Source organism: Phymastichus coffea, unplaced genomic scaffold, assembly GCF_024137745.1.
Source record: "Phymastichus coffea isolate CEN01 unplaced genomic scaffold, Cenicafe_Pcof_1.1 PCOF00055, whole genome shotgun sequence".
Taxonomy (NCBI): Eukaryota; Metazoa; Arthropoda; class Insecta; order Hymenoptera; family Eulophidae; genus Phymastichus; species Phymastichus coffea.
Genome location: NW_026706866.1, coordinates 1,623,498 through 1,695,092, shown reverse-complemented (window position 1 = coordinate 1,695,092; position 71,595 = coordinate 1,623,498). Strand labels below are relative to the sequence as shown.

Here is a 71,595-nt window from a genome sequence, read left to right as displayed (position 1 = left end):
ATGTTAATGATTATTTTTCGCGATAAATGTCCCAGATATGCCGAGCAGATATCAACCAAATTTCCGCTTCGCAAGATTCGCATAATCAGCACTTTCCCATGCCAGCTTTTTAATACGCTCGGTCGATCAATCTTTTAAAATCCTTCGGTATTTCTCCAAATTATCGCGTTGCATCGATTCATCGACGGATAAAAGCTTTCGCATAAAAAAAATCCAATTGGCATCTATAGCGCAATTATAGTCTTATATCAGTCAGCTGGCCACTGGGGTACACTTTGGCAAATGGTCGACACCTAGACGATGAGCAGCTGACTTTACTGGCTAATTGATACATTATTACCAACTCGAGTATTACGTACGGCTTGGCTAAAATCGAATTTTCCGCTCTTTTACACTGGCAGAGCGGCGCGCCGAGAGTAAGCTGGTGGGGTGCTCGTGTAATGATGAGAGACGAGGTGGGGATTAAAAACGTTCGAAGTGCCATTGGGGATTACTATGATTTTCAGATGACGATGGACGATTTGCGGAATGCCCGCAACCCGACGTGTTATATTGAAAGCAATACCGGGAATCTGCTGAATTGATCATTGTCTTTTGAGTGCTGCTAATGAAAACGTTACACTCGCCAACTTTCATGGATTTTTAACTGAATCAAATTGTCGTTTGTTGCCGTTCGTCAATGTCCAAACTCTATCGAAACTGCGCGAAATGCGCATAGCATATCTGCGGGAAGAATCGACGTCTTACCCCGTCACGTAGCCTGCACACCCCATTAAAAAAGGAACAGATCGATCGCTGGCTTGTAGACTAATATAAAAAGAAAGTGGTAACTACCATCCCATAAGAAGCTCATTATGTATTTCTGATCCTTCGACCATTATTAATGTCCTCGTAGTGTTTCGATGGAACAGAGGAAGAATTGCAATCTTTGGTTGCACGGGATTTTGTTTACATGAGATGCGGTGCCACGGCCTCGCCAGAAAGAGAGAGAGAGAGAGAGAGAGACAGACAGACAGACAATCATACAGAGAGAGTGAGAGAGAGAGAGTGAAGGCGGTCGCTTGGCGTATGCGCGAGGCATGTAGTCCCGGCCAATAGGAGGGCCGCTGGAAATCATACACGGAGATCGCTGAGAGAGCGAACAGCGCGCCGCGGAGGGAGAAAGACTCTCGGCTCGTTAACATTCGACGCGGCCTTGCATGAGAAAGGCAGAGTGGGGCGAGGCTTCGATCGTTCTCTCTCTCTCTCTCTCTCTCTCTCTCTCTCTCTCTCTCTCTCTCTCTCGAACTCGTCGTTTTTTCGCGCGCGCAACTCGCATGCGTCTTTTATCTCTACGGGGAGCAGCCTCGCCACTACAGATATATTCGTAGCCTGACATCCCTTTTTGCTTGCTCGCGAGTCTGAAAGAGAGCTTCCATTTTTTCATTCGTTCCTTTTTGCTCGCTCCAAGGGAGGGGAGAGTCGGTATCATGTTTTACACGATGAGCTTACTCTCGAGCTTTTGCTCTTTTTTTGACGTCGCCGCGGAATGGATCCACACCGTGCGAATGGCTATTTTATTAATAAAAGATGACGAGGTTCTGCCACGGTAATATTCTTTGGGGCCCCACTTCGCAGTGAGCTTTTTGCTATTGGCTTAATAACAAAGCGCGTGCGGATTAAATTTCGCGAAATGGGACACGCATCAGCGAGACGGGCGGGGGCGGTGACTCACGAGCTGAAAAAGGAATGCGGGAGTCGACTGCTCCCGCGGCAAATGGTAGATGGCGATGTCCTCCGAAAGGCGAAATGTCAAAGTCACGCTCGATGATTTTGATAGACATCTTCCTCGAGGTCGTGAAAGGTCTCTCAGTCCGAGCGAAGCCCAGGGAGAGCCGCGAGCGAGTGCCGCCGGCTCTTTCTCTCACGCTTTCATCGTGACATATTTCGTAAGGCTCGATTCTCTCGTAATTGAAGTTCCTGTCATTGTGCCAGCGCAGCCGCGAGCTTCTAATGCGCCACACGGTCGTGCCATGCCTCTTTTTCTCTCTCCGCTTGACCCTCTCGCTCCTCTAGCGTGCTAATCTACCTATTCCGTCGACCTTCGAATTCATATAATATACGTGCACTCCTTTTTTTATTGAACTACAGTCTCTCTCTCTCTCTCTCTCTCTCTCTCACTCACTCTATCTTTTTGATGAGATGTTGGTACAACGATGCGTTCGACTGTGCGTATCTATTTTTTTACATCTAGAAACAAGCCGAGAGACTCGAAAATTGCTACGAATTCCATCTGCGTCTTCTTGCGTAATCCGTGTTAACGCGCGCCTTTATGCGTCTTTTGCATAGATTTTATGTAAAATTTATGTAACGTCTTTCCGCGTACCATCGACTTTTGTGCAACTAGAAGGATAAACAAGACTTAAGAATTAGTTGACGTTTGACTAGAGAAAGTTTAGACGTTTGCTGCAAAAACAAATCGAACAATTTGCTTTGCAGTTTTTGTCCTACACACAGAAGCTAATATTGCAAGCCATGATTTTGACTTTTCGTTTACGATAATGTTTTTGTGCCAGTGTAAGACACAACTAGCATGATTACATTTTCTGTTTTTTTTTCCGTCCGGACTAGAAAGCTCTTAGCTTTCACCCGTCAGTTTGAAAAAAAAATCCCTTGCAATGCGGGTTTGGAGCAAAAAAATTATAGCAACTTTATTTCAATCGAGATAGACCATTGATTCGCCGAGATAAGTACACGATCGAGTTACTCGTGTAGGACGGCTCAGGGATAATACGCATAGATATATACATGAGTAGGCCTCGCCTCTGTGGCAAGATTTTTTTTCAATTTTCTCGATTTCAAAGTCGCTTTACGGCCCTCCCGGCAAATTGCCTTTTCTTATCGAAATAAAATATACACGCGCTCTCGCGCGCACATAAGAAACGTGCATTGGCCTTTTTCACTCTCTCTCCCTCTCTCTCTCTTTCTCTCGTGGTTGCAGTACGCTCGTCTCTCTTCTCTCTCTCTCTCTCTCTCTCTCTCTCTCTCTCTTCTCTCTCGTAGGTATATAATGACAGCAATACCCCTGCAAAAAGAGAGAAACTGGCCGATGTTGCGTTTCGTTTTCTCTCGCTCTCTCTCTCTCTCTCTCTCTCTCTCTCTCTCTCTCCCCTCTTGGTCGTTCTTTTCTTCTCCTCGCTTTAAGTAGGTATTACAAGCTAATGCGTTTCTTGGAATCGGACACTCGCATATACCTATACGTACGTACATACCCGCGTGATGGACTTTGCACGCATGTAAATTTCACAGATTCCACACGCGCGAGCGTGCGCGACATTAAAAAGCACACGGCCTTGTCGAGCGCGCCGATCCCCTCGTCCGTTTGGCAATTACCGGTGCAGAGAAGAAAATCAAGCAACTCGTGCATCTTGGAGAATCTCTATCAATTTTCGCAAGTACAGCTGCATTATATTATTCCCTCGAGCGTTGCGCCACGATCGCACAACTTGATTAATTATGTTTTGTCCTTGTGATATCTTTATCCGCATCATCGCGCCGTGGCGCAGCTGTCATCGCGAACGAGAGTTGGACGAACTAAATGAGAAAAGGAAGAAGTGCAGCAGCAAAAAAAAAAGGAAAAAAAAAGAAAGCTCCGGGGATATATTGCCGCGGAATAATTAGCTTCTACTTGGTATACTTTTTCCGCGAAGCGTGGCTTGAGCCGCAGGAGGGTCTAATGGTTGCCAAGCACTGAATGATGTAGGTGCAGAGGGAGCCCTCAATGCATCGCGTTAACTCAATGATGAATTTATTCGCATGCGCGCTTCAGTCCAATTTGGCGAGCAAGATACCATAGCGCTCGGGCTCTTAATGACGGGGAAAAAAAAAAAAAAAAAACAAGTTATAACGATTGTCATTGGCATGTAGGCAGGTGCGTGCTCGCCACGTCTCGCGTAGCTACTCTCTCCGCGCGCACTGGGCGCATATCAAATTTGGTCTGCTAGGTTTGCACTGCGGGTTTAATTTTCACGCCGAGAACGTTCGAACGAGCGTCGCGTTCTAGGAATAACAATACACGTCGACGAAGAGGTGTTTTTCAAGTATATGCGTGGATAAATAAATGGATCGCCTGTCCGGGGCAAACCACTGAACATTCTTCAGGATTGCATAATCTTGCTATTCAGCGCGGAAATTGTGAAAAGCTCGCGGTACATACAAACTGAGTAGAGTCGATTTTAGCAACCGCAATATGCACACGCACCTAGCTTAGTCACGTTTCCGCGTTTCGTTTTTCTATCTCTCTCTCTCTCTCTCTCTCTCTCTCTCTCTCTCTCTCTCTCTCTCTCTCTCTCTCTCTCTCTCTCTCTCTCTTCTCGCTCTCCATGCGCGTGGAGAAGCTCGCAGAGAAAAACAGAGAAAGCGCTCTCTCTTTTTCCAATTTTCTCAGAAGAGCCGCGTAAAATCGTCGACTTTTTAAATCCGCGCCAATTGACTGGCCGCCAATTAATAGTTCCAGCGCGGGACTCGGAAGTTGTTTCGGGGTTAGCCGACGCTTTTTTGTCATTGCGAGGAAGGTCTTGCGTTATGTTCTGATAGCAAGAAGCGCTCCCGATCATTGATCTCAAGTCCGACTACTATGGTCTCGCGTTGCGTAACAGCATGCTATTTTGTGCCTTCCTCGTTCGAATCGCTTCATTTAGAAATTCGCTTTTTCGCAGCACATCTCCGCCGCTGTTTATATCTCATAATTCTATAGTATTTCGCTCTAATCAGCGCAATTTCAGTGCACAAATATACGGCAATTTCTCGGCAATGCTCGACGTTTACAAATAAAGCGTTAAATTAATATTCTGTTGGGGGACTTTATCGTAACAACGTGTGAGCAGCGCACGGCAGTTGTTGCGCGCACGTAAAGAAAAATTAGCGAAATCACAGTACTCTTGAAAACTCGTTAATCCCCAGGCTCGGTGCGCGCTCTCCACTGCCGCTCTTCCTTCCTTTTCACCCTCTTTCCGTATATTACAATTTTAATGAGCCCGACGGCATAGCAATAAGATCAAACGTCAAATTATAGCGCAAAGTGGAATTCAGAAAAAAGAAGCGCCGCGCAAGCATCAGCTCTAATCAGCAGCGCATTCGAGCGATTTCAGCAAGGTGTTAAAGCCTTTCATTATAACCGCGCCATGTGCGCATCGCAAGGATGTAGATATGCGCAGCTAACATCTACGAAGTGCTTGTTACATATATATGTATATCAGTCACCTGGGTTAGACCTTTGCATCCTCGCTAGCAGTCACGGGGCTTGTTGTTTCTTTCTTTATTCGCCGAGCCGCGTGCCGATGAAATATTGAGTCCAGAGCCCTGTTTAATTTCCCATTGAATGGTAAACAAACGTTTGATCGAGCCATTTGATGCCTCGTAGTCCCAAGATAAATTACTCGGCGATCTAAAGTGACGAAAGCCATGCCCATGTACATAACTATTACCGCTGGCGGCGGCCGTGCACAATTGTCCGCGCATACAATATGACCACGACTTCCTTATAAAATCTACGCTTATAGGACAGACAGGCGCCGTTAGAGCAGCGTGCGGCGTAATTGAGTTGTTCGATCGTTAGTCTTGGTAAGGACGCGAAAGGGAAGCCAAACTCCTTCGGGGCATATAAATGCATAATAGACGTATACGTTGAAAATGCCCGCGCACGCTCTCCACACATAACTTATCTGCGCGAGTTCAGTTTTTGCTTGCTTGCTTGCTTGCTTGGTTTTCTAATGCCTATGTTTATATTTGCAATTTGCCTGCGTATATTGATGCAACAGCCATACTCGAAATGGTGTTTTAATAGTGAAACTGGTGAATTATTTTATTATCGTAATTCATTAGGAAGGATGATCTAGAGAGTTAGAGAGAGAGAGAGACAGAGAGAATGAGTGAGACGGGGGTATCGAGAGAAGGGGAGAAAATGGTAATCCAGACGAAGTAGTTATAGTGTTTTGTTCGGCAACTAGAGGTCGGCTCTATATCATCGACTCAACATAGTTACTTAACAACGCTCTCGCATACGAGTAAGTAAGATCGATGTTTGTAATTGGTCGTACTATGATTGCGCGTAGACATAATCGGATTCGTCGTTCGGTAATTTCAGGCTCCATCGCGAACCAAGCGCGGCAACAACTTCGTACCACGTGAGCTCGCGCGCTCACAACTTTGTGCCACGATTACTTGCATAATGAAACAAATTGACGAGAAAAGCATTGAGGTAGACGTGCGCCTGACTGATGCCCGGCTGTTTTATTCGCCGCCCACTTATTTCGCGCATGAAAACGTTTTCATCGGCCAAGCGCCTTCGCCAATCTAAGAGGACAGTGATTACTTATTTATTCTTTTCGCCTGCTCGTCGGCTTGTTCGCGCGGCAATATTCGTCGATCGACTTGTCGATGCCGACCAGCCGATGTTATACCGCGACATCTCTATCCACGCACACTTTCCAGTCTTGCATTGCTTGCCAAGATTACTCGCGCGAAAGGGATTCCCGCAAATATTTAAGATAGCCGTAATTTTCGTCCCGAGCTGGTACTTTTAATCATCCAAACTTTGAGAATTAACTCGCACGGGTGCACATACGAGGGCCCTGTGCGGAAGAAAAAGTCAGGACGAAAAAGAGCGAGAAGGAACGAGTTAGTTAGCCGCGCGACATTACGCTGGCTATATAATTTCGGTTTATTGTCTCAATAAATATATAAGATACGCCTGGCGTTGACCGTCGCGGATAAAGAAAGTGCCTTCCTGGGATTTGAAATCAGCGTCCAGTGAGGGAGAAAAGGATTTTATGGACACGCTTAATACGGTTTACGAGGGCTTTTGCCGCTCATGAGTCGCGGAAACGGAAGACGAGGTCTGATGGTCATTCTTCGTACGCTGACGACGTTGGCACCGCTGCGACTAGAATGCACTCAATCAGAAGCAACAGATATGGTTTGCTCAGCTGTGAACAACTTTGAGCATTTTCATTTTATCCGTGGGCGATTGGACGCATCTATTTTTTACGGCAACTACAGTACGTTAATAAAATATTGTTTCTCTGCAGGAAACAAGTCAAGCTTGCGGTCTACATCAGTCAAAAGCAGTGTTTACGCAATTTATCCGAATGCATGTGACCCTCTGGGAAACTTTTGCGTCACAGTGTATCACAATTGGACATGATCGCATGGTTATGTAAGGCTCACGTGAGCGCGGCTACGATTTATATGTTAATCTCATTTTTTCTCCGTTTTGCTCTTGATTAACATTTTTTTCCTTTTCTTGATTAGCGACGTGTTAATGCATTGAGATCTCGCGGAAATGAACTTGCGGCGAGAACAAAGGTTCTGGCGACTGATTGTGCTGCTCAATGTTATTCACAACTATACCTATGCAAAGCTTTTTCTTAGTTTACCGTTGTGTTAGACTCGATTTCCGCGACTACGTATAGCAATTGCTTATGCTGTATATTTATTGAATGAGTATTTCCACACCTTGCCTATGAATCGTAACTAATAAAAGTTTGTTATATTATTGATACCTTACAAATTGTTTCAAATGCTCATGTTTGGAAAGTTAATTTGACGTGTTTCGTTGTTTACAGTAACAATGAATAAAGAATCCATCGATAAAAGAACAGAAAAGTCTAGTAAAGCTTATAGCAATATAGTGATAAGCTAAAGTGTTTGATGCATATTGCTGGAATTCTGAACAGCATACAAGGTATAAGAATTTCGACTCATCAATGTGGTGCTCATTTTGTGAACCCATAGAACTTGAGAGAAATATTGCAATATGATGTATTTAATGTTGCACGTTAGCCAAGACTTACCAAAGTTCATCATTTGAACCGAGGCGTCGGTAAAATCTGGCGGCTCATAAATCATACACATCGCGCTAGACTTTTCAGCGTCTCTCGGTCTTTTTTCGCCCGTGTTATGCGCGAAACGCAAAGGAGAAAGAGAGCGCACGCGCACGTACTCGACGTGGCGCGGCACCGGCGGCGGCGTCGTTTGATGCTTTTTGCCAAAGAGATGCTGCGCATGCCGCGGCTCGATTAGCTCTTTCCGCTAAGTCGCCGCTAACCCGCGCGACTCGCGGCGCACTCTTCCGCGCTGCACTTGTTCTTGTGTGTATATCTTTGACGCGATATCCTTGAGGGATGCGTACCTACGTATCGGCTCGAACAAAAGTAACCACCTGCAGTACTCTTCGGAGGCAGGGGAAAAAAGGGCTCGGCCACAATCATGTTAGCGCTGATAATGGTGATGGATGGCTGAGCAACGGTTGCACGGCTTCGTTTCTTTTCTTCCTCGCTTTCGGCTATCTGTTTCTCGGTCGAACGCGCGTAATCGAGTGTTTTTCCAAAAAATCTCCTTCGTCTGATTAAACAAGCGAGCGCGGTTTCGGAATCCAAGCGCGCGTCGTTGCGATGCGCGGTTCCGCATGTCACTTGATTTACGGGACGTTCAGCGTAGGTGTTGACGCGCGCGACGTGGCTGATTTCGCAGCTTACTTGAGCAATCATTATTAACGTACCTCTTTTCTCTCTCTCTTTCTCTCTCTCTCTGTCTCTCTGTATCGCTGCCTCCGGCGAAAAAGTGACGTGATGACTCTCTTTCTCCCTGAAATCTTTGACATTTTTTTCCGTGAAAAAAAATGTCAGATTAGCATACGTAAATGCCGGGTAAATGGGCGCATTACTCTTCAATCGTAGAACAATAGCGGCGCGTAAAAGTAGCAGCAACAGCATGCGCACAAGATGTACAAACGCGAGATTTCGAGCGCAAACTCCTGCAGTCGTCGAGCGTTTGTGAAATTCCTCGTGCGGGGGGAGGGGGGAGGGGAGCTCAAGCACGATCGCGCGATGCATAATTTAAATTTCTCGCTGTGCGCAGATTAGATGGCTGGCGAGGCGAGGAGAGGAGAGAATCACGCTTTATGCGCCTGCCGCGACACGGCGCAGCTTGGTCCATCGTCCGACAGATGGCGCCACGCGCACGGCTGATTTATTCCGATGCCAGTGCCAATTCCGCCTCTTGTTCGACGTACTTTTCATCCTCAACTGAGGAAACACATTGAGCCTCGAGTGTAGGGACCGGAGCACAGCGTCAATTCGAGTATCTGATTCGATCGGGACGCAGCAAACGAACATCAGTAGTAACAATCGCTTTGGTCAGCCAAGCGCCAACTTTTGACTTGGAGTTGCTTATCGGCGCGGCGCAACACTTACCGTCCGGGCAGTTTGAATCCGCGGATCCGATAGAACAGCTGCCTCACTGAGGGAAATGAGATACGACGTAGACGGCAGCGGCAGCGATTGAACGAGAGCAGCCAGCAGCGACGGCGCATGTAACGATATGTAATGAAAGTATAATCGTGCGTAGGCGATCGCTGCCGTGAATTAACTACATGCAAGCCTCATTTGTAGCCGCACGACGCATGTCAACGACTTTGTTCACCACGAGAAATGCAATTAGTTGATCGCGGCTTCCCTTGCTCCGCGCGTAAATGCGTCTCGCGAGTGATGCCCACTCCGAAGGCGGGCTCGCACTTTTGGGGTGTTGGTCAGCTCGCAAGACGGGGATTTTAATGTACGCGTAGCAGTGGCGACGCGAGATAAGAGGGAGAGAGAGAGAGAGAGAGAGAGAGAGAGAGAGAGAGAAGAACGTCGGCGGTACATGTCTCCCCTCGCGCGCTTTTGCTCGCTCGCTCGCGCCGTTCCTTCAATTCAATTGAATTCTATTCCGGCGTGCAGTTGATATCATTGAGGTCAGCACTTAAATCCTCATTGTCGTTTCGTCGCTTATTGTTTCACCCTTCGAATGAGAGCGGGTACGTGTACCGCGGCGAGCACGTTTCTCCCATTCGTATGTTTAACGACCTCCGCCTCTGTGTGTCTGCATGCACGTACATCGTCGCTCCCTCCGCGCATTGCTTGCGTCCAACCTAATACAAGCCGCGCGCCGCTGCGCAGAGCAGAATCGAGTCTTGAGGGCCTTGTGTATCAGTTGATCGAATGAGCCGTCCGAGCGTCCATTGTCGCGCCAACTACTCGACGGATTAAACACCGGAAAACGATAGCTTGCCGCCAGCTCCGACGGCGCAGAGACAGTCTCGACTTGATACGCGCGTCTTTTTTTGCCTTTCGCAAAATCCGCTCTCTCGCTGGCAGGAAGGCCCAAGCTCGACAAATCCTAGAGCAGAGCAGGTAGTTTCTATTCTGTCTCGCTCGCTCTCCGCTTGCGGCGGAGCCGAGGGCCCTCGAGGTCTCCCTTTTTTTCGTTTCGCGAGTACACGCGAGTCCGGAAAATAATGGGGCGCGAGCGCAGAGTGAAGTGCGTCGCGCTAGGAGTGGGCATTGTTGGCCCACATGCTCGGCGATCGACTTTTATTACGGGCGCACACATGGGAACATGACTGGTCGTCGTCTCGAGCATCGTTACACTCCGTTTCTCGATTTTTTTTCTCTCTGCAACACTACCACTGTTCTCGGCTCTCCCGGGTCTTTCGAGGAGCCATTGTTTTGCCACGCACTGATATATCAATATTTTGTACGCTCCGTTTGCCGAAAGAACACAGCTCGATTCAGCCAAAGAAAATTAAGCCTTCCAAAGGATAACAACTTTTTGAGCAACTCTATTTTCATGAAAATCGAACTTGCTTCTGTGACGAAAATAAGCTAATTTCAGTTATCGATTAAATATTAAAAAATTGTTTCAAACGTGCGATAAGAAATAGTAGTAAAGACCAGTGGATGTTTCGCAAAGAGCGATAATCAATGGCTAGAAAGCCATAGCACCAAGTGATTGTACGAGGCGAAATTTGCCGTGACTCAAGCAGTATCTCAGGCGGGCGAGCATAAGTTGTGCGTCGCGCGGCCAAATCACACACTTGATTTGCCTCTTTGACTCGCAACGCACACAAACATTAGCGCTGTGCTTAATGCGATTACGCGACTAACATTCACGTCGGTGGACTCGTTTCTTTTCACAGAGACGACGACGAGGTCGACACGTGGCTCGCTCCTTGCTTAACGAGATGTGCGCGGTGAGATAGCCTTCTCTTTCTCGCTCTCTCGACGGGGTAGCTGCCCGGAGAGAGAGAGAGAGAGAGAGAGAGAGCGTCGACAATTCCACTTGATTCCAGGGCGCTGAATGAGGCCGTAACGAGATGCACGCTCGCCGCTCCCGGGGTGGCGAGCGCACGTGTCCTCAATGGACCAATCATACCTCCCTCACTTTCGGCCCGTCACTCTCTCACTCTCTGTCGCTGGCCAGCGAGTTTCATGTCGTGAGCACTAGCCCGCGTGCCGTATTAGGCTAATGTTCGGCTCTGTTGTGTGTACGGCCTTTGTGCGACCGCGATATCGGTCGCCGATGATGCTGTGTCGGGCATTATCTTGTCTACAAAAATTGTTTCGTCCCAGACCTCTCGCTTTCTCCATTCCTTTCTTTGGCAGATCTCCGAGATCGTTGCATGCGTCCAACTCGAGCTGCTAATTCGGCAAAGCAAGTGGTCGATCAAGCTACGGGAGGCTGGACAACGTGTGAAATAGGAGAGAATCTCACCTCCCGTGCGATGCGCGCGTGCACGCGCATTTCACGCGCGTGCGACTGCAGATACTGGCGTAGTCACCCTCGGAGCCCATCTAGCTTCATTGTTCGCCCCGCGAGCTCGGAGCGCAATCGGATGCTCGCTCGCGCGCGTCGTCGACGGCGAGGGTTAACGTTTCGTCGATCGAAGTCGATACTCGGCCGGTAGCGCGTCTCGAGGAGTGTCGCGGATGCACCTGCTAGCCGCGAGCATCAAAGAAACCTCGCCGCTCCGTCAGCCCTTACGCGGGGACGGTTACGACGATCGCAACGATCGCGAATAGCGCGAGCCTCGAGAGCAGGAGCCGTTGACTCGTTGTCTCGACGACGCAGCCGTCGCCGCGGACAGGCTTACTTGACGCAACGCATTTCCATGTGGCTGGAAATGAAGCGAGAGCCACCGTCTTGCTGCGCATCAGGCAACGAGATACGTAAGCACCGTCAATCGACCGCCGATCAATTCGTTCGCCGGCTCGCTCGCACCGCGTTAGATGACGATTGGCGTGCGAGCTGCCGCGAGCGTAAAAATCACACGAAAGGCACTGTCTCGCGTAGGCTTTCCACGGTAGAGCGAGGCTCTCCTCGTCGCTGTGTCCTTTGTCGCGCGTCGCCCAGCTATATCGGGTTTGGACCAATTGGCTGCATTTATGATTATCAGCGCGCAGAGCGAGAGAGCACTGATGCAATAGAACCTGTCGAGGGGCGTTGCGCAACCAATGGACTGCAGCGCGTACGCGAGAGCCGAGCGAGATTCTTTCATCCCTAATTAATTCAATTCGGGAGCGCGCGCCGTAAGTATGTGTCTGTGAGTCGTTTTGTCGTCGGCGTCGCCGCTCGCAATGGACGTGGCTTCTTTTAGAGCGATGATTGACGCTCTCAGACAAATACTAATTGAATATTGTTTCGCCTTCCTCATCTTCTCTCTCTCTCTCTCATTCTTCTGCTACGTTTGATGCGTTCGTTTCGATGCCTTTCCCGCCGCCGTGCCGCTTCGCGCATCCAAACAGCCGTCGCTGATCAAACCAATTAGGCTCGATGTCGCTTATTAGATTTTCTCGGCTCTTCCTAGAAATACTTGGCAGCAGCGGTCGCGCAGCTCCGCTTTATTTGATTGAGCGAGTTGTGGCAGTTTAACGTCGGGCTGTTTAAAAACTTTTGATTTCATTGATTCCATTGCTGAGCTATAACAAAACGCACTTCTCGAAACCATTGCCGTTTATCGATCGCGTTTCACTACGAAACTTTTCAGCGAGTGACGCGAAAACGTGAACCGAGCAGAAGTGAGTCACCAACGGCTACCCGAAATTAAGGCGATAGCGATGTTCACGCCTGCGCAAAATGGTGACTCAACGCCACGTAGCGATGCAAAAGAAGAGAAAAAATTGACGGTAGATGTGATAGATGAGCCGAAAACGCATCAAGGACGAAGAAAAAAGAAGCCTTGAATTAACCCACTTCCGGACTTGATCTCACTCTCTCTCTCTCTCTCTCTCTCTCTCTCTCTCTCTCGTTTGTACGCGCTCGTTTGTCTTCATTATGACGATCATGCTGGGGGTCGGCCACGTGGACAAGCGATACGAGCGCGGCAGCTTCTCTCGGAGTGGCGCGCGGGTGCAGTGCTCACAGCTATGCAACGAAACCCGAGAAATCCTAGACCTTGAGCGGCGAGGGTGCCCATCGCTCGCTCGCTTCTCCACTGGCGCTAGGTGACTTATGATCGGCGACCTTGCGAAATGCGCGCACGCGCGCGAGCACGGCGTAATCAGCGCTGCTTTTTGCCCTCGGCACTTTTCAAACTCTCTTGCGAAACGACGCGCTCTCGCTTCTTGCTACCGGCTGCCGCCGCCGTCGCCGAGCCTCGGAGTGATTGATGGATCCGAGAGACAGTGTGTGCCCCAGCTCGCCTCTTCGCCACAATCAGATGCTGCCACGCACTCGCTTCTTATATGCGCACCAAATGGCCGCGCAGGCTCTTCTCCTCTGGCGCTTTTCTCATTTTTCCTGTTTGTTTTGCTGCGGCGCGACGCCACGATTTATAACTATGTAGCGTCGGAGCTTCGGCAGATCAATTTTAGTCGATGTGACTGCATACTACAACCACTGACAGAATGCTGTTTTGATGGCTTTTTACGCCCGCTCGGGTCACTGACAGCTACAGCTACAGCGCTGTATCCGTGTTGTTGGACCATATAACGTGCCTTCAAAAGCTTTATAATTGACATCGTAGGCATCGACTAATCTTAATCGTAGGCTGGCTAAACTTCTGATTCTTCATGCCTACGCGTAGGCACAAGTCTTTCGCGCCTACACCTGTCGAGAAAATACTGGAGCACACGCGCACACAGTGGCTACGGGGATGAGAGAACAAAGCCCTACCACTACGAGTACTAGCCTTCGCTCCAGTCTCGGGAGGCTGCGGCAGCAGCAACAGCAAGAAAGAAAGAGAGCGAAAAGAGGAACAACAACAACGGCGGCAGCGATCACGGCGACAACACACACATACCCTTGCTTTCCTTCTCTCTCTCTCTCTCTCTCTCTCTCTCTTTCTCTTTTCGGTGAGATTGTGTGTTAATGTATGGCTGGCATTCGGACGACAAGCGTGACAAATTGCTTTATTAGCTCGGCTGCCGGGAGCCTTTTCACTCTTTCCTCTTCTTTTGCTTTCTCTCTCGATCTTTCTTTCAGGATCCCTCGCCTCGCCTCGCGCGCACCTCACACGTGCACCGTTCTATTCTTTTCTCACTCCTGCCCGGCGTTTCAAGATCAACGATCTTCGCTATGTATTTGGTAAGCCGCCTAGGGACAGGTGTGAGAGTCGTCGAACGATAACGCATGTAGGACGTAAGTGGCAGTGCATGACTATACTCGTCGGTGCGGACACGAAGACGGTGAGGGGACAATTTTTTGCGCGACACGACACGTTGGCTGCGCCTCGGCGAATTCCGGATGAGCAAAGTCATTAGGACGACAGCTTTTTCGTCTCGCGCTGATGTCCTTCCTGATGTAATCGTTTCTGTGATCCTCAAGATACTGCATTTTTATAAAATCGACGACGGCGCGGTCACTCATTACTAATGACAGACAAGTGCATGCATGAAATAGAAATTGATCGTTTTCTATGCATCGCAAATAAGCCAACTCCGATACGAGACTTGCTTAAAAATTATTGCGATCTCGAGCTTTCGGTTCGAGTCGTCATCAAACACTCGAGTGGCCTTTTGGCAGGTGTGGAAACCACTCGTCTCTAGTGCCTCAAGCAACACACACTCGCTGCGGCAGCGGCGGCGGCTCGTTCTAATGTACCTCTGATGAAATTGATTGACTCCGAGGCGGACGACTGCTCCGTTTTTGTATTGATTGATGCGCGGCTCTGGGTAATGAATGAAAATTTAATGCCAACCGTTACGTGCAAGGCGAGCGACATAAAAAATTCAAGTAAAAAAAAAAACTTAAACTCATCAATTTTTCAAACTTCGACACGGACTCCTTAGTGCGTATGCTCCGAGTTTTTGCGCTTCCTCGCGATGTCTATCTTCGGGCCATATTCCTCTCACCTAAAAAACATCCATTCAATGTACAATAATACAAGAGAGAAAAAAAAGCAGACAGATGAGATTTGGAAAGCTAATTGAATTTCTGGTGATTCTCAAATCAGTGTACAGCAGATGAATAAAGATTAGACAAACGGCTCAATAAGTTATGATTAGAACGAGAGTATGCGAGGGGAGAGACAATTAGAGCGAGCGATTCGTCATAAACGAAATCAAAGAAGAGAAAGAAGTTGCTGGCGTAGTGTATGCCCGCATGTCCGGTGCCGGGCACCGCATTTGATTTAAGACAAAGCAGCAGAGAGACGGCACAAGCAGCGGTACGGCAGCAGCGGCGACAGTCGTCATCCGTTCTGATCCGTAACTGGAACATGGGAACAGTCCGGATTTCTGGTCCAGCGTCACGTCGCGCACGTCGGCCCCGTCAATGAATAGATAACGAAGCCGAATGAGCTAGTTGAGTCGCGTTTGATACATCGGCGACATCACCGCAACATTTATCTGCATTTATTACTTCTTATCAGTCCGATTCTCTTTCAGCTCGTTGCGGTTCTCCACCAGATCGATCATTCGACACTTGTTTTAATCAGCTTGTTTCCAGAAGAGCTCTTGACGAGCTGACGACGGCATAAGACTGGGATGGGATGCCAGCGAAAATATTTCTGCACTGACAAATAATTGCAGGCCCTAATTCTATCTGACGAGTAAAACAAATTAAGTGGCTTTTCTGCTGCTGCTGCTGCTGCTGCTGCTGCTTGCGAGCCTCTCTCTTAAGTCATACTTATTGCAGTACATTAAAGACACCCCGTACCTCCACACACACGTTGTTTAAGAGCTAAGCAACTACTCAAAGCGAGTGAGTTGATGCGAGCCGCGTATCACGAGAAGGAAGTCCAATTTAACTCAATAAAAGACAATCAGAGGCTGACGGCGAGCGAGGCGAGACGCGCACGAGTAGCATCGAGCTACGTACGTGTACATCTACGAGCATTCTAAGCGCGCGCATTGGCCGCCGCTGGCATCCGCGTCTCCGAGTCTCGCGCGCCCGGGAACGCGCTCGCTCGCGGTCGCCACGGGAATCCCACCCCCTCGCAGCTCGCATCCGTGAGGGGAGCTTTTTCGGGCATTAGCGATTACACGCGCCGCGGCGTCCGCACAACGGCTCACCCGGCGCGGCACTAAGCGCCTCCAAATGCCCGGCGCCCTTTCCGCCTTTCCTCTTTCCGCCGCCGGGTTCCTTCTTCGCCTCCTCTCCGCTTTGGATTCTTCTCGGACACCGCACCCCCGACGCCCGCGCGCGCGGTGCGTGCTCGCCGCCAAACGAGAAACGACCGACGCTGCTGCAACTCCTTGATGAGTTGCTCTCTCGCTCGGGGCTCCACTCGCCATCACTCGCGTTCCGAGCCTTATTATATTATTATATCCAGCAAAATTCGTTGAAGCAGCTCAAAGAAACGTCGCGCTCCGTCTTATGCGGAAATTCTAATTATTGGCTTACCGCCACCATTCGACAACTGCGAGAAATCGTGGACTCGCGTAGCATATTTCATTTTTTTTCAGATCCGCTGGCAATACCTCTGCAAAACGTCCATCAGCGCAAGATCATGGATTCACAGACTGTCCGCTGGGCCGTCGCCAGCGCGATATGACCTATGTATAGAGATGAGTGTAACATTGCAAAAAAAAAATGGGCGGAGTGAACACGGTGTCATCCCTTTGAGTCGACGTCGAGACACAATGGGACGAAATCCGATTTTCGAAGTGATCGCGTTAAACGCGTCCCGGGGATTTGTTCGGCGCTCCTTCTCAATGGGCCATGTTTACGAGAGCCATTAAAGGGATTTGGGCTAGCGAGTGGCCCCGCGGTGCACAACTATGCGTATATCTTTCGGCCCCTGGAGACTAAGGGGCGCGAGGTGAGCCGAGAGAGAAAGCGACAGCGAGCCAGCAAGCGACATGCTCTGTTACGTTGCTTCATTGTACACCGGAGAATTAGCACTTTTTTTCTTTTTTCTCGGCTAGCTGCTGGCCTTTTATTTTTGCTACGGATGGGGTTTCAGCAACGTACTGCGACGGCTGCTATAAAAGTAGCTGCTAGGTTTTGCATCGATACGTTAGCCTCGTAAAATCAGACTTTTATTATTCAGACACTTGATGCAATCTCTCGACAACACTACGAACGAGTTTATTTGTGCTGCAACTGCAAGTGGCATAGCGCGTTAAAAAGGCGATTTAGGAAATTGCACTGTTGGGTGGCAAGGATAAAGAAGAGCAAGCGTTAAAATTGAGATGAAGGAGCGAGCAAATTTCTGAGCCGCACGTCGGCTTGGCGCGACTTGCGCGAACCGGTAGCGGTTCCGTTCCGCAAGTATGCGAGGGAGGATTGTCCATAGAAATTAAGGCAACGAGCCTTCGGCCTTTGCCGCGGCGACTTTAATTGCACGTAATTGTTACGAAGGTCGGAAGCAGCCTGTAGAGACGTTTGCTCACGCAATTGACGCTTACACCGCGAGGCAAGAGCGCCCGAGCGCTCTTTTCTTCTGCTGTGCTCTTGTCGTGTTCGTCTACGCGCATCTATGTCGCTCGACTTATTTTCGAATTCCGGTCGGCATTCTCGACCAACTTTCCAGAAATCCAAACACGCGAGTGCGGTGCATCTTAAAAAAAAAAATATTTAGTCACTGAGTGCAAAGTTTTGTTTGAAAATGACGTGTAAATTGCAGGCTCCGGTATAAGTTTCCGTGGCGCGGCCGTTCGAAAAACTACGCGGCAGCGTGGTACATCAGCAAAAAAGGCGAATTTCTCGGCAGCAGGCGAAACGCGATGTGCATTTTGCAGAAAATTCCAGGTGTAGCGGCGGAGCTCCGTTGCGCGTAGCGCGCGCATCGGTGAAAACGAATCCAGGGGGCTTTTCTACAGAAACGCGCGGGTTTTGAAGAAAACACGCATACATAATTTGCCGACTGTCGTTACACGCGAACCTCTCCTCTCTCTCTCTCTCTCTCTCCTCGTCACGATTATCTTTCCCTTCTCTCTCTCTCTCTCTCTCTCTCTCTCTCTCTCTCTCATTCCTCTGCGTGTACGTTCTTTTCTGCTTCGCGTATTTCATCTGCCCCGAAGGTGTCCATTACTCTTCTTTTCACTTGTGCTCATTTTTACACGTTGAAGGTGCAATGCTCGAGCGTACACGTACGTATATGCTGTATATACACAGCATCGACGTTGCAATCAATATTAATTATCTTCGATTTTTCGAAATTGTTTTTACCACTGCTAATGATGATACTTCTCTGAATAACATTTTATTTGTTGTGGTCTGTTGTGAAAAAAAACTGCAATCCATAATTAGCTCTGCGAGTGCTTTAGCGCGTCGATCGACCACCCACAAAAATCCCCGTGACATGCTCACAAACCGTTTAAGCTCAGGAGCGTCGGCTAAAAAGTAAATGTTACCGATTGATCGGTTGGACACGCGTTGGCGACAAACGCGTCGTTGTAAGGTGAGGTTGGTAGAAGTGGGGTGGGGAGAGATTTGGCAAAAAAAAAAAATAGAAAAGTAAAAAGGGAGAGAACCCGCGTGCGCATACCGAAGGGGAACTCGGCGCGAGTATTTTATAAATTAACGTCAATATGTCCGGCGCACCAGTGATATCCGGTTACAGGCCGGAAGCTAGCGCGTACACAATGCCAAGAGCACGCGCAAGCGGCTTCGAATAAAAAAAGGAGCGAGCGAAAAAAAAAAACGATCGGCGTTCCTCCTACATTGTGCCGGGCGGACCAGCAGCCGCTTTGCCCGCTTTCTTCGGCACTGCATTACGCGCTACTTATATATACCTACAGCTATCTCGCGCGGGCGCGCTTTTCTTTTCAAGCGCGCCGAAGGGCGTGAGCCCGGCCTAGCTCCCCCGAACAATTGCACACGCTCTCTCCGAGACGACTCCTTTTTTCGCATTCGCGAGTGGGCAGAGTGGGCACTGACGAACCGTTGAGCGCGAAAACTGTAAGCCGACGCTCTATCCTCTGTAGATGCCAGCCCAGCCAACAAGTCGACGCGGAACCCTACAAAAAAAACCTTCTACTGCCCCGACACAATGACTCTGACTCAGTAAACATCTTATTACGTGCATTCAGGCGTTTTACACTAGGCTTAATTAATTAGCTGCTTTTACCATTGACGAGCACTCGCGTTTTTCCCGAACTTCGGAATTATGCGGAATCGTAGGAGATCTGTTATCATCACCAGCTCGCCAAACTTTCAATTTTCATTATTCAAGTAGCAAAGTAGCATCGTGCAGTAATTGTGGATATGCTGTTGTTTTCTCATTCGTTCGTTCGTAAAAACAAATAATAGCTATATTCAGACGAAAATGTCAGGTTGTTTCTTTTGTACAAAGCTAAGCTGCAAATCGAGTCGATATTACTAAGCAAACCAACAGAAGTAAGAAAATCACACGTGTTTGTGTACGCCCATAACAAATAGAGCTCAGTTTTTGCGAATAGTCGATACGCATTCGCTAAAACATTACATGTCGGCGAAAAAGTAAGCTCGGGTCTCGTGTACTCGGATTATTTATTCAATGCGTAATTGGCCGATCCGTCCTTCCGTTCGTTGATCTATTCCATCGCTTCTTCTATACTTTCGCAGCCGGCAAGGGATACTAAATGCGTGCATGTATATCCTTTTACATACAAGTGTTTACCATCGATACGAAGCTGGTTTAGCATTCATCAACGATTTGTATATGTTTAATGTGATTTCAATCATTTCTCATGTCAAACGACCTTGTTTACATCCAAGTTTCGTTCAGGCAAACGACATGTGCACGCGCATTGATTATCCGACATTAACGTGTAATCAATGAGCTCGTACTTGGTGGAGGAATTCGGTTTTATTACAGCTGCATCGATTATTTGCGGCTGATGTAAGCGGTGTTAGACGCCGAGAGAACGAGCGGACCAGCTTAATCGCAGCTGGCTTTCGCGCTCGCGCGCTCGTGTAATAATATCATTAATATACATCCCGCAAGAGATAATGAAAGACCAGTCGAGCCTTAGTTTCATTGTATTTTTTTTTCTTTTCGTTCACTGACACCGACAATTAGAGTGCGAGGGAGGAAAAATCGCTACATCTTTTATGGGCGCGACAGCTCGTCATGCAGCTAACGAGCTGGTAATCAATTTTCCATTTGCTATTGCCCTTGCGAGAGCTGTCCACTCATTTACCTTTGTTATTGATGGAAGAAAATTATTCGAGCATGATTTTTGCGTTAATATGCTTATTTTATCCCCTAGTCCTAATTCTGAATTATGGCATCTAATACTTCATTCTCACAGCAGGTCGTCACACTTAAGAACGTGTTAAGCCTTTCACTCCGGAAAAACGTCCAATTTGATAATTGATAAATGACCATCGCAGTCTGCAAGGGGATACCTTCTCTCAAGGGACATAAATGATGCTACGGAAAATTTGGAAGCTCTGAGAAAACTCGTTGGGCCCGTGATCGATAAAATCTCCGCTTGGAAAGATAACAATTTAGGCCGGGATTAGTGTCAGTGGGACCACTGGGTCAGAGGGTCACGCGGCTTGTCTCGACATCGGCCACCCACGCTCGAAATCTGTTTATTTTCGCTCAGCTAGAGATTCGCAGTGCAGATAACACGTCAGAAGCGGCAACGGTCGCCTGTGGGAAAAAAGGTAAAAGCTGACTGCGTCAAGCAAACTGCGCGGAACGAGTGGCTCGGCCTTAGAAAACTCGAGTTAGTGTGTGTATTTTTTTTTGCCATCACAAGTACGGGAATCTGCAGTCAAGCATGGGCTCTCCCATCACCTACAAGCGTACTCTCGAACTGTAGGACCTCGAGTAGGCAGCTTTCGGCAAACTCGGCCTTTGCCGATAATTCAATAAAGTACAACGAAGGAGCAAGGTGATGGAGAGTCAATATTTTCTCACGCGGCGAGCACTCCAAGTAATTTCGCCACTCGTCTTGAACGAGTCGGGAAGGGCTGGCTGGTACGTACGTACGCGAACTCGATACGCACGACGACAAAAATCTTCGTCCAGGTGCGCGCGCGCGCCTGCCTGCGTGTGCGTGTGCAGGACACAAAGCACGCACCCGACCCCGCCCAGCGGATCGTGTATACCTTGCAAGGGTTGCCGCCGCCACCGTGGCCACGTGGCGACTCTTGCAGCGCTAATTCACAGATATACCGCGCTGCCGCCTGCTTTGTAACTCCGTTCAGAGACCCGCTCGCGAGTTTTCACTCCGCGACAATGCCAGCTCGGAGAAACGCCTTATCGCGATCGTTCGACATTTTTAGATGGATCATTTACCCTGCCCCGTTCTCCCGGTTAATTACCGAGAAAATAACATTAAACCGATGCTCTTGCTCTCAGCCTGCAAGTGGGATTTCTGACCAACGATCAGCTGGCATTGTCCAAGATGCGGCATTAAAAAGTTGACGCGGAAATGGCGAGCAATCCTAACGACACGTCGGCTACTAGGGCTAATCGATGTCCCTGTAGTGGCGACGCGCGAACAGCGATCGATTTCCAGTTCGGCTCTCCAAATACAGCTGACTATGGGACTGCACGCGGACTTTTGAACAATGCATCGGAGTGTAAATCCACTAAAGAAGCCCGGCTCGGCGAAGAATAGCATAAAGAAAGGAGAGGCGAGGCGCAGCTTTAACGAGGACAACGAGCGAGCAGTCTCATAACAGATCTGCGCGCGTACGGCGCACAGACTCCTTTGGCTCCCTCGGCACAACCGAGCAGCGCCAGTGGCACGGGGGTGGGCGTACGCCACGGCGCGCAAGGGTCGCCGACAATGTCGCGCAAACGAGCCACCCCGGCGTCGCATGCGTGCCACGCCCCAGCTGCGACGAGCAGCGCGCGCGGAATTGCAAATTGCCCGGGCGACACACGAGCTGCTGCCACTGCCGTCGTCGCAGCCGCCGCCGCCGCCGCCGCTGCAGCTCCAGCCCTAACGAGGGATTATGCTTTGTTGATCATTATTCAATCTCGCTCCGACGACGACACTGATATTGGACGCTTAATCAAGCGTAATCCAATTCGGCCTCGCAGCAGCCGAGATTCGTCCAATAAATTCATTGGCATACCTACTCATTCGATAAATCATCATCACTAGCGTCTTGCGACAGCAACCTCGCCGTCCCAGGCCGTTTATAATCAAGTAGCATCGACTCCATCCGCTCTCGGCATTGTCTCACGCGCGCCCAACTATGGCCACGGTCGGTCAGCCGTCGCTGAATTTCGTTCGAGTTAAGTGATAATTGCCCGCTGCGGCTAAATTGCGACCGGGAATCTTATCGACAATGGCTGATTTTCCAACGAACGAGAGCGTCACACTTCGAACGTGGATTACGATGTCTGATAAATTAATGAAGAAAGTTGCCTCGACGAGCAAAACGTGCGTAGCAGAAGCCGGCGGTGAAAGGCTCGATTCACCGAATCCGAGCATTTGTCTCAATTAAAAGCGCGCACGCGCAGCCGTGTGATTTATAAAGCCAATAAAAAGACGAGCATCCGCACGGAAACGTCGTCGTCGTCGTCGTCGTCGTCGTCGTCGTCGTCGTCGTCGTCGTCGCTGTCCGACAAATGCCAAAGGCCAACGAATCTAATGTGGGTTAAATACTAATTGCTCGCCGAGTGTACACATGTGTACACACATATGAGTCGAGCAGCTCGAGTCAAGAACGAACGACTCATTGTGCCCACATGGCCGATCTCACCGAGCGATAACGCCGATTACACCGAAATCCGAGCTGTAATACATTGTCTGGACTGCTGCTGCCGCCTCACCCGAGGGGAGATTTCCAAGTGCCACTCTCCACGACTACTCTCTCGACTTAATGCAATTCCTTTCTTCCTTTTTTTATTATTGTATTTGTGTTGACGGTTAGGCATGTTTGACTCGTTGGCCGATGCTGTCGAGAGCGCGTTTGCCCAGAAGGACCGTTTATCTGGCGTAACCGATACGTTTGACTTTTAGATTTGGTCGCTAGATTATTCTCACATGCAAATAACGGCTAATCTGCGAGCAAATATTTGCCGGGCCGATTTCATTTCGGTCGTTCGAAGAGCAAGTCGACGGAAAAAGGTAGGCTCACAATGAAAGCCATCACACGCATTGCGGTTGCCAATCGTAAACTCATCCTCTCGCATGCGCCCACGAAGCATCAGAGTGGAGTGAAGCGCCCGAGAGATGGGCAAAAGAAAGCAAGCACGCGCGTAGCTACCTATACACAAGCTCGACAATGCACGCGAAAGAAGTCTCGATAGAAGAAGAAGACACACAAAAAGCGCGCCGGCATAATGGGCCACAATGGAGAGTTGAGCGGATCCTCTCGACTGGAAGGCGCCGCCGCATGTATTCACATCATCCCCTAAGAGGCCCCTGAAACCCTTAAAAAGATTACCAGTCGAGTGCGTTGTTTGGTCGTCTTCTTCTTCGGCACACACACGGTAGTAGCTCCATCGCTCCTTCCCTATTGTTTCTCTTTCTCTTCCTTTTACGATGCTGTACCTGCGCAAGGCAAGTGGACAATGTGTCGGATACGCGCATTCATACGTGGATCGCTGCAACTTGACACTTGTTTGCTTGATTTTTCCTTGGCATCTCCAAGATTTCCCGGATTAAGTTGAGTGCGATTGGCGGTGCGTGATTCCGGGACAGGCAGAGCTAGACTGCGTGGCCACACGCCACTTCTTTCCGTAAAATTTTCCAAGCGGTGCAGTGCGCTATCGCTGCTATCGCTGCCAGTGTGTTTTCAAATTGATAAATCTCTTGATTAATTATTCAATTGATCGGTACAACGCGGTAGATACGCTATCGGTAGATTTATACTCGTGAGATCGCAGATAGGCATGTAAGTGCGAATGATCAATAAGTGTTGGCAAAGTGTCTTTTTCATTTCCCAGTTTACACTATCGATTAGATTACAATACCACATTAATTTTATTGCGAGGAACGAACGCAAAATTGATTTCTCCGATTTCCAAAGCGATTAAAAGCGTTCTTGTTCAGATCATCTTAGTTCGCTATACAAGATATGTTATAGAAATAAACGAGGAGAAAAGTGGAGCAGACGCAGTGGCAGGTGGTACTGCGTAGTGCGAAAAGAGTCCGCCGAAGGGAATCAACAATTATAAGAAAGGACGTGGAAAAATAGGCTCCAGTGAAAAATCAAGTCAAAGAATTAAATTGAATTAGTTATATTATTCATTATTTATACAATATTAATCATAATTAAGGTAGTTCGTAATCTATATTTCGTACAAGGGTCGTTCTCGGTAAAATCGATAATTAGGGAACGAAGCTGTTGTCCATACTTTCTCCTAAATAGAATAACGAATCGCTGTTTTTCATTTTCATCCATAATTCTTGCGTGAATGTATGTGTAGTGTGTATTTTTTATTTTTTTTACATTTCTTATCACAATATTATATTTTACACAGATCCACTTACAACTTACTTGCTAGAAGGGGGGAGGGACGGGGTTGAAATTTTAAGGGTTTTTGAGGGGAACTTGGTCCCGACGCTCAATTAATATATAATAATATTTACACGCAGTTTGAAATCGAAATCGAATTGTCAAATCGATTCGCTCCTCAGAGATTGGCGCCGGGACTAGTAACGCTATTTAAAATTCTACGACTCGTTCCGCAACTCCTCTTTCCTCTTTCTCTCCATTTTTCGCACAATTGTTTATTCACATACGCATTTATTCATCCGCTCGCGATCTCTCTCTTTCATCGTGTATGTAGGAACTAAAGAGTCTTCGATCATTATAGAAACGAATCGCTCTTTCTCGTCAAGTTTAATTATTTATTGCACCGAAATACAGCGCCCTCGCTGCACCACGCCTCCGTCCGAGAGCGAATTGCCTCACCTCAAATCTTTATACAGCTCGCGACATTCACAATATCACTTGTCGATTCGCGGTAGCAGCTCTAGGGAGACACAATGTACATCTTACACGCGAAAGAGATGGCGAGCAAATTGTCGACGCGAGCGGCACGGACCACTCTCACTCACTCACTCGCCTGCAGCCGCACGTTTATATCACTTGAGCGCTCGAAAATTACAAGTCCAACCAAACTTTTTACACGAGGAAAGGAAGATAAAACAAAATAAGCAGCTATCAATTTGACGTCGCGCTCTCGCAAGGTGCTCTCAATATGAAATTGCCGATTTCTCCGTGCGCAGCGCGACACAGAGGAGAAAGAAACAAATACACGTACACGCGGCGAGAGAAGAAAGGGACCGGCAGTTTTCGAGAGTCTCGAGAGTGACAATTGGGTCAACCTCGAGCCGACTCGCGCCGCCACTTTATTTTTCGCCGTGATTCGCTTCGCGATATCAAAGCCGAAACCCCCGCAGCGGCAGTCGGTAGCTGCAGCCTCTTCCTTCCATCTCGCGGATCGTTGCGTCACTCTTGCCGGCTGTTGCCACAGACGGCTCACGAAAATGTCATTACGCGCTGTTGCACAGAAGCCGAAGAAGATTTTGTGCAACTCTCATTTTTCGCGGGCCGAAGTCACGATTCTGAGGCAACTCGCCGCCTGCGTTTCTCTCCCCAGTGCGCAATGCCATTTTTTTCCTTTCGTTCTTATTACTATTTTTTCTGATTCTTCTTTTTCTTTTCCTTTTTTTCTTTTTTTTTTTTTGAAAAATTTACAATGGAATCCAAGGCGTTATTTCTTCTACCAGTGCGCACGTATGCACGCGATCCTCGGCACAACCGCTAAACGAAAAAAAAGAACAGAAATGCATTCGCGAGCAGAGAGAAAGAGGAAAGAGAGAGAGAGAGACAGAAACGCGGAGTGACGAGCGTCATTTTCGCGAACGGTTCGTCGAGGTTCGTCGTTCCCTACGTACAAAACGAAGAAATTCCTTCAGAATGCAAAAACAGACAAGACAACACATTCTCTCAAGTGTCTACTCGCGCTCTCTCTCTCGCTCTCGCTTTTGTACATTAATATATCATCATACCACACGCCAGATAATTCGTTGGTACACGCATTGATTGTCCGTGACTCGCGCCACGTCACTTCTCTGTGTGTGTGTGTGTATGCGTGGGTGAGTGTGTGTGTGTGTGTGTTTCACTATTCATGTTTGTTGGTTGGTTAGTCTGTGGATGCATGTCCATGTGTATCGGTGGTGATTCGCCTAAAAAGACGTCGCTTCCATTTTTAGCTATAGTACGCGATTCACGAGATCACACTTCGCTGCCGCGGCTTGGCGAGTGAAGCTGCAGCTTTGCCTTATGTATAATATTTATAATCAGCACTGGTTGGCGTATATCATAGGTACACGATGGCTGCAGAGTTTCCGTTCGTTTCCGTCAAAATTGCCTCCTTCTCTCTCGCGATGCGCGTGCATACGCGCGATGGCCAGCGCGCGCGACACTGGCGACCGTACGCTTCCTCTCCTTTTCAGGCAGGCCTCGCTCTTTCACTTTTCAAACTGAAGTTCCGGACAACAGGCGGCTTCGTTAAACTGCCGGCCACACCCTGAAACAGAAAAACAGCGCGCAGAGCGTTTCAACCTCCTGTTGCCGACAAAGTACCGCGAATTCGAATGAGAAGCGCGCCACGCCATCATTTTCTAGTATCGATGGTGTTCCAGGGCTGCGATAAATATTTATATAAAACAAGTAAAGCAGCAGCCGATACCGACTATTTATTTGAATGAAAGTACTAGTTAGACAAACCACAGACAAGCAAAATACTGCCGACGCTGCGGATTAATAGCAATGTAGGGAAAAAAAATAATGGTTAAGTGCAGAACCTTACGTGAGCAATCCGGGATTGGGGTCGGCCTGGTACCAAGAGTACTGTGGCATGTAGCCGGCGTGGTGCGGAGGCGGTGGTGGCGGGGGCGGATGGTGCCCCGGCGTGTGCGGATGGTGATGGCTGTGGGGCGGCGCGTGCGGATGGGGATGGTGCTTCATTTCGCCGGGCCATGCGGGCGCCGGGGGACTCTCGTTGTGCTGAGGCGACATCTCGCTGCCCGGGCTCGAGCTGCCCGGCGTGTGGCCGCCGCCGCCTCCCATGCCGCCCAGGTAACCCGTCGTCGGGCTGCCCGACACCGAGCTTCCTCCACCTGCAACATTCAACACGGACGTTTGCTTCTCTTCAAACGTTCCGTCGACGTTTGCTCGCTGCACCGGTCGCAGGCTTTTGCGTCGCGTGCGACTCTCTTTCAACAAAAACTTCTCGCGAGTCGTACCTCCTTGCATGAGACCACCGGGCTGCCCGGGCTGCGGCGACGGACCGCCGGGTAGCGCAGTGCCACCGGCGAGTAGGCTGCCGTGCTGACCGCCGCCGCCCTGTTGCGCTGCCTTCATCATCTTCTTGTACTTGCTCCTTCTGTTTTGAAACCAAATTTTGACCTGCAACAGAAGGGTCGAGGCGATCGATTAGCTTCCATAACGTTCACCGCGCGCGTATCGGGTTCGAGCGTACACTGTACTCGTGGGGTAACCGTCGAGTACAAGCACGGCATAGAAAAGTACAGCGCGGATAGAGAAGCGAGGACCGATTCTCTGATGTGCTGCTGAGCATTAATTGGTGGGCGCGTGACGCGGCGTGTCCTTACTTAAGCCGCGAGCTGTAATCGACGTGCAGCTAGGCAGGCGGGACCGCCGCTGTGGCACGCGGATCATCGGTTTGACATGATTGTTCGCGCGATCGCCTTCGGGTGACGCGTACGCTCGCTGCGTGTCTGTGCGCACTACTGGCGCATTGGCCGCGCGGATGTGGAGCGCGCGTAGCGCGAGGCGACGAGCGTAATTTTCGGTCTGCCGGAGGTGTTTGTGCAACCAACGGCGGCAGCCTCCATTGCGTAACCGCCCCGCGGGAGCATTGCGCCGCCGCGGCCGCCGCTTTTTTCGCCCGCTGATACGTCAATCAGGCGCGGCGGCGGCGGCGGCGGCAGTCGGCCGGCGCTGCCAGTTTACAGTTATTTTAATCAACTAAGCCTCCTCTCCTGCTTTCTCGCGCTCTCTATCTATCTGGCCTGCGAGCGGGCAGCAGCGAGGCGATATAATGAAAGCACGAACAAAAGAGCAGAGAGCAGAGATGAGAGGGGAGTGAGATGCCGGGGCGTCATGTCAAAACGAGTTCATTATACGCGCGAGCGAGAGAGAATCGCGAGGCTCGGCTGAATCTCCGAGTGAACGAGAGGAAGAAGAGAGTCGAGCGCGCTGCCCGCCAACTGGGTTTTCGCGGGCATTAGCGAGCAGGAAGTTGCATTGTGCAGGGGCGTTAATCGAGTCACGACTGCGAGCCGCTGTCAAAATATATACTGCACGCAGCTGCGCGCGCCGGAATGTTTTAATCTAGAGAGCAGTCTTTTCGTCCGGCGATCGACCGGCGGCATTTTTCGTGCGCGCGCCACCGCCACTCGCTCGGCCGTGTGCCGTTGAGTCAAACAAAGCTGCCGACGATCGAGCGACTTGATTTATCGGCTCTCGATGCTGGCCTGCCACTCGCAAGCGTGAGAATCGCTGGAATTTGGGACTGCGCCGCGAAGGCTCATTAGGAGTTGGCGCCTAAGACGGCAGCGCTGAGCAGCGGGCATGGTGCGATGGCCTGGGCGCGCAACGTTCGCCGCGGCTCGTCTGGGCCACCTGTCGCGAGGGCAACGAACAACGGCGATTCCCTATCGCGCGCTTCCGAGAATTAGAATCCTCCTGTGCCTTCGCTCTCGCAAAAACTGCGCGTATGCTAATGCCCGTGAAAATTCGGAGAGAATACATTAGCCGTCGCTCGAGTAAGAAGGGGAAAGGAGAAAGCACAGCCTCGCGTGTGCACGATACATTTTTATGAGTTGAGAAAAATACTGCATCCGACGGATTTTTGTCGTTGGTCGTCGTCACGGCAGCAACCTCTGCGACATTCACCATCTTCGCGTGCGAAATACGGGGCAAGAAAGCGAGCAATGCGGCGGCAGTGGCGGCGGCGGCGGCAACTGAGCGAGAGATTACGCATTCTGTAGGTCACTCTTTAGCGGAATTATCAATGCTAATGAGGCTTATGACAGAAGGCGAGCAAAAAGACGCGTGCATGCCAAGTACGAGCGAGCGGTAGCCATCTCGTCGCAAAGAGCGCTGTCGATTGCCGCTGATGCATACTCAATGAGCCCGCCGCCACCGCCACGCTGCCGGCGGGCATCGGACGAAAATATAAAACGCCGGGGCCGCTTTAATATTTATGAGCCGCGAATCTAGGAATTCATCTGCAGGCCGCGCCGATTTCGCCCGAAACGAGTCCCTCCCGCTTTTATACCAAGAAGCTAAGTACGGCCGTGCGCCAGCAAGCCAGTTATTGATTCTCAAATGACACAAGTGCACTTTTCGCCGACCGTTCGCGGGCCGTGATCGTGGGAACGCTCAATTTCCAGAGTTACGAAACGCGCCGCGCCGCGCCGCGCCGGTAATCAGTTTCGTGTGACTCATGCATCGGCTCTTTTTCTCTCTCTTTTTGGCTTTTCGTTTTTCATTTTCTCCCCAGCGTCACGCCATCTTGACTTTCCTCGCGCGACCTACCTCCCACTCGCGAGCGCGTCGACGACGTGCCGCCGGAAAAAAAAAAGTCGCGCGATGACTGATCCAATCTGGCGCCTGCGGCGCCCTGTACAATACAGATAATCGGCTGCCACGTATACCTGGACCTTGCTGTGATATATTCGCGGGGGTCCACTGGTATCCCGCTGAGAGCGTCGACGCAATAGCTGCCGCGGCACGGAGGCAGCGGCTGCCGCTCGACGCGTGCCAAAGTCGAATCAACCGGTGGTCTCTCTTTCATCGGAGCTGTTTCATACTCGCTTGCTCTTTTTTTCGTGTGGATGAATTTCAACTCGAATTACAATGACGAAAATTGGTTGGATTTTTGGTTACTTTAGCCATCTGAATAGTTGCAATGAAAGTACGCTCGACAATTCTTGAGGGATCGTGGAAAAGAAGAAAAAATGGTGGCTGCACGGCATCATAAAATTTCGATTATCCGGTGCAGTGTTTCCTCCCGTAAAACGCAAGAAGCCGCAGCGGATACCCATACTACGAAATACGCGGCCGAGAGTGAGAGAGAAAGAGAGAGAGAGAGAGAGACAGAGAAAGAGCGAGAGAGGGAGCAAGGAAGGGAGGGAGAGGGAGACAATACCATAAATTCCGTTAAAGCTCTCCCCTGACAATGCAGCAGCAGCAGAGCAGCAGCAGAAGCAACAAATGCCACTCGACAGCTACACCTCACTTTTCCTTTCCGTGCGCGATCCCATGCGGCTCCGACTCGCTCGCTCCCATGCCGTTGCACCCTCTGGAAGTGCATCGACTTCCTGCACTGCTGGCTGGCTGGCGCGGTGATGCGGCGCACACGAAAAATACGCGCCCTACGGACACTTTATTTATATGACTCGCCGCAGCGGAGCGCGCTTCCACGGCAAAAAGCTCGGTGCGCGCGACTGATGCAGGAAGTTCAAATGGGCCGCCTCTGCCTCGCTTTTTTTCCCTGTCCCTCAGACTCGCTTTTATTTATTCCATATCGCGCATTCCAAGCGATGGCGCGGCGCGCGCGAAAGAGAGAGAGAGAGCCACGTGGGCGTCGCTGCGATAATCACGTGGCGGAGAAATCGAAAGCTCGCCGCGTAGCCGGAGCTGATTCGGCAGTCGCGGCACGTACGCGAGGCCGCGAGCTGGCTCGGCGCACAATGCCCCACACTCGGCTTTTGTGCGCGCGTTGCCGCCGTGTCTCTCTCGCGCTCCGTCGTTTGTTATTGCTTGCTGGTACATATTCATAACCGCGTTGCGTCATCGCCGCTAGCTCGGCTCCGCGGGCGCGCTCCTATTATCGTCCGGAGCGCGCAGCTGCGAAATCGGCCCGTCGCCCTCCCGAAGGAACCGCAGCCCAGTAGCACGGGTCCTCCGGCGAGGCGAAAGCTCGCGCTCTCTGTCTCGTCGCAGCAGTAGCCCGTTCGCGCTCGGTCGTGATTAATGGGGATCGCCGGCTCTCCGAGAGCCGAGATTCCCATGTCCGCGCGCGTTTCCGACGCACGCCGCCCGAGTAGGTGGAGTGAGGTACACCTTCGTTACGCTGGGCTGCGCTGGTCGCCTGAAATACCGTGATTACCGACTAGCGAGTCCCGGCCTACGCGGGCGCAGAGAGCGAGAGCGCGAGCCGACGGGAGAACCGACGGAGACTTTTCATTTTGGACTTTTCGAGCGCGCAACTGAAACAATGTCACTGCTGGACAATGAGGGGCGGCCGAGCGCGAAGATCCTACGACGGTGACTACGAGGAGAGCGCGTCGACGGCGACGAGAATAACAAGATTGAAGAAGGAGACATCGCCGTGCGCGCGCGAAAGAGAGAGAGAGAGAGCGCGAGGTGCGCGCGTGCTCATCGAGCTGTAGTTCCTCGTCCCCGACTCCCGGCTCGGCTCGACTCGACTCGCTGCTCGCCTCGTGGTCAGCGCCGCATCGTCCCACTAAGCCGTTCCCTCGCTGCGCGCCGGAGAGCCTACCTTGACGCGCCGCATAGCACGGGAACCCACCTCGATTGTCTTTACGCGCGAGATGCGCCGCTGCCACTTTTCTCATGCTGCTATCTTTAGCGGCGGCCAGGCTGCGCGGCTGTATTTTTTTTCGCTCCGAGTACCTTACATTTCAATCGACGTTTACTGTTGCCAGCGCTCTCTCTCTCTCTCTCTCTCTCTCTCTTTCTCTTTTATTTTTGCATCTGCGCACGCCGCCGCGGGCTTTCGACGGATAAATTCGCTCGAAGCTCTTGATCGAAGCGCGGCCATTCGCCGTGGCCGCTCGTTTTAATAATCGGTATAACGTTTCCAGCTTAGCCGGATGATTGCGCAACGCTATGTAACGAGACTACTAGTTTTAGGCTTAGTTAGCCAATCACTAATGTGCTAATTGCGAGCAATCGTGATTTATTATATATGGGCAGTGTTATATGTATGACTTCTCAAAGCTATATGTACGTATATATATATACACATATACACATATTGCGGGCGCAGCGAAGCTCCCATGGCTACAGCCATATCATTATCAAAACTTTATTATTAACATAGAAACGCGAGGTGCGCGCAGGTGTATATCAGCATGGTATTATCGCTTATGGACGTCATAGTTGCTATATAGACTGTCAAGGTTATCGTACCACTTCACAATTACTCGAAGTAACGCGCGATAATCTTTGTAATTACCGCGAACGTAACTTTTCTTTGCGCAGGCATTGAATTTGCAAAGTTTTTTTCTTTTTTTTTTTTTATTCAACAGAAAGAACGAAGGCAAAATAAAAAAGCACCGTCGCGCGGGAAATCGATGGAGACTGGAAAGACGATCGTTTCGTTAATTTGCTTAAACTCAAACACTGCGCGCTAAGAGAGAGAGGTGGGGAGAGACATGGTAGGCTACAGGTAAAGGAGCGCTTCTTGCGCGCACGTCACTGTCTATCTGGCAGTTTCTTGGAAGCGGCGAATACCTTTTGCAGCTCGCCTACCCAGCATTTCTGGACTTTTACGGCGATCGACGCGCGCGAGCACGTGTGCTCTCTCCTGTTCTTTATATATAGCTATCTCTGATGCGGCCACGAGGGCAGAAAAAAGAAACCAACGCAAAGCGGCTAATCGCGAGAGCGCGATTGAGCTCGTCAGTAGGCCAGGTGTTAAGTGTTGAAAAGGGAAGCGAGTTCCGTTTTTGCCGCGCCGCCGCGAGCAGTCTCGATGACTTTGTCGCGGACGCTCGCCGCACGGCACTCTTGCCCAAGAACGCCCGCGCGCATCTATCCGGGGCGCGTGGGCCGAGCGATTTTGGCATCGTGCGCTCCGCGGCCAATTTCACGCTCTCGCATCAACGGATGCGCGTGCCACTGGCGCGCCGCTGCTGCTGCTGCGCACGCCACGACGATGCATCGTCCGACGCACGGCAACGCTACGATTTCTGCCTGTTGGCTGCGCTATACTTGTACAACTAACGGCGCCATTCTACTTGGCGGATAGACTGCTGCGGAGTTGCGCCGCAGCAGCCTTGAAGGTCGGCAATGTCTTTGCCAGGCAGCGCACGAACGAATGCGTCGAAAATATCGGCGGATAGTTACGGAAAGTACTTAGCTTCCTCTCTCTCGGCTTCTCTATATCGCCGCTCGGAATCTCACTCTTTCTCTTCGACTTCGTTCGCTCGCCTGCCGAGAAGGAATAAAAGAAAGAAGAGCTGCGGTTGAATTATCCCCACTCTGGGCGCGTCAGGAAGAAGGAAAAATCAGAGCTGCGTTGCTTCCGTCGTGCACGCAGATTGAGCAGCGAAGCTTCGTACACGCGAGCATTTTTTCATCGGCAGCTTTGTATCGCGAAAGTTGAAGTTTTGCCGTTTCTAGTTCGTTACCCCGCTCGCGAGTCGACTAAGAAACGACGACGAATAAAAAAGAAAAAGAAATAAAATGCAATAAAAAGTCAAAATTGTTTTTCATTAGGATCTTTGATGATGTTTTATACATCGCGACCCAGCGGGAAAAAAAAGACAATTTTAATTACACTTGCGAATCTGCCTTTGTGCAGATTCGCAAGTGTAATTAAAATTTATACAACAAATTGACTGCTCCGTATAATTAAACGTAATTGCAGCGGCGGCGCGCGTAAAGCTCTTCGCGCTCTGTGATGGCGGAATGATGAAAACGAGGTGCAGTTGCTGATTTTGCAAGTTTAACAAAATGCGACAGGCAAAATTTATTCCTAACTTTTTTCGCTCCTCCGCTGTGCTTTTGTTCGATTCTTTTACTCGCTATGACGCGATAATTGAGCTGCATCTAAAATCAAGTCACTGGCGGATCGAAGTGTTTATTTGAATTTCATAAGATTATTTAATTGCAATGCTCATTTAGCGAGCGAGAAAGAAAAACTCGTTGTACATTGTTACGGAAAGATTAGAGCTGGTAAAGTCAAGTTCAAAAACCGAAGTAGCGCAATGGAGAAAATGCGAGCTGAATGAAAAGTGGAATAACAAGAAACTAAGTAGAAACTATGCTTTGCCGAGGGAGAAAGAATTACATAATGCGGAGAAGTGTGTAGATCGTATCACCCTCAACTCGCGGCCTGCCTAACTATGTACATATGATGCAGGGCGATATGATACGTAGTTAGGCATCCATGCGATTATCGCGATTTATCCTTGTCGAAAAGTCGAGCAAGTGCGTGCCAATGGTCAAGGTCGACAGTGTGATTCTCGTGATATTTGTTTTTTCGTCTGGCACTCTCGTCCACGGTAGGAGATAAACGAACGCGAATTACGTCTCAATTAATAACAGTCCCCGGCGCTCATTAATCTCGCGCGAGAAGGTATTTCGTATGCAGCGCCACGTGTAATGAAGAAATCGAAGCATAAATGTATAGCGCAGTGAAAGACGGGTCGCTGAGGCATTACACGTCGATGCTTTTTCTCTCTCTCTCTCTCTCCCTCCTCCCTCTCTGTGTTAAGCTAACGATCGATAAACGCGAAACTCTCTGCGTTCGTCCGTATATAATACTCGCGGCGCAGATAGTTGCGAGCGTCAATCTCAATCGGATGAGTCAGCGCTCTCTGTTGTAATACAGCAGGAGCTTTTTTTCTTTTCTCCTTCTCTTCTTCCTTCGCGGTCGCTTCAACTATTTACACGTTTTCCCTCTCGTACTTTTAATCGACTGTCGGGCGGTGATCTCGCGAGGATTGGGCAGAAAAAAAATATTCGCGCGAATCGATTATACTTTCGGTTGAGCCGATTAGGGTCGCGACAAAGGACTCTGTGCGCCGTTCCTTTTTTTTTCTTTTTTAATACCCATTTTTTCACAAAGAGAAGCGAGAGAAAAAGGCTGAACGGCATTACGAGACTCGCGCCGAGTTACCCTTCCGTATGGGAAGCGAGCGACAGACGTTCAGCGCTGCAGCCCACAGCTGCATTGATGCGTAGCGACGAAAAAGCGTGTGCGCGCACGGCAGCAGTGAAGCGCGCGCCTGGCGCAGGGAAATATATTCAAATGCGCCGCTACCGCGCGGCGCGGAGAGCAGGCCATTGTTATTCTAGCGTGAAAACGCCCGACGCTGTTAGCTTTTATTAGCGCAATTTGTTCTATTAATCGTTTCTCCTCCGCGGCGACCGACTCGGCCCTCCGCGGCTTTTTCGGGCGGGGTGAGAAGCGGAGGGGCGCGGAGAGGGGAGAGGAAAAGCAGATGTCGCGCGAGCCGCGATTTCATTTATTAATCGACGCGGTGAAGATGGCGCTTACGAGGCGACACCAAGTGAACGCCCCTTCTGGAAATGCGCAGCTTCGCGTCGCACGCTCGATTTCACCCGTGACACAGCGATATATTGCCAACCAATCGTTGCCGCCGCTGGCGCGCAAGAGGCTGTGGCTTTCGTGCGGCACCCAGTAACGGCTCGCCTGCTGCTTTTCTCGCAAGCGCTCTCTCTCTCTCTCTCTCTCTCTGAAAATCCACTTTTTCGACGCGCTCGCTGGCCGTTCCAGTTTTATAGACTAGGCGAATTAATCGCTCATTAGGGATGCACTGAACATGAAATATCGCCATAGTTTCCGAGAAAACGCTCCAATCGTAAATCCCGCGTGCGCTTTTTTTCGCAGCAAAGGGATGCGTCACGTTCGGACATAATTGCGCCTCGCGCGCAGCACGGCAGTGAAAGAGAGTGAGAGAGAGAGAGAGAGAGCAAAGCTGCGCTTGCAAAACAGCTAGCTAGGAAAATTCAGGTAGCCTTCGCGCAGCCTTTTTACGAGCCTATAAAATTATATCCGCGGCCCTCGCATGATCTATGAACATTCAATCTCTGCGCGCCCGAGAGACCGTCTGCGCTAAACTGCACACGAGCACATTCAATTCCATCTGCGACGCCTGCCTTTGTATTTTTCCGAATTTTGTTGCGCAATATTTTAACAGCAGATGCGGCTCTTTTTTTAACTTTCCACAAAACGGCAAAGAAAAAAACCAAAATCTTGGACTTTGCCTACAGTAACACCCGGTGCAACCATAAACTTTTCCCCATAACTTACCGAGTCCCACTTTATTACTCTCGCGCAAAATTTTCATGCGGCACCCGGTGAACTGACGTTAAAGAGAAGCTGCCGCTCTACTCTCTGCTCTCTCTCTCTCTCTCTCTCTCTCTCTCGTACGCTATAGTCATAAAAACGAACGATCTCGCGATCCTTGATGTTTTTTTCAAGGTCTGCAGATTTTCTTTTTGCTCGGTCACGTTACTCCGCAACTCCTTTGTACGTAAAATTTAGTTGCGAATTATTTTCAGCCGCACACTTAGAGGATAGTAAAGATTTTATTAGAGTCTGGCCTAGATCCGAGACGCGAGTAAACGAAAGCAGGATGTTATATATACAGAATCGACAACAGGTCTGGCTAAGGATGAAAGTGTCGGGAAACGGATTGTATGAGTAAGTAATTCTCCGACAGACCATCCGACAAGAGCCTAATTACACATTTAGCCGGCCGTTAATTCGATTATGCAGGATCGGCGCGACGCTGATATCGCATATGCGCGCAACGTTTAGATCGTAAATCTCGCTCGGCACATGTATACGACATACGTGCGTGCGTGTGTACAAGTCGAGCGACTGCCAAGTCGAAAGTGTGCACCACCATTGGCGATTTACGACGACTGCAAAAGCTCGTAAATTCGCCATTTATTGCGCGGCGTCGTTAACGTCAAATCTGTCGCCTTAATTATTGTCATCGAGAACGCACTGAGTTTTAATCACCGATGAGCTACATACCGCGTGGTTTGCCGTTGAGCAACTGTATTGCCGTCGAGCGTCAAATGAAAATTCCTTGCCAATAAATGATTGGTATTTCAAGTCAAACTGTTGCGATTTGTTTGCAAGAATGCTAAACAAGCTTGTTTTGCACATATACAATTTAATTGGAGCGACGAATAGTTCTTTCAACAACGTTTGCGGGCAGCTCATATTAGCACTGGTGTGAGGTTGTATTCATCGATTTGTCCGACACATATCGCGTAGGCATTAGAAATTAATCGAAAAAGTTTCTTATGCGTGTAGTTTTTCAAAGCAACAGGTATAGACGTTGGGCATGGCAAAAATCTTACTTGGTAATTATCGTTAATCCTAGTGACACAAGTCTATTTCGAAACGAGTGCTAGTGAAAATAGCGTACGGACAACTATAACGGTACGATCTGTGCATTTTTCGATACGAATAAATTACTGTGTCACCTCTTAATTGAATTTTATCATTATACCACTTTTTCCTACGGCTACTTATGTAATATTTTTATCATTAAAATTTCGAATAGCGACGGATTACTCACTTAAAAATCCCATGAAAGGTTTGAACAAGCTGAAATTTATATCAAAACAATATAGCACTTTTCCGTATGAAAAGTAGTTTTGCCACTTATTTTGATTGAAATTTACTTTTTCTTTCTCATATACGTTTAATTAAAATTCTATTGCTTTTTCACTTTTTTTCATGTTCACTCATGATCACATAGGGCTTCAATGTATGATATCAACTAAGTAGATGTGTGGCAATTCTATATATATTTCATAAAAATGAATAACTTTACAAAGATTTTAATGATTTTGAAAATTTAAGTTTTGTATTTTTAAATCAAATTTTGTTTAACTGTCAATTTTTCCAAACGCAACTAATATTGAACTTAAATAGTATGGAACGCAGGATGAAAATGAAGAAAACTATAGCTGCATGACAATACGTCGCTAATTGTTCGGATGGGTGATTAGACTAAAATTGAATTTTGAAAAATGAAATTTTGATCACTATGCTGTCAAGAATGGATGTGACCTTGAACTAAAACGATGTAAAGCCGTGAACGCAAAACTGTTCTGTTGCAGCTGTAACGAGAAGTCCTTTCGGGAGCGATTTTCCTCGACTTGCCCAAGGCGCGAGCGGAGCTCGATGGCAGTAGCAGGGGCAGCGGCAAGTCTCGCCGTTGCTATTGACGCATAAAACGTGCATATTCCCGGAGAGCCTGTTTTCACGGATGTGAACACCCGGTATGCGCTCAAGCGCGGCAACAGCGGCAAGAAAGGCCGGCGGGGCCATATAGCCCGAGCGCAATTTATTTATTTTAGCCGTTGCGCGGATAAAACTTGTTTACGGTGTACGTGTATCTACTCGCATATATAGAGCAGCGAGATGGCTTTTTTCCCCGATGCTCGCGCGCTCAAGAGATAGAGAGCGATGACAGCGACTGATTCAGAGGCGGGAAGCAATTTGCCGGGGCAATTCGTTATTTTTATTTAGAGCGCGCAGACCAGCAATTCTCGGCTCACTATTTTTCGCGAGGCGCTTGGCGCTTTTGCACTAGAATGCACCGCGCGCCGCAACTTCCTTTTCGTCGCTTTTCCTGCGCTCGCATGCGGCGCGCACCGGCCAAACGGACAAGTGGGCGGGGTCTGCGTACGCGTGCGTTACGACCGCTGGCTCGCCGTGTAAAGAAAAAACAAAATAATTTTTTTTTTCGCCAAGAACAACAACAAGAGGCGAAGAAAGCTGTAAATTTTCCGCGCATTTAGCCTGCGAAGGATAAACCGTTATCTGGGCTGTTAACCGGCTAATTGTCGTCGTATCGAGCAGCAACGCAAGTTGTAGACCAACGCCGACACCTCGTTGTGCCAGTTGTGCATTATCACGTAGGTGCGCAACAGCTTATCGCGAAAGCTCGTTAGCCAGTTGCTCGTTTGGACGTCTTTAGCCCTCAGCGACGCACAACTGCAACTCTTGATATTGCAATGCTGAGCTTGTTAACCCCGACCGGCAATTTCTCCTATCGTTATTCGGTCCTTTATCTCCCCCTGCTACTCTCGTGCCGCGTCGCCAACTTCAATTGACACCTTTCCGACGCTCCGAGCTAATGGCATGTCGATACACCGTCGAAAGCAAATAAGACGCCCGGAATTTTCCGAGATGCGTATCGGCAGTTTCCCAGCGGCACACAATGCGCCTATGGAGGCCATCGAAATTCATCGGTGTGTGCACGTGTGCGACTGGCTGAAGCGAGTGTCGATCGACTCGCGCGATTATTGGAAAGCGTGGGCCGGCGGCGCTGCAGTTGCTTCCTACGTAAATGCGCTGCTAAGCCTACACGATTGAATTTCTAATATCGCCGATCGATAACACGAGAGAACGAAAAGGCGCCAGTTCGTCGCTCTCTTCTCGTTTCGTTGCTGTCGCTGCCTTCGTTCCGGGCTCGTTATTTGCTCCTCGAAATTTTCATTTTTTCCCCCTTTGTTTTGGAAAACCGGCAAGGGATCTCTCCCTTGCGAAACGAGCTCGTTGCGAAAGGTGCGCGCGCGGTATCGATTGCGCAACTCAGCAAGTCGCCACGAGCATTGTGTCGCTCAAGTGCATGCTCTCGCGAGTAAAAGTTGGCTGGCAATTCTCACCGCGGCCGGTCTCGAGCTGGAATCGAAGCACGCCCACTCCAATGCCAATTGCGACGCGTAGAGTTCAAATCCAGCTGGGCAGCGCCTCTCTCTCTCTCTCTCTCTCTCTCTCTCCATTTCTCGGATGAAATATTTAGCTTGCCACGTCCGCAGATCCCCCAGTTTAATAATAAACACGCGCTTAGATCGATTCCATTGACTTTAACCAACAGTTTATGTGCCCGCGAAGAAAAAAGAACTACAGCGCCGCGACGCTGCGGGCTATAAGCTGCTCGACCGGGGCGCAGCGGCGCGACGCCGTCATCTGGCGCAAGGGAGAAATCAAAAAGGTGCACGTCGCGCCGGCAATCGCGCTGTGTCTACGAAGCGTTTCGCTCTTAATTTGTCATCTCTCGGCAGTGCACACACTTATCCAATTTGCATGATCGCTCGCGCGGTCACTCATTGTCTTTTTATGGCTCGCAGCGACTGATTGAGTATCATAATATATAAACAAAGGGCAAAGCGCGGCCGGCTGACCTTACAGAAGCTATAAGAAAATAGGCACAGCAATTTTTGCTAGAGAGTACGATTTTTCATAATAAACACACGTTAAAACAATGACAATTCCGCCGCGGCAAGTTTTCCGTAACGTCTTCATTCCAATTCGTTCAATGTGTTTATAATCCAATCGAATAAATCGACACGTAGTCAAGGTGCTGCTGGCAAAAAACATCGCCTGGCTGCGTTCGTCCTGCTCTTGTTATTGCGCCGTGTGTGCAGCGCGCGCACGAGGATAGACCGGCCGGGGATCGAGCAGCGGGCGGCAGCGGCAGTCTCGCAAGGACGCGGTTAGCGCAGGCGCGCGGGCACCCATACGCGCGCACACCGACTTACGCACAACTGGAGTGGAGTTCCCGTGAAAAAGTTGCTCGCGTGTCAACCGGCTGCTCTCTGTCTGTCTGTCTGTCTGTCTGTCTCACTCTCTCTCTCTCTCTCTCTCTCTCTCTTTCTCTCTTGCTCGCTCGTACATACTGCGGGTAATAATCTTCTTCCTTACGCGCTCGCGTTTATTTTTTTTTCTCCTACTCTTTCCATTGCCGTCGACCGCGACGAGCCTTCCAACACTCGACGCCTGCGTGTGTCGCACTGACCGTTTTCGCGTCGGGATCGATCGCCTTTTCAGACACGTGCCGCACAGCCACCATTGATTTTTCGTTCGTCACCTGCTGCCTTTGCGCTTCTGCTCTGTTGCCACTAATGAGAGAGGCGCAGCGTTTTTTTTACCACAGTGTGCAGAGGTTCACTATTAGAGTGCGGAAGAAGCGGAGAGGAGGCGAGCAGCGCGAAGCCGGGCCGAGTTTTAATGGGTTTTTAGTCAGGCCCGTAAAACGCATTAAAACTCATACGAAGCGCGAGTCCGCCCTTCTTGCTCTCGCTCGCTCTCCCCTGACCCCATCCCTCCCGCTCTCGCTCTCCCTCTCGCCGCCTTTTGCTTGCCAAAAATCAGCGAGAGAAGCAATCCCTCGGGCTGCTACGTGTGCGTACGAGCGAGAAACTTTTTCGAGTGCACTCCATTGGTGCCGCGAGTATTATCATGCAAATGATGCTCGAGCGCGAGAGGCGAGCGCAAGCTCGTTTTCGATGCTGATCGGTGCGCGGATCTCAATCGCGGGCGAAAAATCAACACTCGCCAACTGGATAGTTAGCCGCGCGCGGCGCAAGCCTTGTACTTTGCAATAATAGGCTGTCACGCTGATTGTCATGTATTATAAGTTAATGATCTCCGTAACGGCTAAATTGAGAGCCGAGCACGCCGCGGCGCCGCGGCAATTCAGCTACTGTTTGTCTTTTCTCGCGCGCGCCGGGATATAAATGTAGCTGCGGGGTTGACTAGTCCGCTGCGGATCAATGCCGGCAATTAGCGGTTGAAAAATTACTATCATCAAGACCTATAGTTGGCGATCTCCGACGGCGGAAGCGACGGCGGCAGGTCGAACTTGAGACGCGGAATCATTGTACGTAAAATTAGACGAATTAAAAGTGTCTATAAGCAGGCTACAGTGCCGACGCGGTTTACCGACGGTCACTCGGCACACACTCGGCTCGCTTTTCAACTGGTAGCCCCGTCTCGTGCAGCGCTATGAATTACGAGCCGATTAGCGCGCGGCTGCCCCCCTTTTGTCTTTTAATTGGCAACAACTGTAATTTTCGATTTTACTAGGCATCTGATTGCCGTTTAACGCTCCTCGCTGCGATTCCTAGCTTGTAATTCATTGACATCGCGCGCGCGGTTTATCGCTCATTACGGGTAGGACGCCGACGAGGCGCGCACGAAAAACGAAAGGAGCGGCGTTCGGGCGCGGATTAGCGGACAGTTTCGTCGAATCGCCGAGGGTAATTGGCCGGCGATTCCGGCGAATTGGCCGGGCGCGCTTCGCGAGGACTCGCGATTTGAGAAACTCGGCTCGGCGAGCTCGCGCGTTTGAGAGTCACTGGGCAGCGCGCCCGCGGACCAACGGGTGGGCGTACCTCGGGCACATCCCATGCGCATATAAGAGCGAGCCGGAGAGGCCGCGCGCGCGCGCGCCTCGCGCACACTGCTATTTCGCTCTTTTCGTGTTTAGGCGCAGTGCCGCGACCTCGGCGGACCTATCGTGTCTTTGTGCGCGCGCGCGCGCCCGCCCGCCCGCCGGGCCGCCCGTGTGGGTGCGGTAAAGCGATACTAATTTTCTATTACGCCAGAAAAGCGCAAAAGCCGCACGACCACATGCGTCGCTCGTGGTTGTTTGCTCGTTTTTTTTCCCCTTTCCTTTTGCCCGAGCGCGCGCCCTTCGACGATTTATGGCGCCGTTTATTTGCGCCAAAACAAATAACGGCCTCGCGGCGCCTCCGCCGCGCGATAATATTGTCCCGATTGCCGGGCTAATTGTGGCTCGATATTCGCGCAAAATTCCACGCGTTTTCCGAACCCAGCGAGGCGCGGGCACTAGCGCGGCATCTCGCAGTTGCTAATTTTCACGTCATCGCTGCCACTTACGAAAAATTGCAAGCATTCTAATTGCTGCGCACACACGGCACCTTAACTAGGTGTCATAAGTATTGAGATTAAAGAACTGTCGGGGTTGTTAGCAGGTGCAAAGCTCTAAATTGGTAGCCAGAAATGTTTGTGTAGCTCGCGTCGGAGCAGGTATTTAAGAGCGAAATTGCTCTATTACCCGCGAAATGCCTCGTGATCACTCGCCTTATTGAGCTCGTCAAGCGCTAAGTAACGCAGATTTTGATATTTTAATGGCGCCTCTTTAGCTCCGAGTAAAACAATGAATTCTTTAGTCTGCTACCGCTGCTGTTGCTTTATACTGCCGCTGTGTTTGTACGTGTCGCGGGTCGATGCACGTTCAAATGTGGCGTGTACATACATCAAGATGTTCCTCGGTGTGTCCGTCGCTGATCGATAAACCAAGTCGGGGATAAGATTCAAGAGAGAGAGAGAGAGAGAGAAAGAGCTAGCTATAAGTAATGTGCCAGACTTTTACACTCTGCTACTCTGATGTACACGCATTCTATAGATGAGTAAACCAGCTTTAGCATGGAATAGTTACGTTTCTTAAGCATTTATCGGGATGTGTCGTGAGCAAGATTTTTCCACAGCAAAGTGTCACCCATATTGATCCGATAAAAAGAATGCTGGTGGAGAAAAGTGGCAAAATTTCGCGAGCGATATAACGAAACCAAGTAAAATTATTGGTTAGTAGGTTGCAATGAGCGGCGAGTGAGATACAAGTTAATAGTGGTTCAATAATAAATTTTTTCCGAAAATTATATAAGCCACGGTATGAAAAGTAAGCCAACGGCATATAATGCTTGTTATTCTGTGTATGTGCACGCCATGTATTTGTTATAAGCGACGACGCTATAAAATAAAATAATCCAATTCAATCTTGACGCGCATAAATCATACACATTCTCAGAGGCTTTATGCAGTGCATACACGAGAAGCTATAGTTGCATGCAGGTATCGTATACACGTTCACGTATCACCGGAATAGAGTGCAAAAACTTGATGAACCTTCGAGGGTAAGATATCAGTAATCAATCGCCAAGCCACGTGGCTCCCGTATATTCATAATGTACTCCCTTGCAGCTCATTGCACATACACTCCTTTACTCGAATGCTGGCTGCGCCAGGCAGCTATAAGAATGTTGGCCGATTCACCATTAACTGCGCCTCAATGCCTCAATGACATTAAGTATTGACTCGACAAGACAACTGCTGGCTGTGCATTAATATGCACCTGCGATATTTCATTGGCTTTCAAACTCAAAAATAGAACGTGTCGGCAAGGTGTACTTCCGATGAACGTTGTTATCAGGTTAGTTTCAAACATTCAAGACGCTCATTGAAAGCCGGTTTCTGTGCACGTTCAACGCGAGTTCTATATCTACACTAGTTTCCACGTCAAAGGTGCGAGAAGAGAGTGGAAAAGGTGAAAAACGGTGGAATCTCCGGAAAAAGTACATAAGCAAGTCGTGACAACAATCGCGGCTGATAAATTCCCCGTTAAACCACGAGAGACTGGCTACCGTTCACCGAGAAACAAGCAATTATCGATAAAAAACAAAGAAAAACAAGAAGAAGTCGCGCTTGCAGGTGCCGGCGTGTGCGAGTGCAAGTGCAGCAAGAGCGCGAGCGCGAGAGTAGCCGAAGAGAGAAAGAGATAGAGAGAGAGAGAGAGAGAGAGAGAGAGGAGAAAAAAAGGGCGCGAGGCGGCGACGATTCGATCGTATAAATCAGAACGCGGTCTTTCCAGAATGCGGCAATTTCTTGCTTCTGAGCTGCCTCGCGACTCGCGCGCGCGCGCACGAAGCTGAGGTCGCGCATAAATATTCAAACGACAAGCCGATACACATGTAGCCGCGTCGCCCCACACTTGCTTGTCTATATATGCCTATAGAATACCAACATAGAACAGAATTCATAGTTTAGGCTTCCTCATAGCGTCGTCGCCATCACTTGTCCACTCGAATAACTCAGCCTCGTCTCGCTTGATTGTTAATCGAAAATTATTAAATATTTGATGCGCGCACACACGGTCACACGACCGACTTTCTTTACCTCTCACCGACTTTTTATCGCCTTATTTGAGAAAGGGGGAAGAGTCGAACGGAGGAGGGCGGCGGCGAGAGAAAGCCGATCGATTAATCGTTTCGATAGCCAATGGTTTAATTAGCTGCTCGCTCGCGCCCATCTGCGATTTATACTTGGGCGGTTTCGCCAAATTCTGGCACTCCGTATCGCGTGTCGCATCTACTTGCCACGCAAATTCCTCGACTATTCTTGCAAATTGGCCCAGATTTTAATATTTGAAACGTTGCTTCGACTCACGTATCTGCAGGCGAGCTTTTGTTCATCGAGCATCGCTGACTGCTTACCTGAAACATACGAAAAGTCACCGTATTACAGAACGTTCGATGCAATTGCAAATGAACGGCCAGTTAAGTCCGTAGCCGGCACGTGTTTCGCTCCAGCAAATTCACGCTCGCGAGCCCTCGCTAATGTCGCATGCGCACTAATTAACGCGTGCTCGCGCGTAGATTGATAGGAAGGACCCGTAACAGCAGCAGCAACGGCTCTCGGCTAGCTGTTACGCAATCTCGGCCATGCGCACGAGCCCAAGTGCACCGAACAATGCACACGCCTGCCGTGCGCGCTACATAGCAAACCTCGTTGCACATTCCGCCTGCAATATAGCAACCAAGAAATAACGCAGGCGATCCATTGAGAATTACAAATTAAATGAGCCGAACGCAAATGAGATGAAAATTCAGTTTGGGATTACCATTGCGACTGCGGCGGCCGTTAATCATCGGCGTGTTAAAATACGGCGGCACGACGGAGAGCCGATGACAACTGGCCGATTTCCTGTTTCGGTGACTTTTTTTTTCTTCCCCTCAATCTTCGCGGCCGCTGGAGCGCGCGCGCGCCAAACCATTAGTATCGGTAACTATTTGCTGCGCTCGTCGAGAATTCATTAGGCGAAGCGCGATGGATACGCCGGTCATAAATCGCACTCGAGTTCCTTACGTCCGTGTGTACGTGCGCGCGGTTCTATCGCGGCACGGAATCGATGACGTCTTGCATTATAGCAGCTACATCGTGCATATGCACGTACAAGCGCGCGACGCATCTGCGCGCGCGCGCGTACGACACGCGAATCCACTTTTCGCATTGTGTTATACCTGCGTGTAACACATCTAACTAGTACATGCGACTATATGCATACTCCGAGACGCGAATCCTCTATTTTATTTATCGCCGATCGGAATTCGTTTTACTTGCGCGAGCGCGGCACATAAAGAAATATATATAGAAGAAAAAAATCTGCTACGTAATATTTTATGAGCGCTGTTATACGATGTTTCGATTGGCGCTTATTAGGATGAATAATTCAATTGGCAGTTTGTCGTACATTAATTTTTGCTTCGGACAAACATGATCCAGAGACTGTGAAGTTTTTCGAAATTTTCCACACTGCGAGCGCGGCGAGGAAAAGAAAGCCCGACGTTTCCTCGATCTCGCGAAGGGGGCCAGTGTCACCCGCTAAATGACGGAGACAAGCCGAGGGGAAGCCGCAGGCGCTGCTGGGCAAGAGCGAAACCGCGCGGACAGCTAATCGCACGACGCTCGCCCGATTTTCACGAGGATCGTCAAGTTTCGCGCTGCTCTCTCGCTGGAGTCACGAGTTCCGGCGTACACCAGCGCACAGACGCCAATAAGCACACATGCACATGCGACGCTGCGAGACGAACGAGCACAATGCATGCGCGAGTGCGCAGACAGGCAGACAGGCAGGTTCTTACGTAAGTCAGCGTCTCTCGATCTATTCTCCTGTCGAGCGCGAGTCTTTCAACTTTGACTTTTCTCTTCTTCGTTGTTTTCTCTCTCTCTCTCTCTCTCTCTCTCTCTCTCTCTCTCTCTCGCTCTCTGTCTTTGACTATTCTTCTATTCCGCGGGTGTACGCAGCCATGAATGACATCGTGTATACTACATGACGGATCTTGCTTTTCAGAATGGGTGACAATACGCCTCCGCCGCAGCCTCGAGAATGGCCGTAATTCGTGTATTGTGATTCCATTGAGGGAGTCTCTTGCCGAGTACTCGAGCTTTCATCAAATCAATTCTCACGAGATTGATCAACTCGCCTTTTCATTTTCAATGACTTTCAATGCTAATCGGGTTGAATCAACCGGTGAAAGCGCGTTTCAGTAGTAAAGGTACAGGATATGGTCAGGCAAGTGAAAATTCATGAAACCAACGACAAACGCATATTCCACACAAATCGAAAAGAGGCATCGCGTCCGCACAGTCGTCCAATCTGTAGCAAAAAAGACGGGAACGAGGTAGGCAGAAAGAGGGGGGGAGGCGAGATTCCCAGTGGGGCAGGGCCATTGTTCTTAGCTCGGACACGGATCCTCAGCTTGCGTTCCAGTAGTCTCGCGATTTATCTTCGTCCTTGCTGCCGTGCGTATACGTGTGTGCACGTGGGAATCGCGCCGACGGATTATCGGGATGCCGATGTGTGCGTGCACCGCTGCCGCCGCCAGGCTTTCGCGAAAAAAAGACACAACAGCGGCAGCAGCGGCGACGGCGGCGGCGGCAGCGGCGCTGGGAGGAGGAGGAGGAGACCGAGGAATTACATTTGTACTCTGCGCGCAGGATTCGGCCGACAGCGCTGGATGTTTGCATCTTTTTACCGCTTCATCGGACGGCTCGCTCCTTCTCTCTCTCTTTCTCTCTCTCTCTGTCTCTCTCTCTCAAACTTGTAATTAGCTTGTTTCGAGCTTTTTTTATTGAAGCTCTTCCCTCGCGCAATTTCTTGCGCGCACGATGTGCGCGCTGTGCTCGTGCATGAAAATCGCGGGTGATTTATTCGGACGCGTACGCTCGAGAGCGAAAAATCGGAACACGTATGTACTGTGCGCAAACTTTGCTGCTTATTATTAATGGCTCTCGCGTGACACACTCACGCGAGCCCCGCGAGGACACAAGTGAGCAAAAAGAAAAAAAAAAGAAACTAAAGAACGAGACCCGCGGCCACATCTGCTTCGAAAGTTTGCATTTTTCTCGTGTCTTGGGACTCGGCAGAATGCAGGTAACACATACTTGTCGATAAAAAGTCTGGAAGAAAGCTTCCGCTATGCTTTCTACCGAGAGTCCACGCCTCTCTTTTTCTCGAAAAAAAAAAAAATAAATAAATAAAACCGAAAACCTCCGTTATCTGCAGGACGGCAATTCATCATCGGCGCGCAGCGGGCGCATTTACCGCGTTATCGCCTAAGACGCTGAGTCGATCTGATCGAGCCTTTCCAGTCTGGTGTAAAGTTTCTCCCAAGCGTTTTTGTGAAAGCGTGTATGTGTGCTCGTGTGTGTGTGCGCGCGTGCACGCGTGTGCGCGTAGATGGATTGGAAAATTGCCGGTGATGACAAAGTCGATGCGATGAGGTTGAATGATTGCCGCGCGCGGCAATTGAGGAGAAAAAAAAGCACGAAAAAGCACCTTTTAAAAAGCTCCGTATACAGTATACCAGAAATTGCGGGCAACGGCAAAACAGCAGTCACCAGGTCGTATAGTATGGAACTGAAGAGGGCCAAGAGCGATTGATTCGAACGATGTGCAGCCCGATAGTAATGAGCAGGGCATGAAAGAGGAAAGGTGGAAAGAGGTTGGAGGTGGATACGTGAGGAGGAGGAGAAGGAGGATGAGAGAGGAGAGCGTGCGGACATGTACCGTTGGCAACGTCGTAAAGCCGCATTTTTCACGTAGCTGGAAGAAGGTCCAGAGGGCGGAGAGGACGAAGGACGTGCAGCTCTCTCTCTCTCTCTCTCTCTCTCTCTCTCTCTGTCTCTCGTACAGGCCGCCCGCGCAGGCGTGACTGACTCACGGATGAAGTGCAGTGAGTGGAGTGAGGATGAAGAGCCGGAGAAAAAAATGAGCATATGCTCGCCGTCGTCTTGGTTTCTTCCTTCGTTTGTCTCCAGCGCTCATTACATGCGCGAAAAGCACACGTACACGCTCCACGGACCCTCTGACTGGCGTCGCATCCGCGCGCCTTTTCTTACGTAATGTCACTCGCCGTGAGCAGCTTAGAGACTCTCTTTCTCTCTCGCTCCCGCGTCGGAGCTTCGTTATTATTTTCTGTGTCGCATGCGCGCACTCGCCCTGACTTTTGCTGCTGCTGCTTCTTTTTCGCCTTCAACTTCTTCTATACGTTTTCTTGGGAAATAAGCGAAGAAGCTCGTTACGCTGCTGCGAGTCTCTCGAGCGTAGCCGACATTTTTTCTCTCTTTTTGTATTGTGTTTTGTTAGCCGCGCACTTTCGGCCAATTGCTGTGCTATGGGGTCGACATGTCGCGCAACAGGATGTCACTTTTTGATGACAATTGCGTAACGTTTCCGAAAAATAAGCACACTATTCGGCGAGATAACGATAAATGGAAAATAAAACACATCATGATCGACGCTGCAGCTGGGGGAATTATGAGATTCTACTTAATTGGAAGCACAATGCCGCCGCGCAGCCAGCCAGGCAGCGGCGAAGAATTAATTGCCAAGAACAGAATCTCGCGGCGTTAGCGTGCCTCCAGCTTGTTTCCCGGACTTTTACAGCCAGTTTTCTAGCAGTTTCAATCGCAATTATTAGCTGCTGACGCTCATTTATAAAGTCACGTAGTGAGCGCGTTGTGTGCACGCATAAGCACGCAACGCCAATATTTTTCGGCTCGCCAAGAGGTATGAGTCCGCTGCGCACGAGCTTCCTCGTTTATACCTACATCCGTAAATTAGCGTCGATAAATTCATAAAATCAGAAGATAATGACGCACTCGCCAGACCTACATCAGGATTGCAGCAGATATTTTTCAATGGCTTATCGGTTATTTTTTTTTTCTTGTCTGGATATACAAAACAATAGTCCTGCGGCGAGGCGCGCGTTCCGAGATCTGAAATCGCATGACTACGGCTCGCCTGAGAGAGAGAGTGAGAGAGAGAGAGAGAGAGAGAGAGAGAGCGCGAACTGAACAGGTGCGTAACGTCAGGTGGGCAGTGCGCACAGTTTCTCAGGGCCGCGTGCGCGCGCGTGAAATCCTGCAGTTTTTCGGGGCTCGCCGGGTGTTTGCATGGCCTTAAACTTTGGCGCGTGACGCAACGGCGCGGCTATAGTAGGCGCGACTTGGCGTTCGCCGATACGCATCTCCGCGCGCGAGCTCCGCGCCTTTGAATCCAGCGATAAACAAGCTTTCGTCACCGCGACTCCCATAGAGGGAGCAAGAGGCTATAATGCACGCCGGCGGGAATCGGCATTGTTCAAAATTCCATGCATGGCTGCCTCCGCGTCTAGCCATTATCACTGCGCGCGGCGTTGACAATGAGACTGCGGACGGGCTGCGCCACTTTTGGTTTTGTCACGCGGTTATGAACCTTCAAAGATTTTGTTTTGCAACGTGCGCGCGCTCTCGTCCAGATTTTAGTCCGAATTTTGACAATGCATTTTACGGACGGGGAGCTCGCCGTCAATTACGTAACGCTCATTATTATATTTCCAATTGTCAAACGTCCACGAACCGTCGTCGTGCGTAACGATTCGGCAGCGTGTAAATACGCGGGCATCCTCGGTTTTGGGCTACTAGCGGACGTGATTATCTAGGCGAGTTGTGCAAACGACGTATTAGCGCACAAAAGCGCTCGAGCCATGATCAATCCCAATGCGCCCCGGGGCGCCGCGAGCCAAGAACACACACTTCCACATATCCCTTCGTGGATTCGTGACTGTGTGCAACGCGCGCGCATCGTACGTGTTGCGGCTATCTCTCTCTCTCTCTCTCTCTCTCTCTCTCTCTCTCTCTCTCTCTCTCTCTCGTAATGTATACGAGAGCCTCGCCAAGTTACTACTAGTGTTCTCTTTTATCTCGCGCTTACCACGTATTCCTTTCCCATTGAAGACTCTATCGTGGCGACTATTACACAGCGAAGTTGGTACTTTCATTGAGATAGCTGCAGATCCGTACAATTGAACGATGCTTCGCGGACAAAATGTCGCAAACGATCCACATGTGCGGATAGATGGCTATCGGTAAATATAAGGTGCGGGCAGCATTGCATAATGGGCTCATGTTTATGGTAGCGCGTAAACAGCGATCAGCGAGCAGTCGGTCAGCTCGAAGAAGATGGAAAGGGAAGAGAGGCGCTTATAGACTCCTCTCTCTCTCTCTCTATCAGGCGCGCACATGTGTCCTCCTTTCGCCTCTACTGCGCGAGATGAACTTTCGAAATAACGAAGCGACCGCCGGGTAATGATCTCTCACTTCGGGCTGGCGGCCAGTCGGATCGACCGATCGGAGCAAGGAGGCGGTGGGCAATTCTCGCGAGCGCGCTCCGTCGCGCCAAGTGTGTCTAATCGAGGCGCTGGGACACCGGATTATTCCACAACAAGAAAATCGCCCCTGAACGAGTAGCGCGATTTGAAAGTCAATCCGATGCCAGCTGACCGTGAATCGGTGAGCTCTCGCGCCTCGCTCGGTCGCGCCACGCGACTCGACACTCGTTCAGCTGGGACGCAATCCGTTTTTCTATAAATTATTTATCGATCAAACGAGCTCGCTCGAGAAGTAGAATGTCTCACTCGCGGCGACGCCGGTGTTCTGCGAAACGCGCCGCCTCGCTTGAACTTGACTCGCGCGCGACTCGCCGCGCGATTGAGCAAACCTGCGAGCTCCGCGCGCGCGCGCGCGCGGCCACAGCGGCCCGTGGAATTTTCTCATAAAACATTGTGCGTGCGCGCGCGCGATTAATGGGGCTCTCAAACTAGAACGACGTTTCCGTTTTTCCAGCGGCGCAGTAGCCGCCGCGCACAGGTCCGGAAGGCTGAGAAAAAGGCAAAGTTCTTTGGCGCGCGCGATGCAAAAATGTAATTAAAGGCGCAGCGGCAGCGGCAGCAGGCAGCAGCGCATAATGAAAGTGGAGAGCTGCGCGAGCGAGTGAATGACGCCCGAAGGCCACTCGCCGCGCGCGCACCTATATAGCCGAGAGAGGCGCACAGGCTCGCCGAGCTAGCTGACTCCGATCAAGCCGCATAGCCGCTCTCGCTAGACAAGTATACACCTATAGGGTATAATGCATGGAGGCTGCCGCCACGCTGTTTACGTAAATCCGCGCGCTTGATGCATGTACTGCGCTGCCTCTTTTCCTCCGCACGGACAATACTCTTGCGCAGTCTGATTGATTGATAAAACTCACTTTCAGAGGAGCGACGAGCCTGAAACGCTCCGATTGCAGACAAAACAAACGATCGCTTCTCAAAACCAGGGCTCCATACATCAAACAAGCCGATGAAAAGTCACTTGTATTCAAGAATACACGTGTTAAACACAGTTTAAAAAAGAGCTCGATAATATACTAGCCATAAGCATCGCATTAGCATAAAGCAGTAGCGATGCTAAGTGATTAACACGCGTGTTTTCACGTACGAGTGCTCCCCGTTTCTATCTGTCTGTCTCTTTTTTTCCCATTCCGCTCTCTCTCTCTCTCTCTCTCTCTCTCTCTCTCTCTCTCTCTTTCTCTGGAGAGCCTTTATCCGCTCCATCTCTCACTACGGACGCGGACGCACATATTAATACAACGTTGTAACATACGCCTCGCGCCCGCTCTCACTCCCCGAGTGCAACGGAAGTCGATGACAACAAGGGACGCGAGAAACAGCGAACACAGAGCTCTAGCCTCTAATGGATTCTCCTTTTATTTGGTTTCACGTTAAATACGCGCATAGGTACTTTCAGTTGCAATCAGCCGCAACGCGTTCGAATCTTTAGTTTGGCTTTTCGAGCGAGGAACCGCCGAGATCGTTTCCATTTTCATTGTCCGTTTGGCGCAATCGACTTGGAGCACTTAATACAGAGTGACGCGAGTAGGGGAAACGCAAGGTCTGCGTAGCGTCTAGCCTTTGGGGATTGCGAAATAGAGGCCGAGCGCTAGCGCGAGCCTCGGTAAGACAGGGCGCCATAAGTGCGTGAGAAGCAATTAATATATATGCTAATGGACCGCGGCAGAGAATACGCGCTCTCCGCGTGGCGTGCACCCGGGACGCGTGCCAGTCTCGCGGGCGCGCGGGCGTGAAAAGAATATAATACGGGACTGCGGCTGCGATTGTGATTCGTCGCGCGCGACAGGCGAGCGCTCGCCCGAAGACGCGCGCTCGGATCGAGATCGCGACGCGCCTTTCTGCGTTTTCTGGCGAATGAGCCAGGATCGGCTCGTCGGTAAAACAAGTTTGGCGAGCGCGGCATTAACGAACCTGGAAAGGAGCCTCCCATGCAGCGCTGGCGAGCCACCAATGAGGTGACTTTTTTCTGACGTTGTAGCGCGCGCCAACCGGAAACGCGCGATAAATCACGGAGCGGCGCGCAGAATTCAAAAGAAACATTGATACGGCGCCGCGTGTGAGAACACCATTCTCGTTTCGGCACTAATTAACTGACCCGCGCGTCCCGTTAAGATATCCCTCGCCTACGCGAAAGTATATGCGCAGTCCGAGCGCATAAATATTTATCAGCAGCCGCGCGTGGCACACGCCGTATCCGTCTCATTGATAATCTTTCGCACGGCGCTGCGCCGCGCCGTGGGAATCTCACCCGCGGAACAGAAGCTTGTTCTCGTTAGGCGTCATCCTTGCCAGCGGATTAGAACGTCGCGCGGCGACTACGTTGCCCCGAACGCAGCATGGCTCGCGAGGTCGGTCGTCGCGTTCACGCACGCGTGTAGACAACAGCCGCGCGCACGCAGGCACGAAGCGACGACGACCGCTGCTCGATCACGAGGGAGAGCCGATGCCGCGCGCCGCTGCTGCGGGGAGTTTCGAGGTCAATGTTGCTTGCCCGGCTCTCTTCCTCTCTCGCTCGCTCGCTCGCGCTCGGCCGCGTGCACGCGGTGCTCGCACGATAATTTTCGAGTGGCTGACCGTCTCCGCGTGCGAGCGCAACCTGTCGCTGCTTTTTTCAGTTGGCTAGCGGAACCGTAGAAACATACGGCGCCCTAATGACAGGGCTCGTAGCTCAGCCACCTCTCGACAGACTGACAACCCACTGACGTCCATCCGGAAGCGCGACTACGACCGCCAGAGTCGACTGGCTGTCCGTCCGTGCGAGCGTGCCACGTACGAAAAATTTTCGTCCGCGCTCCGCCCTTTTTTCTTTTTTTTTTTCATCCTGCGGCCGAAACACCGGCCACCGACGTTTCAACGTCCCTCGTGCGACTCCTGCACACTAGCATAGCTGCATTATTCATTCGGATGAGCCGCGCTTTGTTTTTTTTCCCCCTTTTCTTTCATATCTGTATTTGGTCGACACTTACCGCGCTACATCGACCACTATAACGGGCGAATGATGGATGATCGCTTGCTTACCTGCAACAGAGAAAGAGGGAAAGAATGTTTAGTTAAAGATGCAGAGTGACGCATGTGCTAAAGAGTCTGCTAAAGAGTTTTTAATGAAGAAATTAATGAAGAAACTGAATTCGCGGCAGAGTGCGTTGCGAAGTATTACAGCAGCATTCCTTCTCGCGTGCACGCGTGCTCGGGTCATCGGCAATGAATTGCCGCTCGCATATCAAAGGATAAAAATCTAGCGCTGAAAGCTCACAACGCGTTGCGCAATTTTCGCATGCCAATTAGCTATCGCGCGCGCATCCGAAAGGGGTGCGCGCGGCCGTGCAGCAGCGCGAAGACGCGCGTATTTGCATACAGGGCCAAGCTCATGTGCGAATAATAAAGAAATTTCAGAGAGCCGACATTTGGCCAGGAAGCTCTGCGGAGCGCGTGCGCGCCGAGCGCGGAAGGAAACAAAAATAATGAGAGCGCATGGCATATATTCGCAGGTGAGTGGAGGTTAGGTCAGAGAGCTGCGGCACCAACACACAGACGGTTCTCGCGTAGCGCGCGCGAGCGAGCGACCAAGCGAGCGCAGGTTCGAGCGGCATCCTGCCTTTGTAACCGTCCGTCTATCTCTCTCTCTCTCTCTCTCACTGTTTCTCCTTCCTCCCTCTCTTTTCTTTACTGAGCATCGTGCTGTCGGTAGCCCGTGTGTGACTTTCGTGCACGCATGCCGTATATTGCCACACTCTTTTCGTTTCTCGAGGGATAACGAACTTGTATCGCGCGTCCGAAGGGTCATCGCCGATCATCGAGAGAATCGAGCTGGAACAGGGCGCGCGTGCGTTGCGCAACGTTCGATTGACCTTTGCAATCGTTGCCGGACGCGCGCGGCTAGTCGCGATTTTTCGGCGCCTAACGCGCTCAATGAAAACTCTCGCGCGCGCAAACGCCGTAACGACAAGTTACACCGGATTCATCTCGTTGTCTTGAAAGGCCCGCGAGGGAGAGTACAACTACTTTTCCCGGCATTCCGCTGGAATACCGCTGGTCGTATTCCTCCTTTTTCCTGCCGCGCAATGGCGCAGCGCCTGCACTCTCATATTTATCCATAATTGGAAGCGCACCAGCAGCAGCAGCAACGGCGGCAGCAGCAGCAGCAGGAGCAGAAAGCTCGATTAAAAACTTTAATTGGGAGGCTCTATAATCAAAATTTAAATTGCTTGTTTACATGAAATGTCAATAAATCAAGCGACGCTGCGGCAGCGAAGAAAGTGGAGTAGAGCCACATTTTTTTTGCCGGCGGAAGAACGAAAGCTTATCGCGGAGTTTTTCTCTCGGGGAATAAACGAACGTCGGGTAAAAGCAGTGCTGGCGCAGCCTCTCGCCAACAATTGAATAATTGGCCTCACGGCCTGCTGGATAATTGCTGTTTTTGACGCGCGTGGCCCCTTAACAGTTTAATTTATTATTTGGACTGGGTCTAGCGCTCTCGATCGCCAGCCAGAATTCAGCTTATAAGCGTACACTTAGCAGCCTGAGAATGGTAACTCGATAGGCCTGTATAGCGAGTGAGATTCCGATTTGAGGGAGAGAGTAAGCGAGAGAGGAGGGTGCACGCTGTGCGACAATGGGCCCATCATTCGATCTGGGTCCTTGAATGACCTGCCACCGCGGTCTGTTTGCGTGATACATCCGCGTAGACGCGGCGCGCGCATGAATTATTTATTGCAGCTTGTTTTGACAATCGCGGCGATCGCGCAGCGGCTAATGCTCGCGGTGAAACAATAATTTTCGCAAGCGAGCGGACGAAGCGCGCGTGCTGCGGCGGAGGGCCCGCTGCTGCCTCTGCGCGCGCGCTCGGAGATGAGGGACGTAAGAGAAGAGCGACGAGACGGTGGGCGGGGCGCGCGCGCCTTTTGGGCTCCAAGGCGATCCACTCCGACCTCCACCTTCTTAGAGAGATAGCCGCAACCACTATAATACCTCGGGCTGCTGCCGTTGCTTCTCTCTTTCTCTCGTTCTCTCGTCGAGCGCGTTACATCTTTCACGAAATCGTAGATGAAAATCCTCTTGCAGCGCGACGACCGAGCGACACCGCGCCCCTTCGAAGCTGCGTATAGAGCATCCGCGAGGTCGTCGATTGTGCGGCATATTTCATCAGCTCATTACTTGAGCAAAGAGAGCCACGCATTGTTGGCCGAACGTTCGCCGAAGGTTTAATTTTCTCTTACGCGGTACCTGTCGCTCTCGTACGCTCGGTCCTCGCTTTACAGATTCATCAAGCGGGTAAAAACTTGTAGACACGCGCTCTCTCGCTCACGTGTTTGCCGTACGCGTCTTTAACTGCAGCGATTAATCATTCCACGCGAGTGCCGACTGCTCTTACGAGCGCGGGAGCAGGGGAGGAAAGAAAAAAAGAAGCGACGGGCGAGACGAACGTCCGATTCGTTCCCATGATGTAGGCTAATGCGCTTTAAATCTCCGTTTTTACCGACGAGCCTCGCGTAGCAGTGCGCGGTGGGTGTAAGATGGCTAATTGCAGTCGCGTGATCGATCACTTATGCATGCAGCCTCCTGCATCGCGAGAGTGAGGCGTCGTCTACGCTCCGCGCGATTCCGGCTTCTCTCTCTCTCTCTCTCTCTCTCTCTCAGCTGGCTAGTCGATTGTCGATTGAGTCGTCGCTCCTTTTTCCGCGCACTTGACGTACGATGTGTCAGCGGTGACAACTGGCGCAAGCGCTGTCTGAATACCCAATGAACCGGACGCGCCGTACTCGCCCTTTTTGCCAGGCCGCGCTGGAGCTCGCCGCTCTCTCGCTCCGTCGCCGCGCACCAGAGACAATTGCGAATTTGATTTCCCCGCGCCGAGCGCGACCGCGGCCGGCCGTTGAATAAAACATTTTGGAATATTTATCGCGAGGTTGTGCGCAAGGTCTGCCGCCATCGTCAGCCCGCGCGCGCGATTGACGATTTTTCACGCTCCGGTGAAAGTCCCCGCTGCGCCTTTTTGTCTTCTCAATTTTTAAGCCACCAATTGGCATTATCTCGACGCTGCCGGCGCGCCGCGGCGAGAGCGCACACAGAGGAATATTTCTTGCTGCGGTGCGCGCGGTAGCACGCGAAATATGCGCCGCGAGGGGAGAATCGTCAATCGGCTCCGCTCGCTCCTTTCTCTTGCTTCTTTTTACTTGTTCGTTCTCTCTCTCTCTCTCTCTCTCTCTCTCTCTCTCTTTTCGCCGCCGCGCGTTAGCCCGGCACCCGGAACACCGAGTTTTCCAGCGCGCGCCCGATAAATTAAATAGATAATTTATCGATTATCGGGGGGAGCCGCGACGCAATTAAAACGGCCGTGCGCGTGAATAATCGCCGAGGCAGGGAAAACGAGTTGCTCCTCCGCGCCTCGAAAAAAAAAAATCATCACCGACAACGTAACGAAAGTGATCCTCGCGGTGGCTTTCCACGGCCGTTTCGCACTTTTCAATGTTCCGACGCGCCAATTATGTAAATCAACAAAGCCACCGTCCAGGTGAAAAATGACTTTTGGAAAGGCTATCGTGCAGCACGGCGGCCCGGCGTAATTAATGACGGGTGCGCCGATGCCTCGGTTAGCGCGCAATCGATGCGCTACCGCGCGCGTATCGCGCAGCGAAGCTCGACGCGAGGCCCGGCATTCAGCGCGCGAAATCGAGAAATAAATCTTAATAAGGTCTTAACGATCGATGAGGAATTCGATACACAAACGTTTGCGACATGGCCGCGCTGCCGGCGATTTTATTGCATTCGCGAGCTTGCGCGAGAGAAATCTGTCTCTCGGCGGGGCGAGTGCGCAAGGCAAATTAATTTCCAAGTAGGCGCTAATGCCGCAGACACTCGAAAACGAAAGGCGTGCACGTACGCGAGAGATTGAGAATCAGATGAGCTGGGCTGCGGCGGCGAAAGATGGATGGCAAGGCAGGCAGGCAGGCAGGCAGGCAGGCAGGCCGGCTGGCCGGGGAACGAGAACGAGAAAGGTATAAGGTACAAGGCAGGATAAGAAAACGAGCACTTCAAACGGCGGCGTCTCTGGCGGCGCGCATGCGCTTCGGATGCTACTCTGGATTCCTATAATTGTTCATTTTCGCAAATTCCCGGCTTTTTACCGGTATCGGACCACCGGATCAAGGCAGACCCACTGACACGTGGCCGTTCGCGGAACATCGGGCGCGTGCTTTGTGCCCGCAAACGGCCGCGGCGCCTTTTTGCCCGCGCCACGCTCGCGGCTGCTCCAACGAGAATCCTCGCGCCGCGCGCTATTCCGATCGAGCTCGCGCGCCGCCGTGACTCGCGCAAGATGCCGCAGCTTTGAAAGTCCGACGAGCGGCGCGGACCGCGAACGCGAGCGCCGCTCTGTGGCTCTCCGGCCCGAGAATAAGGGACGAGCTTGGGGGAACGGCCTCGAAGGTCCCGGATTTACCGGCGAAATGTTGAATTTATTAGATCGAGATACGCGTGGGCGTTCCACCTTACCCTCGCTCCGTTACCCGTCTGTGTGCGTGTATAACCGGCTACTCTCTCTCGCTCCTCCAACTCGGTTTTTGTTGGCCCGCCGCTCTATCTTCACATCCGTTCCGCGCGACTGACTCGCCTCTGGGAAACTTCTCGCTCGTCGGAAAGCGTCGCTCGCGGACGAGCCGGTTCGCGCAACGACAGAGCTCGAAACTCGGAAAATCGTCGACGGTGAGCTAACGACGAAAAAGCCCTGCAGGCCCGCCAATAACTCAACTCGCGGCAACGCTAGCGAGACGCAGGATGCATGAGTTTGTAATCATCCGGTAGCTGGACATGCCGCGTACATCGATCGCCGACCACGATAAAAGTGTTATCGATCGGGGGTCCTAGCTGCAGAGCTTGCTCTCTCTCTCTCTCTCTCGCACTGCACTCGGCCCCTCTCGCGCGTTATTTACAGCTTCTTGGACGACTATACGTGCAGCGCGCAAAGAAGGAAGTGCAGATGATTTATATCCTCGGCTACTGCACAGCCATGGAGTCGTTGCGCTGCAGCTCGCTGCTCGCTCGCCTGTGCTCCCTAGGCTGCCACGCGATAATACCAATCATTATCATCGCTTAATAACAGGCATTACTGCCAACATTGAAATAATGCGCGCGTCCCAACGCTACTCCTGCTGACCCATTCCTTCTTCAGCCCATCGCCTTCAGCAGCTCTCTCTCTCTCTTTCTCTCTCCTTTCTCCCTCTCGCACTCACCGTACTGCTGCAGCTCTCCACTCGTTTCCGAGGATTTTCACCGCCACTGCGGCACTATCGTCAATCAATGGTGCACGCCAGCTTTTATAAGACTTCGCCGAGAGCTACGCGCAACTTCCTAGCTCGGCTTTCCCCATAATGCCTTTGCAGAATTTCCCGACGGGCTAATGAGGTACGGCCGAGGAAAAAAGCCAAGGCTTCGCGTGTATCTCTCTCGCTCGCGAAAACGCTTATAAGTCGGTCGCCGAGCGCTCTACTGTCGTCCCAGCCAGTCGCGCGGCTGAATAAAAAATTAACGACTTCGCGAGAGCATTGACTTAGCCAAGCGGGCGACGGAGGGGGTTGGCGAGTGAAAAAAAAATTCAATAAATCGACGAATTAGGAGTGTTCGCAGGCCCATCAGCTGCGCGACGAGGCTGCGAGGCAGCGCACCTGCGGCGTTCGACGCCAAGACAAAGGAGCGAAAGATGCGTGGCCAAACTTTTCAAAATAATTCAACCGACGCTCATATCACGACGAGTGAACCGAAGGGGCAAGGCAGGCGCGGCCTGCAATCAGGGCGACTGCTAGCAGCGCCATAGTGGCTCGCTCGAGTCAATCATAAAGAGGCGAACAACCCTCTCTGGTAGAGCTCCTGTTTACCTCCCACTCACGTACAAGATGAAGGGTGAGCGACAAGCGTCTTCAGGCGAAGGGTCACTAATGCAAGGTTGCCGTCGCGGCGGAATTACAGCGGCGGATCGGTAATCAGACGTTGCGCGCCACCGTATAACTGTAATAACGGTACCGCGTCAGGCGAGTGCGCGATTCACGGACAAGGTCTCTCCGGCGCTCTCGCTCTCTCGTCAATTTGGCTAAACTACCCGGCATTATGCCGCGCAGCTGACTCCTCTGCGCCTGACACACTTCGACGCCGCGCCTCGGACGAGCGAGCAGCGGCAAAGCGAGCAGTCGACCGCGAGGCCGAGTTATCGCCGCCGACCGATAGTCGCGCCAGTGCCGCGAGCGCGCGGAAAACCGGCGTAATCGCCGCCCCCTCGCGCCGTGCCGCCGGAAATTTTCGCCTGGCGCGAGCCGACATGCTAAAAAGATCGCCTTGACCGATATTGACGCTCGCGCTCCAATCGATAAGCCGAGCCTTTGCCGCTTTTCGATTATTTACCGAGTTCCACTGTACGCGAAGGAAATATTTATGAGTCGGGAATTTCTTATCAATTTCGAGAACCGCTACCCATTCCGAGGCGATCATCGGATATATATAGATATACGTGGCCGCGCGGCAAGCCTAACGAAATAATTCGAGCATGCTGGATTCCATCCTCACTCGGCGTTCGACTCATTCGGTTGAAGGACCGCGATGAGCGAGCAGGGCGCAGTGCGGAAGGGTTTTCGGGGGACGAGGAAGCTCATGACTTTTCCACGAATCGCTCGAGTATTGCGTGCGAGCAAAGTAGAGAAAGTTCTCCGGAGAATAATTATAAAGAAAGCGAGAGACAACAGGAGGGTGCAGCCCTCGCGATACCGAAGGGGTGGAAAACCTCGCGGTTTTAAAGTTGGAGAACCGCGTGCCTGTACGATGGGAGGGGCAGCGACACCGTGGAGAGGCACGATACATCCGCCTCGAGAGGGAAAAGATAACGTTGAAAAGTGGATTATCGCAGATAATCGTTAGCGAGCTTAAATAGTGCCGCCTGGCAGCGCTCGACTTTCAGCGAAAATTCGTGAGAAATCGCTCGGAAAGAAAAATTTAACGGCAGTGCGTCGATAAAGTCTCCGGCATTTTCGAAAGTTGATAATGAATAAGAAGAGAGGTGCAGCGCCGCGTGTGCTCTGAACGAGCGAGAAGGAAAATGCCGTCGCCGTGCCATTGTGCCTGACCCACTGGGCGAACGAGCGGTGAAGGGCGCATGGTGTCCGATCGCGTATTTATCGCGCGCGCACTCGCGTACCGCACATAAACAGCCGACGTGCGCGCACACGCTCTCGCGCGTACCTACGTCTGATCGTGTTTCCGATAGCCGAGTGCTACCAGTACACTCTGCTTTGGGCGGCCGGCGCGCATGCGAGATTCTCTCTTGGGCGAGATAACTGTCCGCTGCAATTTTCAATCTGGCTGGCTGGCGCAACGACGACTATGAGCGAAAAATGGCATTAGCGGGCAAAGCTAGCGCGGCGTTTCCCCGATCTCCGAGAAAACTCGCCTGGCGGTCTCTCGACTGCCAGGGAGAAGAAGCTCGAGGCGACCCGCTGCGTCTCTCGCGACTAACGAAGGCAAAGGAGATCTCGCGGTGGAAAAGGGAAGAAAGGAGCTGCCGCCGCGGCCGAAGCGCACCACGCCTCGGGTCTATATGCATATAGGAGCGCTCCGGCTACACCTGCGTACTTCTCGTCTGTCTCCATCGAGAAAGCCTTCAGTGGGGGATATCTTCTCGAGTTGGTTGCGACGGCCGCAGCGCTGTAATTTTTTTTAATTGACAGTCCGAACCCTTAATTACCCGTATGCGCCGTCGCGTTGTGGACAGTGGACACCCCAGTCGTGGGACACGTTCGCTTCAGGGGTCCTAATGAAATTATCTGGTCCGGTAGCCCCTCGAGTGCTGTTGTACGCGCAACAAACTGTGGGCGCTGACCGGATAGCGGCGGCGAGTCGTTGTTGTTTTTCGTTTTTCGTTCGCCGGAGATATCAATCATCTTGATTGGGATGCGCGCAACAATCAGCCGATCCGCAATTTCTAGCGCGTAACCGTCTCTGCGCTCTGCGATTGGGTTTCTAGGATTAAATCGCGCCAGCGAGAAATTAGTATCTTTTCACTTTTAGCGAGGATAATGAAAGGTTCTTTCTACCTGGTCGGTAGCCGTACCGTGACTAAGTACGATAATCGCTGCAATGTTTACGTACTCTGAATAATTTAGCTCTCTCTCTCTCTCTCTCTCTCTCTCTTTCGCTTTCGGGAAAGAGAGAAACACAGCAAATTGGATAATTCATGCGATTCATTTATAGCGCTTTAACCTACATACGAAAAATATATAGAATATTGTATTGATGCATGCGCCTGCGCCTGAAGCTTTCTGTATCGCGCGCGGACCATACAATGGGCGAATAAACAGTTTCCGCGCTGACGTATCACGCAGCTCGCGCCGTAAGGCATTCCGCGCGAACGCAAATCAAGTAGAACGAGGAAGAGCTGCTGCTACTGCTGGCAAAGCACAAAGAACGAGAATTTCTGACGATTGGCGCGCGCGAATTTCCCTTGGTCGTCTACATGCTTCACCCTTGCAATTAGCCACGCGATAATTGACCGACTTTGGTCCATAAATTGTCAAGCGGAGACCCGTCTGACAGACCAGCCGGACCGGACGATTCCAAATTTTATCGTAGGATCACTGGACACTGGGGTAGTAATAATCCGAGGGAGCCGTGATAATGATAACAACTGACCTGTGTCTGCGTGAGCCCGAGGCTCGCCGCGAGTTCGGCACGTTCGGGTAACGCCAGGTACTGCGTCCGCTGGAACCGCCTGTTCAACTGCTGCAGCTGCAAACTGCTGTAAATCGTCCGGGGTTTGCGCATCTTCTTGCCTTTGCCGTTTCTTAGAGACCCACCGCCGCCGCCCCCAAGCTCGTCCACGATGCCGCTCTTGTTGTCCAACGGCGAGAGGTCTGCAATTTTATTTTTTCATCACTTTCAAATGATCGGTTTTTGTCTGATGTACTTGACTAAAAAGCTCAAAGAATTTATCCTTGAGAAACATAGAATCATATAAACCGTTCCGTATCAAATTCCGACGAAACATTGTCGATAATTACTTATGGAATGTAATATCATTACGAAACATTGTATAGAGTTATTTGATTTTTTGTTCAGAAATTCATCTTTAATATGAAGTAATTGTGCTGTTTAATTGGATTTGAAGAAAATGAATTGAAGGACATAATTGAATTTATTCTGCGTATGTATATCAATTGACATGTCATCCCGGCGATGAAATTTTCACGATTGATCGTTTGATTGAAGCTCACAAGAAACGCTAATTGGAGTAGTAAACAAGTCACTTAATCTTCGCCAACACCCCCGCTTGAAAATGCCAACAACTGAGTTTGCACTGGCCAATCAACGCGGCTTAAGCAAACTCCGCTCTAATTGCTGAACTCTAGCACGCTACACATAACACTGGCTGGACGACTTTCACGGTATGAACATCGCGAATAACGTAAAGTACTCGCGCTATCAGTGGCGTCGAAAGAGTTCTTTACCTATGTACGCGAGTCTAATCAGTAAGACAAGTGCACGTGTCACCGACGGTTTCGCAGCTGGCCTGAACCTTATTTCGTCGCGCTTTACTCGAGCATTTCGATACTCCGGAGTGCAAGGAATAACCGCTGGCATTAATCTCCCGCTGAAATCGGACGGGCGCGACAGCGCCACGAAAGGGACCCGACAGCACGTTTTTCGCCCGCATCCACAAATTTTTCACTGGCGGCGACGGCAGGTGCACTCGCGCCGCAGCTTTCCGAATGGGAATGAAAATGCAGTCGCGCACGCACGACGCTTATCTCCGATCTGCGGCGCAGCGAAGAATGAGGCAGACGCGCCGTGGCGGCAGCTAATCCTTACGAAAACAACCATTTGTCTGTCGATCCTGGATTAATTTGTGCCGAGGCACCTGACGTCGACTACTCACTGACTAATGCTGGCTCCCTCGCTTTCCTCTCTCTCTCCCTCGCTTGCTCTTTCTCGTCCTTTTATCTCTCTGTTTCGTGGTCGGCAACGTTCCGACACTTTCAATAGGGCCCACACTTGCTCTCGCACTGCTAATTGGGCCATTAAATCTCGCGCGTTGGGTCCGATTTTTTTTTGATAATGTCCTGAACTATTTTATCTCCATGTTAACGTGATGTAGATCGTGTCTCCCATCATCACTCGTGCATCAAAACATTGCATGTGGTCCGACCACGCTCGCAACAGTGGGGCGCTATGTAGAATATATAACTCGACGCGAATTGTCATAATGTTTTAAGGGTTCACTTTGATGTGGCGACGTGTTACGTCAAGCGCATTATTCGAGAGCACTTTGCAACAAACTTGAATTCGACCGCACGAGGCAACTACAGTCGCGGCAACAAACTAAATTTGCATCGCCGTGTAATCCAAGACAATCTGCGCTGCCGTCGCGTCGCACAGCGAAGGAAAAGTCGGGGAAACAGTCCAGCTAGGCTCGCCGCCGCACGCATTGTCACCCCGCTCGCCCCTCCATCGCCATTTCGTGTCGCGCGCAAACGACCCTATCAAATAGTCATAGCCAGTCATTACTCGAATTTCCTTAAGCTCGCCCCCGCGCGATGACTGCGCTAATGCGTCGGCTGTGCACACCCCGCTGAGTCGTCGCAAGAAACTTTCCTCGCTGCCGTCGCTAAACCGCGCGCCTCGCGCAACTTTCAAGCAACAAAAAAAAAGTTGAAGAAAGCAAGCTTAATGATCGAGGTAGGGTTGCGCGGCGAGCCGATGGCTATTGAACTTGCCTCAGTTAACCGCAAAGCCGGCACTGCCATGACGACGCGCGCGCGCGCAAAACTATGGGTGACATTATTTCGCAACACTTGTCACGCACTCGCTTAAAAATTAATGCAACGGCGCATACATAGGGTCAGAAGTAAAGTTGTTGTGGAATAAGCATGTTGCTAATTTTAAAGTCCAAAGTATTCCCGTCGGTCACGCGCGCAAGACTGAGAGAGAGAGAGAGAGAGAGAGAGAAACCGCGCCCGGCTCACCTTATAATGCATAAACCTCATTTTGCAATTGAAAAATGTCCGCATTCATGAACGAGGGGGGGAAAGGAAAATTGTTAAATTTAAATGAGTATAAAGTCCGCGGCTGTGCCGTTCTGCGTTATTCCGCGCGCGCGCGCGTGTGTGCCGTATAGGGTATATTGCTTGGCAAATTAGCATTCGAATGGAGCTTATGCTCGACGCTGCGTGTTTTCTATAAAATGCACATGTATCGATGAAAAAAATATTAAACGCACCCTTCGCAGAGACCTGCAATTTTTGTTCTATCTTTAAAGGGTCATTTTTTTTCTCACTCAACTTTTAAAAAAAAGATGTACATAATAAATGAGCCAGAGCCGCGTTATTAAATAGTTTTGAAAAAGCGCTGTTTTGGACTTTTCCACGAATAATTTTCGGCGTCATGGAGATTCGATCGAACGCTGCGGACCGACTACCGTTTGCCACCGAATCCCGCAGGTCAAGAGAAAAACACTTGGAGCCGAGAAAGAAAAGTGCGAGCTCCCGCAAGGAAAACTGTAACGCGACAGAAGATCAACCTGTCGAGCAGTTTCGGTACCGTTACCTTCGGGCAGTGGCAATATCTCTTCGCCTCGCACTTTCCCTCGACAGAGAGAGATTCGGAGAAGAATAGACGCTAACTACCTAACTGCCGGCGTATCGGTGCCTCGTGGCGGAGCGCCGAAAATTTACGATCGTCCGTTTTTTTTCCCCCGTCAAGATTTACCGTGCGCACTTGACGACAGCGAAAAGTTGAGCGCGACCTCGCGAAGCCATCTCGGGCATCGCAATTATGCAGCGCTTTATATCGAGGCGGAGCGCGGAGGACGCGGCTGAGCTTCTTTAACAAAGTTAGGTCTTGGCGTGCAGCGTATCGATCTGGAGCCGCGCGGCTCTGCCCGGGCGAGGCGAATGCCGTGGCACCGTCAGACACGCTGTCGTCATGCGAATCGGGCGCCACGCGCTGCCAGAGCAACACGGCTGGCAGGATGTCAAGCCGGTCGGCCGCGCGCACGTCATCGCGGAGGCGGCTGCCCGGAATACGTACAGTTTTGGTACTCGCCGTCCTTGGGCGGCGAGGGGCACTGGGGCGCGTAGGAGCCCAGGTGGTAGGCGCTGTAGGCGTTGTGCTGGTGCATGGGCCCGAACGGATAGGAGCTGAGGGCGCTCCTGGGGCTGGGAAAGCCGGCCTCCGGGCCGTGCTGCTGCTGGCCCGGCTGGCCGGGCTGGTGCACGTGCTGGGAGAACTGGTGGGCGCCGGCGGGCACGTTGTGCGGGTAGGCCGCGGCGGCGCGCAGCCCGCCGGGGTTGTAGATGTTGTTGTGCTGCAGCTCGATGAAGGCGGACTTGCCGGTCTGCGAGACGGGCGTGCTGGAGGCGCTGTCGGGGCCGTTGCCGCCGGGGCCCGGCGTGACCGAGCCCATGCCGTGGTGGCCGGCCAGCTGCTGCTCCAGGTCCGAGGCCGCGCTCTGGGGGGTGGCTTGGTTGGGGGGCCCGTTGCCGGCGGCCGACGGCCCGCTGCCCGCCCCGCCTCCGGCGCCCCCGCCTGACATGCTGTTCGGGGTCGGGGTGCTCGACGGACAGGGGTCGCCCGCCCCGAATGGGCTCCCCAGGTCCGTGAAGTTGAGCGTCGTCGTGGCGCCCCGGAGCTCCACCAAGCGACACGCGACCCGCTAGAGTCGCCGCAGCCTCCTCCTTCTATCGCCGCGCTCGCCTCTCCGATCGCCCGCGAACTCGCTGCTTGCTCCGGCTTCGATGCTCCGGCCGAGGCTTCAGGCGGCGAGGCTCATCGTCATCGACGGCGCGTTACTTGCTGATCACTTTGAGCACGAGCACTTTCTGGAAATACCGTCGCTGAGGGTGTCCCGCGGCAGCCCCGCGCGAGAGAGTCGCTGTGTCACACCTTGTATCACTAGTCACAACGCGCCGGGCGACGTCAGCTGCGGCTCCCGGAGAGGTCGCTCGACGGACAGTTTATCCGCATGGTTTACTCGCACTCGACGGGCTCTTCGCGCACCTGACTCTCGCGAGTCTCGGCTCGGTCGTCGATTAGCTCGATCGACTGGTCGCGCGAGCGATGATCACACTTCAGCGACGAAACTCGCGGCGCGGCGCCGACAATCCATGTTTGCTCTGGACAAAACGACGACGAAATAATGAGCTGCTCTGCGAGCGCGATCGTGCGAGCGGGCGAGCGAGCGACGACACTGACTGCGAGTGCACACCGCGCGGCGTGGACCGGTATAATGATACATAATGAAGGCCCGAGCCTCTCCCGCGGCTTTCGTCCGCCACGCGGCGCCACCGTCGACTCCGCCCACCGAGCGCCTCGCTCTCTCGCCCATTGGCCGACCTCGGGCTGCCCCGCCGCCTCGCCGCTACCGATTGGCCGGGCCAGGGCCATTATGGTGTCCGAGGGGCGCGCCCAGGCAGCTAACCCACTTCTCCCACCGCCGCCGCCGCCGGCCTCAAGCCACTGCCGGTCTGTCAGTGTGTGAGCGAGCACCAGCGAATTTCACAGTGCGCCACCGGCTCATTCCTCGCGCCTTTTCGCTTCTTCTTCTTCTTGTTGTTCTTCTTCTTCTTCTTCCTTCGCTCCCGGTCTGGCTCGCTGCGGGCTTTTCTGCCTGGCCAACTCGCTGGCGAGCTACGCTACCCCCTGTCCTACTACTACCACCACCGCTTCGCGTATCAGCGTCTCGTGCGTGCACACATACACACACACACACACACACACACACACACACACACACAGCTGCAATTCCGATTCCGGAAGCTGATGCTCTGGAAGCGAACCTGTGCTTACGCCCCATGGCAGCTCAGCAGCAGTACCACCTGCGTCTATTGCTTCATTTTTCCTGCTTTTTTCACTTAGCTTTGTTTATCGCGAATACGATGATTTATCCTAATGACAGTTATTACTTCTAGATATCGTTTTTTTAATGGCCCGTTTGTCGCGCGCCCTCGCGCTAATGTTAAATGTAGCTCGTTTTAAATTAAGCTGGCGCTCTTTCAACATGCACGGTCAATCTTAAATTTAAGTGTGGCAGTAGCTTTAATGCACACCTATTATCAGATGGAAACATGGTAATCTATTGGGAATACATTTGTTACTATTAGTCAGAGAGCGTTTTCCTTTTTTTCTCTCTCTCTTCTTTTCATCTCTCTGTGACCACAATTTTTTCTTACTGTAGCGTGATGAATAATTTCCGTAACCGCAGGTCCCGCGCGGGCAAATATACCATTTTGCAGTTTCATCTATAGCCTCGTAAACGTGCGTAATACTGCTATTTTTGCGTTTGTCCACTCACGGCTGAAAGTTTTTGTCGACGCGGTGAGGCGCAAGCTAGACGCGCGGGTCCTTACGCAAGAAAGTTGCACTGGGCCGAGAAGTGTTTACCTAACTCGCTCTAATCACAGCCCGGAGGCTGCCGAGCTCTGCCGCGGCAGACAGTTGGTGGTGGCTGCTTCTATGCGTGTCAACGATTCGAATGGGCCATTTGACCCCCGCGCAACTTGTTGACTCTGCGAGCGTCTTATCTGATTCGGCAGCAGCAGCAGCGCAACCAGTAGCTGATTCCTATCGTCATCCCTCCCGGATTAACCAACTGACATGGGGACAGCTAGTAAAATGTTTCATTTCTACCTGCCCGGATCACGAAGCGCCTCAAGCTCCTCGCTACTGCCACTTGCCTCGCTGGCAGCGATTCTGCGGCAACTTATGTAAATATAATTGAGAGTCAAGTAAGAAAAAGTTGGATTCGAGATCTCTGAGAAATCCTCGGGCCGGCGAAAAGTACAGAGTGCACGATCGCGCGCGCACAGCAGTCGCGCGCAGCTGCAACCTTGGGCTCGCGCAGAGCATGTGCAGCCGTGGTTGTATGGGTGTTGTGCGCGCGAGCTGCTCATGAGCAGCACTTTTCTCTCGCTCGCCTGTGTGTGCTCCTTATATTTTTTTTCGCGGCGCGTGGGAACAGGAAGCCGCGAGCGAGTCGCTGAACTTGGCACGCGAAAAATATAGCAGCTCGCGTGCTTTGCAAGTCCGCGGGCGCGTACGCCGCGCGTACAGCATCACGCGTACGCAGCAGGCGCATACGATATCATAGACAACGAGATGAAAAAGATGCGACAACAACTGAAAAGATCTCGACGACTGAAACCAGTTCCCCTGCGTTATACATCCATCTTCAATCCGCTCTCGTTTTCTGCTTCTTCTTTCCTCTCACTCGCTCTTGGTTAAGAGAACCAGCTGCTTTTCAACAGTGAAAATTATAAGTTTTCTTTACGGTGGTGTAAAAATCGGTTTATATTTTCAATCTTGAAGTACTATATAAATACTTTCGTTTTTTTCCTTTAAGTCTCAAAATGTCAATGAGGTACCCTGGAGAGTTCTCTTATCCATAACATCTTATTTTTAGAAAAAAAAGATGGTTTACCCCGCTGTTTTAAACTTTAGAGTGAACGAAAATCATTGTTGAAGGGCTAATTGTCTTTCTTCAGTCAGTGCTCCAAATTAAGTGAAGAATTTTTTTAGTCAATTATACCATTTTCATGAGAGATTTTAAAAGTTTCTTAAAAATTCTTTTTGTATAAATTTGAAAAAGTTCTAATATCAATTATAAAATTGACTGTTTTAGAAATTCTCTGCTTAATCTGGAGTACTTGTTTGAAGGAAAAAAATTAACCCTCGACAAATGATTTTCGTTTAGAAAAACATGGTAAATGACATTTTTAAAAAAAATAAAATGTTACGGTTGAGGGTACTTTCTAGGGTCCTTACATGAAACTTTATGACTTAAAGGAAGAAAATAAAAGCATTTGCCGAGTACTTCATGATGATAACTTTAACAAAATGTATTTTACACCACAGTAAAGAAAAGCTACACTTTTCACTGTTTAACACCAGCTGGACCTTTGAATTTCTCCTTTTCGCCGGTCATTTACTCGATTATCCGACTATCGATTCGTTTGATCGGCTCTATGCGCACGCCTCAATCAAGAGTGCGTGGATAAGAACTCTATTAGTTTTTGCTGACGTTCGCGAGAGCGCGGATGACAATTGGTCGATGAATTGCAGTGTGCATTTCTAAATATCGACGAAAGGACGAGGCTACAATTACACGCCGGAGAGCAGAGTAATGGCGAGCGCGTGTCGCCAAACGACGACCACGACCGCGAACAGGACGAGCCGTAGGTCCGGAACAGCTACAGTGGGTTAGCCGTGCCTTACCCAGCGGCTCGTGTGCGCGCGCAGTTAGGTTAGCGTACGCTGAATTACGTAACTGAGGTAAATGCCAGCTATTTCGAGAGCGCAGGCAACTGTGCGCTAAATAAGACGCCGCTCAACTAGAAGCGCGGCAAGGGCGACTCGTGTAAGTCGCTCGCAAGCGCGCCTTCGTTTCCACGGCAAGTTCATTGACTCGGGCGACGGCAGCTGTGATCGATCGCTCGCAATGACAAACCGAGGAATGCGCCGAAAAGCAGAGAGAGAGAGAGAGAGAGAGAGAGAGAGAGAGAGCGCGAGAGAGCGAGAGAGAGAGAGAGGCAGAGAAAGGCAAAAAACGCCCTCTTAACCCGGTGATACACGGGCGCGCGCGCACAGCACTGCACAATGTTTGCGCGCCCACGCCCACCTTCGCCCCGCGCTCGTTTTACTGCCGCGGCAGTAAAGTACGAGAATTACGATCCTTCTCTGTTCAGCGCGCTCTGCCGTGCTGCTCGGGCGCCCGCTCTTGTCATTGCTCCGGGCGCTAGACCCACTACCACTATACCAAACTCCGGCCGGAGAGCTGCACTGCTGGTGTCGTGCCGACGAATATGCGAAAAATTCCGGCTAAATAGACGCCACAGCATCTATCTCCGCGCGGAGAAAGCTTGCAGCTACAGGGCATTACCTAACCTCGTCTAACATGCATAATGCCTTACAAAGATTGTTCGCCAGATTTTACTGCGATTCGCGGAAAATGATTTTTTTTACGTTGTCACTTGATTTGCGAACGTTCATCATAGAGATCGATAAGACCACTTGAAACGCTTAATAAACTTGTTGCCTCTTGTAGATGATGAAAGAGATTATTCGATTGGGTAATTATGTTAATGAATGGACGCGGGAGTGACATAATAAACGACGGAAATATAACTATAAAGCGTGCTTCAAAGTCCCGAAAACGACCGGGGCGTAGGTAACCGTGTCGTTTAGAAAACTCCAACTCAATAAATTTGACGTCAAAATTTTCCTCGCGCGTACCGCCTCCTTATAGCTTCTTCAAGGAGATAAATATTTTCTTCACGCACACGCAGCGGCGCGGTCAATCCTTCCCCAGCGTCCCCGCTCTCTAATCGATTCGCCCAGCCAGCCGCCACTATACCCGGAAAATTGTAAAGTGGCACAAGCAGCTCTCCATCCATAACATTCTTAGATAGTACCTCAAATTATAGATTTCGAATGATTGGATTTTTCGTATTTACCCAAACTCGTAATAAAACCGTGCGCATCAATAGCCTTCCGAATCGCAATTACACAAGGAAAAAACTATTGTGCATCGCACGAATGGAAAACTAACGACAG

At 50.9% G+C, this 71,595-nt stretch overlaps 1 protein-coding gene across 1 annotated transcript; it reads right to left on the bottom strand.

The window, feature by feature from the left end:
• Positions 1–24,414: 24,414 nt before the first annotated feature.
• Positions 24,415–67,255, bottom strand: LOC131666028 (homeotic protein distal-less). Its single transcript, XM_058938355.1, has 5 exons — positions 66,076–67,255; positions 62,683–62,903; positions 27,399–27,561; positions 26,963–27,272; positions 24,415–26,680 (listed from the first exon to the last, which is right to left on the bottom strand). The coding sequence occupies exons 1-5, from the start codon at positions 66,578–66,580 to the stop codon at positions 26,662–26,664; spliced, it is 1,218 nt and encodes a 405-aa protein (XP_058794338.1). The 5' UTR covers positions 66,581–67,255; the 3' UTR covers positions 24,415–26,661.
• Positions 67,256–71,595: the final 4,340 nt, after the last annotated feature.

Bases quoted from the DNA above. Each gene is read 5' to 3' on its own strand.
- LOC131666028 (XM_058938355.1), bottom strand. From the start codon at position 66,580: ATGTCAGGCGGGGGCGCCGGAGGCGGGGCGGGCAGCGGGCCGTCGGCC. The intron at 62,904-66,075 runs GTACGTATTCCG...ATAAAATTGCAG, and splicing joins GGACGGCGAGTACCAAAACT to ACCTCTCGCCGTTGGACAAC. The intron at 27,273-27,398 runs GTACGACTCGCG...TGAATGTTGCAG, and splicing joins CGGTGGTCTCATGCAAGGAG to GTGGAGGAAGCTCGGTGTCG.